At 35.2% G+C, this 72089-nt stretch overlaps 3 protein-coding genes across 3 annotated transcripts; all 3 read left to right on the top strand.

Annotated features, from left to right (window-relative positions):
- Nucleotides 1-1297: 1297 nt before the first annotated feature.
- Nucleotides 1298-1746, top strand: GCK72_012583 (uncharacterized protein; the record flags this gene model as incomplete). The annotated part of the gene is made up of 2 exons (XM_053729226.1): nt 1298-1458; nt 1563-1746. The coding sequence occupies 2 exons, from the start codon at nt 1298-1300 to the stop codon at nt 1744-1746; spliced, it is 345 nt and encodes a 114-aa protein (XP_053583998.1).
- Nucleotides 1747-22219: 20473 nt separating this feature from the next.
- GCK72_012582 (uncharacterized protein) lies at nt 22220-39728 on the top strand (the record flags this gene model as incomplete). The annotated part of the gene is made up of 12 exons (XM_053729225.1): nt 22220-22242; nt 23463-23767; nt 26076-26173; nt 26226-26322; nt 26445-26620; nt 31192-31272; nt 32009-32092; nt 33562-33711; nt 37001-37345; nt 37412-37785; nt 37850-38746; nt 39521-39728. The coding sequence occupies 12 exons, from the start codon at nt 22220-22222 to the stop codon at nt 39726-39728; spliced, it is 2838 nt and encodes a 945-aa protein (XP_053583997.1).
- Nucleotides 39729-49597: 9869 nt separating this feature from the next.
- Nucleotides 49598-58246, top strand: GCK72_012581 (uncharacterized protein; the record flags this gene model as incomplete). Its single annotated transcript, XM_053729224.1, has 12 exons — nt 49598-49647; nt 50103-50715; nt 50814-51152; nt 52017-52172; nt 52220-52313; nt 55683-55728; nt 56467-57244; nt 57319-57609; nt 57655-57777; nt 57833-57961; nt 58005-58098; nt 58146-58246. 12 exons carry the CDS (start codon nt 49598-49600, stop codon nt 58244-58246), a joined length of 2814 nt encoding a protein of 937 aa, XP_053583996.1.
- Nucleotides 58247-72089: the final 13843 nt, after the last annotated feature.

Here is a 72089-nt window from a genome sequence, read left to right as displayed (position 1 = left end):
ATGTTTCAGAATGTTTGTAAATTTGAATTAATAACTTTTTTTTGGTTGGAAAAATGAATTTTCGACAAGGATTCTCAAAAAAATTTGAAAAACGCGCAAGTGCGGCAGGAAGTTGTGGGCGGAGCTTAACGTAAGCGCTGCACCTGAAATTCCCCTTGATTTTTTATTAGCGGCAATGAACTTCAAGAGAAAGTTGTGATTTAATCGATTATTTACCTATTCTTTTTAAAATGTTCTCTTTTTAAGAATTTTAGCGACGTGTTTGGAATCATAGTAGAGGAATACTGGATTAATTCAAAGTTGGTTCCATTGTACATATGTGAAATAGTGGGAACAGGGAAATTTTGTGTTGAACTAGATAAACCTACTGACTCTAATCGCAAAATTAGTATGTTTCAGAATGTTCCTAAATTCGAATCTTTAATTTTTTGATTGTTCCAATTGTGGGGGTACTCGATTTTAGAACTCGGAAAGATAGAACTGCGACAAAATAAAACTGTAACAATATAGAACTGACTAAAATAGAACTGTAACAAAATAGAATTCCACAAAATAGAACTGAACGAAATAGAATTGCTACAAAATAGAACTCTACCACTGGTTTTGAAAATGCTTATTGGGCTTATCTAATATAATTTGGCTCTGTTCGACAATAGCGGGACAATGGAGAACAAGCGGGACAATCCCCGAACAAGCGGGACAATCCACGAATGAGCGGGACAATCCCCGATTGAACGGGACAATCCCCGAATGAACGGGACAATCACCCAACTGATACACTCATCACATTTTTTAGTACTTGTGCCTATTTCTTTTTCTGTTTTTTTGTTATCGAAAGAAGTTATTACAGTCATTTATTTATTTAATTGTTTGATCCCTGGTTTCTTCCACGTGCTCCTTTTGTTCCACGGGTTTGTACTGTCCTTGGTCGTCCTCTGACGTCGTTTCTTCTTCCAGTGTTTGAAACTGTGACCGGAACGTCGGCTGAATCACTGTCCGAAGAATAGTCTACATCATCATCTGAGGTGGGATCGTCTTGCATCTCAGTATCGTCGTCTTCATCCGACTCTTGATCTTGATTATTCTGAAAAATATTGTTCTGTGGTGAACGTCTGATACTGTTGATAGAATGCAAACCTGTCCATTTTGTAGTTGGGGCGAGTGTGGACCGATTTGTGGAACCAGTGGAACAGCTGGGGCGATTTGTATATATTAGGTTTTTCCCGTCTGTCACAAGCGTCATGGTGCCGGTGTTGCACCGACATTTCCTTTCGTTTGCAACAAGTCCAAAGCTGAAATGACCATAAACATTCTCAGTCTGCATCGGGAAGTTTCCAGAGCATCGTTTTCAATTCTTTTTTCCGAAGAACTTGGGACACTGAAGAGAGACGAATTTATCCGGCCCTCCCCAATAATTTCATCTCGATCCGCATCCAAGTGCTTCAAGCAGGATTTCAGGTAATTTCATCGCTTGAAACACACACATACACACAAGTACACTTTCAGTGCTCCATCAACAACAATTGGTTCAAGTTCTTCGAGCACCGACTTCCCCTTTCAAGCATAGAAGCCATTACAATCCGTGGCAGCCACCTCGTTCGTGTACACCTTGACACCGAGGACTACACTGAGGGAGAGGAAATGGTTGAGGATGAAGAGCACACTGAAGGAGAGGAAATGGCTGAGGATGAAGAGTACACTGAAGGAGAGGAAATGACTGCGGACGAGGATTTCACTGAAGAATAACCCATTAATGATAATTAAATAAATAAATGACTGTAATAACTTCTTTCGATAACAAAAAAAAACAGAAAAAGAAATAGGCACAAGTACTAAAAAATGTGATGAGTGTATTAGTTGGGTGATTGTCCCGTTCATTCGGGGATTGTCCCGCTCATTCGGGGATTGTCCCGTTCAGTCGGGGATTGTCCCGCTCATTCGGGGATTGTCCCGTTCATTCGGTGATTGTTCGGGGATATTCGGTGATTGTCCCGTTCATTCGGTGATTGTCCCGTTCAATCGGGGATTGTCCCGCTCATTCGTGGATTGTCCCGCTTGTTCGGGGATTGTCCCGCTTGTTCTCCATTGTCCCGCTATTGTCGAACAGAGCCTATAATTTTATACAGTTTTTTGCAGATTTGTCAAAAATCGGGCCGGCCCGTGACAAGTCTGGTTTTTTGTAGACTATTAAATAGACAAAGACTTTATCTTCATAAAATAAGTGTTTTTAGTCGACTTTTCTCCTCGAAAATTGGTTATAATTCTTCTAAAAAGTAGCGAATGCAAACGCGCTGCATTCGAACTAGAGTTCTATTTTGTAGCAGTTCCATTTCGTCGCAGTTCCATTTTGTTCAGTTCTATTTTTGTCTGTTCTATATTGTTACAGTTTTATTTTGTTGCAGTTCTATCTTTCCGAGTTCTAAAATCGAGTACCCCCCAAATTGTCACATTCAAAAAATTATTTTAGAAAAATTCCATTTCACGCTCGGAACTTGTTTTCTCTGTATCCGCATTTTCGTTCCTTTCGCTGCAAACTTTTCAAAAATATACTGTTTAGTTGCATATAGCACGGGTTTAGGGGTGAGTACTGAAATCAAACGCGCTCTTCTAGACTTGGAGGCAAATTCAAAATTAATTTTTTTTTAATTCGCTGTTTCGTTGTGGAATTTTGATATGCAGCTTAACCGACTGCTATTAAACCATTTTCCAGCATTTTTGGTCAGTTATTCGACTGTCGCGCGTCTTTTTTTAGATCAATTCCACTAAAATATGAATGAAATTTTAAAATGAAACATTTATTTTGAATTTTCTAAAAAGCGAAACTAATACGGGAAAAATTCTGAAATACACCATCTGCAACAGAAATCGTTTCTAAATCGAGGTTTTACTCTTTCACAACCTTTTGTTTCAAAATATTCATAACTATTAAAATCGTTCCAGACAGTAATACTATATAATAAAAAGTTATACATAATTAAAAGTGTATATTCCAACTCTAGCTCTACCACGACTATTTACTGCCCATTTTTTCCCGCCAAAACTACATTCTGAAACATAAAAAAACCCTCACCTTATCATAATTTCTTCAACGATTTTCTCCCCTATCTGACCTCTTGTACTTGCCAAAGATCCTTGTTTAAGTCAATTTATCTTTTTTTCGAACATTTGTGGTCATTTTTCAGACGGTCGCGTGCCTTTTTGAGATCAATGTCACTAAAATATAATTAAAACTTTTAAATAAAATTGTATTTGCAAAAGAATAGTAACTAATACGGAAAGATTTCTGAAACACACAATTTGTAACTGAAACGATTCCTGAATCCAGGTTTTATTCCTTCACATTTTTCTATTTCAAAATATTCTCAACTGTATGAATCCTTCCAAACAGTAATAATAGAAACGGAAATGTATACATTATAAAACGTGGATATTCCGACTCCTGCGCTACCACGACTATCTACTATCCATTTTTTCCGGCCAAAACTACATTCTGAAACAGAAAAAACGCTCACCTTATCATAATTTCTTCACTCCTTTTCTCCCTTATCTGACCTCTTGTACTTGATGTTGCCACTTGCCAAAGACCCCCCCCCCCCCCTCCCCCCACCTCTCAAAATTTCTCGTCCCCGCTTTCCTCTCTCCCATAGATAGTCAGAAAACTTAAACATTCAAGGAGATACTACTGATTGAGGAGAGAAATAGAGAAGCAAAGAACTGATAAAAAGTGAGTGATGTCTTCTCTCTATGAGTGAGAGAATCAGAATGACCACTCTTGATTTGTTGATTTGATTCGATTAATACCTACTTGTTTCTTATTTTTTCTTCTGTTCTTTTTTTGGTTTTTACTGTTTTCGGATGACGTTTTCTGTCTTGTTATAGAGAGAAATTTGTTTCATTAATTTTCGCAATATTCTGAATCAGTTCCCAAGACTTGAGTCGATTAATGCATAAACCCTTGTATCTAAAAATTTATTTTTGGAAACAGTATAATAATTTGAAGGTGTCAACTCTGAATTTTTCAAGGAATAATGTTTGTGTGTCTGTCAGTTCATTTTCAAATCAAACCTTTTTTTATTCGGTCTGAAACCCGCTGAGAGCGATCGCAAGTGAGTTTGGGCATTTTTCTGGGCTAGAAATTCGTCTTCGGCCATGTGGATTTTTTCAAATTTGTCACAAATATTCTCATTGTTTCTTTCAATGAATATGAAAGTAAAAAAAACCTTTTGGAATACTACAAAAACGGTAGATAAAAAAACTGTAAAACCACTATGTTCGAAGTGAACTTTCTAGAATATTCCAAGGTGACAGAAATGACCAAATTGTTCCGTTCTCAGCGGGACTTGGACCTATTTAAAAATTCCTTCGATATAAAAATGAGTGCGCATTCATTCCTATTGAGTTTATTTAATTTGAGTATTACACACATTACCCTATCCCAGCTTTTACATTTGCGCTCTACCGAAATTCACGAGAAGTGTTTCAACTTACTCCTTTCTCAATTTTCCTCAGTTTTGGTAGAGCGCAATTATAAAAACAGGAAATGAACAAATGCCTGAATTTAAAACTTACTTACAAATGCCTGAATTGGAACAGTTATAGCTCATTTAATCGAACCCATCATATAATATTTTTAAAACTTTGCCACTGTTTCATAATTTTATGAGAACATTATTTCACTCTGTGTTCAATATTAAGAGAGAACATGATAGTAAAGTAACTTTCTGTTCAAGATACCGACCCTGGTCTCAGTACAAAAAATCGAGAATTTGATTTTTTGCCCAAAAATTGACTTTTCGGTTATGTTTTTAAATTTCGATAAAAATTCAAGCTTAAACTTCTGTTTCAAAATCTTTATTTGTCAGCTTCCTATTTTTTCAAACAGTTTGCTCTCCTATGTTGTGTGTTCATTAAAATAATATTTCCCTTATTTCATAAAGTTTTATCCCCCAAACTTCTCCTCTCCAACCGAGAAGGGCGTTCCCCATCTCTGATTGTGATTCGGATTGATTCGATTGACACAAGACACGATTTGGTCTCAAAAATCTTCATCATCTATCGGGTAGAATGTTGATAATGATCATCAGTTCTCTCTCTTTTTTTTCTTCTTATTAGTCATTGAGTAATATTAGACACCCTTGTGTTATGGTCGGGTGGTCACAGACTTTGACACATCTCACCCCGTTTTTATGGGTCTTTTCTCTTCTTGACCCGTGATCTTTTCCCTTTTTTTTACTTTTTTTTTGGGGGGAGATAGTGTGGGGATAGGAGATGGTGGAGAGAAGCAGCAGAGGATCATCTGCTATTGGTTTTCACTAGGGTTTTTTTCTCATTGATATTGGATTTTTGTTGTTTTTATTCTAATGCAGTGATGAAATTATACAAGACGCTTTATTGGAAATTTATGAAAACCTTGAAACGCATTTTTTACCGAATATGTGTACATATTGTTACTGTTTCCAAATAGGAAGATATTTTTTAGCTTTTCTTATTATACTGTTCGGTAGTTTCTCTTATAATATTTTAGCTATAATTTGAAACAAGAACAGTAAAATTTTAAGTGGATTTAAAAGCTAGAGTGATATCAAAGTTTTTAGAAAAATGCTTCTCATGGCCGAATATACATACCGTACATTTTCTTAGAAATATATGAAAACCCTGAAACACATTTTTGAACTACACGTTTTTAGCAACTCATTAATAATTTCAGTTTTATATAACCCACTTAAACTGAAAATTAATTCGAAATTTAATTGTACAAAAAAATGAGCAGTGAGTTCAAATTTTTCGAATGAAGTATTTTTGAGCAAAACTGTTTTTTTCAAATACTTGGAAACCGATCCATTGTGAGCAAGTTAGTTTTCTTAACTTAATTAACTATCTATTTAACTATGCTAAGCTTAATTAACTAAGCTATTTGAAACTGCAATATTTTTGCATATGGTTCGCTTCTGTTATAATTTAAAACCTCAGTCTACTTTTTAAAAATTTCTGTTTTCCGACATCTTGAACTTCAAAGTCGAGATTTTTGCATTTGATAATTTTAATGTATCTGCTTACACCATTCACTGATATCTGTTTATAATCAGTATGATCTGAAATTCATCTGATCCCTTGATTTGTGTTATTCCCTGATTCACATCACCCATAATTCTGCTGTATTTTGTCGTGATTCTATTAATTCATTCACCTTAAAACAATTTTCCACTTACTTCATCGATTTTTTTTTCTTTGTTGATATTGGATTTCTGGTAAATTTTTCCCCTCTCGATCGATAAACTAATGCAATTCACTTAATTATGAATTTATGAAATCCTTGAAACACATTTTTGAACTACAAGTTTTTAGCTACTCCCTAGTAATTCAGGCTCACCTATCACATTTAAACTGAAAAAACAATTCTAAATGTAATGGGATGCGGAATTGAGCAGGGAGTTTAGTAAATTTATTTCGAATAAAATATTTCTAAGCTTTCTAAGCTGTAAGCAGCTTCTCATTAATTCCATTGCGAACAAGACAGTTTTCTGCATACTTGCAACGGGCCGGGCCGGGCCGTGACGAGAATTTCCAAGGCCCGGCTGAAAAATTTGAACTGAAATTTTGAACGAAAATTTGAATTGTTTGAATTTTTTTGAATTTTTTCCCAAAAATGTCGAATTTTTGACTATACTTCAGAAAATTCCGGGCCGTAAATTTGCAAGTATGGTTTTCTGGGCTTTTCTGGAGCACTTTTGACAAATGCTTCTTTTTATTTTTGCCAAGAAGCGTGGCTGACGAAGATTGTATGATTTGACAATCGTAATAAAACAAAACTGTTGTTTTTCTTAAATTCTTGGAAACAGATCCAATGTGAGCAAGATTGTTTTCAGAGCTTTCCGAAACAGCACAATTTTAAACATGCGGTTAGCTTTTGGTCTTTTTCCAAACATTTGTCTAATTTTTAAAAATTTCTGTTTTTCGACAACTTTATGTTCAAAGCCGAAATTTTTGCATTTGATTATTCTTCTGTATCTTCTGTCTTACACAATCCACTGATTTCTGTTCATAATCAGTACGATGTGAAATTCATCTGATCCCTTGATTTATTTTTATTTTTCTGATTCACATCACCCATAACTCTGATGTTATTTGTGGTCCTTCGTTTGTTTCTTCAATATGGAAAGAAACTGTAAATTTATGTTCCAGCCATATTTTCATCAATCTCAAAATTGAAATCATTTTATCGAAACGATTCTGCTAAATTCTTTCTTAAATAATGTTTCACTTTCTCAATCGAATTTGGTTTTCAATATTTACTAAAGTTTGTTTAAATAAAAAACCGTTTTTGAGATGTTACTTTAATTAGATACTCAATTTGCTTATTTGCTTAAATAATGGCAATGTTTGAGTTTTGGTCACCAGATTTCAACTAGGAAATGACATGAAATAGATCTCAACTAGTAAATAACAGACTTTTTTCAGTAAAAATATTACATTTTTCAGTGGCTTAAGCTTAACAGACCAGACCATCCTAACGAATCCTTCAATTAAAATTGTTTAACTTTGAAACTGAAACTATTTCAAGTTAATGTTCCCAGAATCTATGCACTATTGTAACTGTTTCTGAATGCTGATATCTAGTCAGGAACTTTTACGGTCACCAATAAATCCTTAGAGTGCTTATCTGGCAATATAAATCACTTTCATAATTTCGTACACGTGAAACAATTCCATTTCCAGAAGAGACACCCTATTTTCTCCGTTTACTGTTTTTAACGTTCGATATATTTTATCTGAAACTCTTCGTGAACTTTCTCATATTTTTTTCCGCTTGTATTTATTCCTGCCAACAAAGCGTGGGCGACGAAAATTGTATGATTTGACAATTGTAGGCTAATCGGCTAGTGGGCGTTTGTCTTCTTTTTCCTAGCTATTCCCATTTTATGAAAAGTGAAAATGTCAAGCTACAAAAGCCACGCCTCTTCTTATTTTTATGGGATATCTTTTTTCTGCAATTTCGAAATCTCCACAACGTCACATCATCCAATTAAAAATTACTCTTGCTTTCAACTCACTAGATACATGTCATGTACCTTGTCCAAGGGGAAGCAGCTGAAATGTTTTTTGTTGAAATATAATAAATTGTGGGGCTAACTGGTAATTGATTACGACATGTTTCACGGAAAATATGGAATTTCTGGGGTTTTTGGAAAGTCTGGGGTTGGAAGAATCAGAAATAACGATGTGATTATAAATTCAAAGTTTTGACAAATTAATGATGTATTAGGAACTGTGATTTTTATTTGTAGTTTTGAAAAGATAAGCAGTATACCTGCAAAAAATATTCAAATGGAGATGTTCCAAGAATTACGATAGAGCGCAGTTGCTAACTTTAGTTTGCACCATTCTTAGAGCTGTGAAATACTGTCCCCTTGAATATAGATGATACCGAAAATATCAGTGTTTCAAACTCCTAATGTTTTTTGGTAATCATTTGATAGGCATTGCTTCCATGGGTGAGTAATCAAAATATTTTATCAGCAGACCGAGCCGAATTAGCTATTGATCAAAAATTGTTTCAATTAATTTATGGAACATCTGAAACATAACAATTTCTCAGACTTGCAGCGGGCTGGGTCTGGTCAAAATCAGATTTTCTCCAGCCTGGAAGTGTAATACCGAAAAAAATCCTTTGTTTTCAAATGATTACCGATTTTTAATGAAAAAAATTCTTAAGAGTGGTTTTTGAGAAATATACTTGAAACAGTATATGGAAAATTTCCAGAAAATAAATTTTGGCAAAAAAATTTTAGTGAAAAAACGTCCAAAATTCAAATCCGAGCCGAGCCGACCTGAAATTTTGCAAGTCTGCAATTTTTAGTGTTTCGTATACCTGACTTGCTTGAAATATGTATTGAATTACAGTTATTGCGTGGTTGATATTGCGAATGACCCTTTTTTGCAGAAGTTCACACATTGAATAGGATTTTCTGAAACTTTTCTGTGAAATTATTTTTTGAAAAATTGATTTCCACACATTAATAACCTCTTTGAATATTTCCCTAATTTATCTTTGTAGCGAAACAGTCAAGTTCATTGTCTTCCCACTCCTACACCTTATCACTTGTCAGTACTCAACTGAATCAAAATCAAAATCAAAATCACAAAGATCACCCCACTCAATAACAAAGTGCTCACCCGGAACTACAACCCACCCCCCCCCCACTCCCTCAATTCCCAGTAACCACGCGTCTCAAGCATCCCAGCCTATCCACCACATTTTCTTGTTGACACCTTCCACATTACCCTTTCTGATCGCCTAATCACCCTCCAAATTCCGTCTGCCTGCCACAATTTTTTGTCTCCCTGTCGTTTTCACATTTCCTTTTTTCATGCGAGTCGCTAAGTGACAGCTGAAAAAATCAGATCAGAGCCCACAAATGTCCTCGAGATGGGGGCACGCCCATTTGGCTCCTCCCCCTTCTTATTTACCACCACGTCTTCTTTTTAAACCACCACCACCACAACGTCTTCTCAATTATTCTAAATGTCCTTCTCCTCTGACTCATCACTTTCACCATCTCCACGAGGTCGGAGCAATAAGAGGTATGTTGAATAAGGGGGGCTTATCAGTTGTCGTCCTTATCAACTCAAACATTTCCGCTTTTCGTCAAAAGTTTTAGGGTGTACGGGTCGAGTCAAAAACCAAGAATCGGTTCTTTTTGGAATCATTTCGAAATTTTTTTATGCACCTGCCTCCTAAAGTTTAGTCTGCAAGATTTATGAGTTAATGACTCATTGTACTTCAAGTCAAGGGTGCATAAGGGGTGTCTAGTGTTATGCATGAATAAGTAAGGAAATTGAGAAAAGTTTTAAATCTGTACGTACCTATACGGTATATTAATAATGTGTGAAACCATTGCGAATTTACTTTAGTCTTGAAACATTAGAAAACTAGATTTTTTGAGTTTTTTTCTGTTTTGTCAAGTTTAAAAATTCTCATTGTCATAATTCTCAGTTGGTATATATGTTTCCTGTATAAAAATAATATCACTTTCCTGTTACTAGCTCGGCACAGTTCTCACAATTGCGCTCCACCGAAATGCCCTTGAAAAATGTCTATTTTTCTCTGAGTCTCTCATTTTCGCATTAAAATTTTTTTTCGGTTTCGGTAGAGCGCGGTTGTAACAAGAATACCTCTAAAAACTATAGTCAATGTTCCTGTTTCACTGTGGGCATAAAATTGTTCGTATTTTTTTCACATTCGATTTCATTTCCCTCATCTCTGGTTCTCTGTCTTGTGCAATTTTTTTTGCTACATATCTTAAATGTAGTAATTGTGAATTAATCATGCGGCAGAAGACTGAATTTTACTTACCTCCAATTTGAAACTGGTAATTTTTCAATTTACCACAAGTTTCCTGTTCCATATTGGAAATAATTTTCTGCTCGTATTGAGATTTTTGATTTCATAACCTTCTTTTGGATTTATTTTTCTGTAATGAGGACATTTACAGTGAGCAGCTATTTGTGAATAATTGATCGTTTAACGTTTCACATTCATTTCAAGTTTCTTAGGACAAAATATTGAAATTTTTAGCGGGAAAATGGTGTTTCTTGAGCTTTCCTCTTGAGATTTAATAAATCAATCTTTTTTCTTGAGATATACTATATTCAAGGTTTATTAACCTTTCAAGAGTATCATTTTCTTAGACTTTACAAAATGTATATTGTTTAGCGGAAATGCATTAAAAATATTTACTGCTTCTTCAGCTTTTGAAACAAGTTGTTCTATTATTGAAATTGATATTTTCATTGTGAAGGAAAATATCTCACCTTAACTACCATAGCAAACACTGAAATAAGTCTGGGTTAATTATCAATAATTTACCAGTTTCACATAGCTATTAGAACATTCGTGGTTCAAATTTTTACAATTCTATTGAGGAACCTTCTTTCTACCGCTCATATATTTTTCACTTTCATATATTCACTGCTGAAAAAACCGTATTCTTTCCGTTTCCTGACTATAAGCCAATTCAAGTGAAAACAATTTTGTCAAGAGTTACAAATCACTGATCATTCTCATCAATCAAAGGTTTGCATCATCGAACTGAAACGGAAATAGTTTAGACAGCTTACTGTGAATCTTAAAACTTTGACCTCCTATTTCTGTTAATTCATAAATGCGTATTGACAAATAGTTACTCACTGTAATTAGGCAATGTTTATGATTAATCGAGGTTGTAAATGAAAAATTGACTAATTAGGGGGAAGTGTGAAACACATCTCCACAATTGTATTAGCTTCCGTTTCATTGTGTTCTCAAAAAATGTAGTCTCGGAATTGAAACAGTTTAGAATGACTTAGTGCAACAACATCTCTGTGCAGTCAATATTGATCAGAAACGATTTTCTCTCTTTCTCTTTAAATTTACTGTTATAGGATGAACTTTTCCTTTTTGATATTATCCTTCCTGTACTAAGTGTGCCAAAAGACACCTATAAATGTTTTGTGTTTCTCTTTCAAATAATTAACTATTAGTTTTTTTTTTCAAAACCCAGTTTTTACATCAACCACATTTTTTCCCAAATTTCTCTGAAATGTAAGCTAAAAAACGTTCTAGATCATGAATATTTCTATGACAAATTTCATATCAGCCAAAATCTTTGAAATCTCGAAGCTTATCACCTTACAAAGCCTTGACATTTTACCAAGCTTATAGGCTCATATGCAACGTCGAGAGGGAATTTGACGAATTTCTTTTCATTTGTTTATATTTTGAAGAATTTCATAGTTATATGGTATTGGTGCAAACTTGTGAACCACTTTTTCAATATACCGTAGATATGACCTGTAATTGAAACACACCTGTAATATAAGATCTTTGTCAGTTTTTCGCATTTCTTCATACTTTTCCTAATTTTTTCAATTTGTTAGATTATGTGTCCATCCTTGTTAAATTTCAATAGGCCCAAGCATATCTGCTTTGATTAGAATTTTTTCGATTATTTTTTTAACACCGCATCACGCCCAAAAGTTTGCTGTTTTTCTCACATGTTGTCTGAAACAGTATATCATAAAAATATTGCCAAGTTTTTTGAACAATTTTCTGTAGTTCACATTTTATCTTTCTCCTCAAGTTATACCGTAACTAACATAAAAGATCGCACACTTCTCCTTTTCTCTCTATTAAAAATCTACCAGACTTAAAAATTAAAAAAAAAACCAAGATTTAAAAAAATTTGTCTGTCAGCAGATCAGGCCCAAAAGTTTACTGTTTCTCTCATTTCTTATGTGAAACAGTATAAACTAAAAACCTATATTTCTAAAATCTTCCTCCTCTACTTTTCAAGTTATATTGTACCTAGCATTAAAGATCGCACACTTCTCTATTTCCCTCGATCCAAAATCTTCCAGAACAAACACATACGTAATAGATAATCCAAACGGGTCAATCAACCTGATTTATTCTTTATGCATCCAGTTGTGGGTGCTCCAAGTAATCCCTAAATAATCCATCTCAAATCCCGATTCTAAGAGTCAAACCCCGTTTCGACTCAAACCTCTTTCGTAGATCACGTAAATCCCTGCCAATATCTTCCAAAATCTTCCCGAAATCCCGATTTCCACTGACAACTTGACATAGATTGTCAAGGATTTGGCAATCGGCGAAATGAAGAAAAATGGGCGGAGCCAGATTAGCGGAGTTCATATAAAAAGAAGGGGTGAGGGTGGTTGGGCCCGTAAATTTTTTTGAAGATGGAAGCTTCTGGTACTGCTGCGCCAAATCAAATCCGTCAAAAAATGTAAGCCAGATTTGAGATTTTTGAGAAGAGAATGACGTTTAGATCTTTTCATCTTTCTTTCACCTTCAGTTTTGACATTTTCCCTTTCTCGAAAATTTTGCAAATGACGTTTTCTTCCAAAAAATTATCGGTTTGGTTAAAAATATCCATATAAATTGGCATGTTGGTAAATTGCAATTTGATTTATTTTCTCCATCCCCCACAACATATATGTATCACGTCACTTTTCTTTTCTCTCATGTTGTCTTTTTTTGGAAAACGAGTGAGGGGGGGGGGGGGTGGGACGAATAACAATTCGCCAATTTAAACCGAATCTTATGTGTGGTGTTTCCGACTGGAAGATGGATAAACGGAGGACTATTCGGCAAATTGAATGAAGGAAAGGGAAATAGTTGACTTTTTAGTTTCTTGCCACGTGGAAGCCCGGTCAGAATCTTTGTGATCGTTACCTTGAGGAAGTAGGCCAAATTGTAGTGATGTTAGGTCAAAGAATAGGACACGCCCACTTTTTTTTCAGTTCCAGCTGTTTGATGAATTTAGCGTGAGTAAAGTTTGCATGTTTTTCACGCTATTCGTCAACTTCGCTAATTCCATTTTTTTGGATATTAACTCGGCACAGTTCTTATAACTGCGCTCCATCGAAATCCCTTCAGAAAATGTTTCTTTTTCTCTGAGTCTCTCATTTTCGCACACAATTGTCTTAGGTTTCGATAGAGCGCGGCCGTAAGAAGCGTGGCGTGGTAATATGTTTGTAATCATTTCAAGAAGATTTTATTGTACCGTTTCAGTTCTTCTCGAAACGTTTTATGCTATGAATATATGTAGTCACTTTAGTCTTATCATGTAAGGGAGCCATTCAAATTAAGTTCTGCGGATAAGTTGCGGAAATTCCCCAAAATTGGAATGGCTAACTAACAATTCCGAAATTTTCATGAGTTGATGAAGCGGCAACATTTTTTGGAATAGTTAATCTTGAAGAAGAAGTAACTTAGTTTCTCAATAGACATGATATCTACTAACATTTTGAAACAGAAATAATAACTTTCTGTTCCACGTGTCTTTGAAATGATAAAACTTAATGATTCGCCTTTGGTAGAATAACTGCTGTACATAGCTTTTATCTAGTGTTTGCTCAAAGTTTCTTATTCTTTTAATCCCTCCCATAGTTTCTTATGAATCATTTGAGATAATATCACGTGTAAATTTCATTACGTTTCTTTTCAGTATTTAGAGAATTCCAAGGGATCCTATCAGGCAATCACTAAATATTCTGGACGTGTAATTGGGGATCAAACGCAGTAAATGTGACACTGGCAGTTTTAGCAAAAAACTGAAACAGTTGCTGTATTGTATTGAAAGTCGATTCAGTTGGTAAAACATTTTTGATGAAACGCTTTAAAAATACATAGAACGCTTGCAACTGTTTCACCAATAACTCTTATTGCCACTGACACTCAGATTTTGGTGTGTACCAGACCCGGATTAAAAAATGAGTTCGTATTTTAACAACATTTTTCAAACTTTTATAAAATTTTAAAGTAAAGGTAGATAAATGGCCGAGAATAGTTTTGATTTTCTCCCTTGACAAGTCTGGTGTATACTGTACCATCAGTGATTTCTTCGCAATATTCTTTTTGTACCAAATCTCTTCATTACAGTTTGGCCAATTTTGGTTGCGAAAATTTTGGTTGCGAAAGAAGTAATGTTTTAAAATCAACGGATTTTTTGAAACTGTCCTGAAACATATTTTCTCTTGACCTTTTTTCTCGTGGTCGTTTTCATGAGAACATACTTGTCAACCGGGCCGGGGTGTGCCAAAAAACGCGAAAATGGCCAAAAAAGCCATTCTAGTCCGGCCCGCGGCATATTTACGAATAGCCATCCGGCCCGTAGTAGGTCACGGACATAGAACTCGTCGAAATCTACATTTTGGTATATTTTTCAGCTCATAATATTCATTTTGACGCGAGTTACGAGCCGGCCCGTGTCGGCCCGTTTCGGCCCGGTTTGCAAGTATGCATGAGAAAACATATATTTGAAAAAAAAAACTCTCAGATTCAGTTCTGTATCATACCTTAGTTGTCCGGAATCCGAATTCCGGTTACGGATTCCGTATTCCGGATTTTGAAACTTTTATCAAGTTTTTAGTCTATTATAGCGAACTTTCCAGAATTCATCAATTTGAAAGACTCTCGAACTCATTGTGAAATGACACACAAACTGATTCTTCACAAGTGACTATTATAGTTAAGATCATTTTGAAACTGTTTCAACTTGTGTTTAAAAATCTTTAGAAGGTCTTTATAATGTTAAAACTTTCTGGAGATATTAGAAAAATATTTTTGCTAAAAAGAAAGTTCTAACATAGTGTACGCATAAGCATGTAATTATGGTCCTAAAACATTAATTTATTTTCATTTACCATGTATTTTGAAGTGACTTGGAGTTCCCAGTGGGGAATATACATAGAAAAAAGAGTTTTGTTTTTTTCACTTGAAGACTATAGTCAAAGTTGACTGTTTTGCCGTTTCACAACTTTAACAAAGTTGATGTTCAATTGATCTGGTATTGAATAAAGTGGGGAACATTCATTAAAAAAAAACCTCCAGAAAAAATGGTTAAGCCATTTTCATATGTTTGCTAACTCTCAGTTTAAGAAAGACAATTATTCACGCACAAAACATCAGTGGAACTGTTTTGGGCTTTGCTTTTATGGAATTAGGCGGGAATTGAAACTGAGTTTTTTTCAAGAATAATATAATTCCTGACGAAATTTAGTTTACTACAGTTTCTTGTTTCGCATATTTGAAAATTTTAATTTGTTCTGTTTAATGTGTGGTATGTAGAAAAAGTAGGTCGAACCTTTATTCAGAATTTTCGTGGGCTCCGTGATTCAGAAAAGCAACAAAGCTATTTTAAGCTTAGATTTTATGAAATTAAGCGAGAATTGAAACTGAGTTCTTTTAAGAGCATTCAAAATTCCCAATTTGTGGTAATTTTTCTAATTTGGTAGCTGAAAAGTTGTACGACCAGTAATTGAAATGGGGTTTATGAAACAGTTAACAAAATCCAACACTGAACTTCTGAACTTTCGAAGTCTAACTGCTTTTTAGTATTGTTTACAATGCGAATTGATATTAACCTAAAAGATTTTGAATCCAGTTCAAACCCATATGAATCAGCAAAAAACATTCCCAACGGACCCGAAAAAAAACCCAGACAAAAGAAAAAAAAAAGAATCTCATTTTTTGTTATTTCTTCATTATTTCTTTTCCCTCCTTCCCCTCCGCTCCTACACTTCCTGGATCCATTCTATCTTCTTCTTCTCCTTTGTGTTGCTTGCTCACCGCACTGGAGCCCATCATCATCACCGGGTTCTGAGCCAAAACACAACACGTCCCGTTCTTCTCCCCTCCAATTTTTCGCGTCCCACCCGTCAAAGCCCTGGGAGGACTCGAATAGAGAAAAGAAAGGCGGCGACGGGGAGAGCACAGCTCAAATGTGTGTGTCTCCATCTCCATCTCCCATTTTTTCTCTAAATCTCCACCGCCTTTTTGTGTGCATGTGCTTGTGCTCTTTTTTTCAGTCCCCCCCCGTTTTCTACATCACATAGGTCCCCCCACCCAACTATTTCATTGGTGGAGTGGGAAAAGAAAAGCAGCTCGGAAAAATTTCTGGACTCGTTTAGAGGGAGAGAGAGAGAGAGACAGAAAGAGGACGCTTTCCCCCTTTTTTCTATCTTTTTTCGAGTCTTTTTCAACTCTTTTTTGAGTCATTCTTGTTTTTGGAAGCCCCTGTGTCGGTCTTTTTTTCACTTTGTATGGATATCAGGCTTCTTGAAATTTTGAAGGCCTTGAAATCTGAGATATGGGAATTTGACCTACTGTTTCATCCGATTTGTAACCGTTTAGAACTTCAATCTGCAGTGATGAGAATCACAATAATATAAGAAGACATCAAATTTTCGTACAGATGTGTTTACATCACTCCAAAAGTCGTTTTTTTTTCTTTCAAAATTGCGTTTTTCACTGTTCCAGTTTCTTTTCATAGTGTTCCGTGAAAAATGTTATTCGGTTCATGATATCCTGTTATTCGGTTCATGATACACTATCCTGAATAGTTACAGTATTTTCTTGAATAAACCGGCATGCCACTCAATTAGAGAAAATACGGCAATTAATATTTTTTCTAGCAATTTTTGAGTTGTTTTCTACTGTTTTAAGAATTTTTTATATTTGGCATGAATGGGAGTTCTTTTGTTGTTTTGTTTCTTTATGGCGCGGTTCTAATTCTAGTTATTTTTTTTAATTAAAAGCCGCGTTCCCTCAACTCCCTGCGCTAACGCGTTTCAGGCCGCGAATTTTTTGGAAAATCTTTTTCAAAACTTTTTTTTTTGGAAATGCCTGACCTTTAACACATCCATATTTTAACATTTCGGGCAGTTGTGAATTAGGGTTTAGCGGAACTCCGTCTTCCGCCATTTCGTAAACCGCATTCCGCTCAACTCTGGTTATAAAGGTGTTTCACAGTTTTCTTGGCTAGAATTTTCAAAATTTGAGTACAAAATTTGAGTAAATTTGAGTTTTCTGTTTCTGGAACTTGTTGAATGATGATTTGGAGTCGTTGCAACAGTATTTACAAGAACTGTCGTTTTTCTCTAAATTCCTCGATATCATCTCCAAATCTACTACTACTGATAATCATAGACTTTTTGAAACACCAAAGTTTTCTAATTTTTTTCGGCTCCATTCCTAAAACAAAAAAAAATTCATTGTTCCACATACTTTTCAAAACTTGCTAATTTCTTTTCTAATATTCGTTTGCTGAAATTTTCTCGACCTCCCCCTTAAATTCTCTTATTTCATCACTCTACCCTCCAACCCCCGACCCCAACTTTAACCTACTCCCTCTCCTTCTTTTTTTGCTCCATCTCTATAAAAATTTCATCACAGAGATCGTTGGTCCCCTCCTCAAAACTTGAACCTTGGGGTTTGTAATCGGGTTGGTCTATGAGTTCAGTAGATTCTGAAGAAATTTTTGCTGTTTCGGGAAGGTTTGATTGCGGATTTCGTTTTTATAAATTTGATTTTAAGGAGACTTTATTTTTATATAATGTAATTATATAATAACATTCTGAGTTAAACTCTATGTATAAAACAAACTTGAAACTGGAACTTATTCCGTTTTCAGTGAAATGATAAATATGCGGTTTCTAAAATTAGAATGTTCCACTTAGATGTTCTGAGTTATATTTTTGTTGAAATATAAGTATTTCAAGCTTCATTTCGCCATAGGAAGTGTCCCAAGATAGTCCGACAGCTTGAGTTCTACCTAAAATTGAGCGGAAATCTTAAATTTTTTTCTGATCTGCCAAAAATGACCCAGTTTTTTTACAAGCGACTCCGATATTAGTGAAATCCAACAGTAGAAAAAATTGAAAACCGTCAGATACATAAGAAAACGATAGAAAATTCAAACTCTTATACATAGAGTAGTTCTATACTGTTTCTTGAGCATACGGAAATGATTTGGTTTCCGAGGATATTCCATTACTGAACAGCCATTACTGAACAACTGAACAATTTTCCTCAGCCCGGCCAGGACCGGCTCGGCTACTGTAGAAATTTGAAATTTTTTTAAACATTTTGAATCTCATTTTTTGAATAGGGCCGGGCCGGGCTGACGGACCGGGTCGGGTCACGCCAAGTCGGGCTGACGGGCCGGGCCCGGTCGGTCCGGGATTTCCCAACCCTGCTTTAGAGTCTCAGAACTGCGAGGAACAAGGTCAGTGTTTCGAAACTATAAAGAAAAAGACACGAAACAGGGAAAGTCCAGTACCGAAAAACTTCAAATTGGTCGTTATTAAAATTTTATTTTCAATTATGTTCTCTTCTTCAGTGCTTCGGTTTTCAAATAACCCCAATCAATCACTCCGAAATGAAATAAATGTGATTAATAATTACCATTTGACATTCAGAAATTTAAGTATTGTAGAATCCTTTGAGACTCAGAACTCTAAAAACTTAGTTCGAAAGAACTGCTAGCGTTCAATGATTGACCGTAGTAAAATTTGAAAAGCATCAGAAACAGAAAAAAAATCGCGACGTGACTTGAAATTCTCAAAGAGATATGTCGATGTATACTGTTGCTTGGGTACTGTAAATAAACATAATTTTTGGGAAGACTCCAATGCAGACGCGATTCTCTAACCAAAGTTTTAGAACATACAAGAGCAATTTTGCTGTTGCTGAACTCAGACAACCGAAGTTTCAGCCCCCAAAAATTTATTCATTTGGCGATTTATTCTTCAAATTTCTCGGTTTCAACTGTTCTATAATGTTTTACAATTTTGAGCACGCTACTTCTCGTCCTCTCAAATTGGGCACATATTCCATATTTCTTCATATACCTGTTCTTCACGTTTTCTTTCCGAAATTCTCAACTTTTCAACATCTCAAAACCACCTGCCATCTTTTCTCCCCCCTGAAACATCACACATGTGATTTACAACTATTCCAACGCCGTCGACGTCGTAAAATCCACCAAAAAACCAAATCTCAAGACTTTGCAAAAAATTTCACGAAAACAAACTTCCAAAGATCAAATGAAACCCTAGTTTGGTAATTTAGTACATTACGTGTCTCCCTTTCCGTTTTTTTCTTCTGAAGCAAGAAAAAAACCAGACGTGTGGGGTGAGATGTCTCATTGAAATTCTGCGAACGCTTCTCCTTTTTCTCTCCATTTTTTTCTCTTCTTCTTTTTAATCCCAATTCTGAGAAGGTTTTTTGTGCCTCTTTTTCTTTCTTCTTTTCTCATTTTCCTGATGGTGTGACGACACAAATTGCTCATCTTTTTAAATAAGCCTGTGGGATGAGGGGGAAAAAGGAAGTAGGTCAAAATATTGCGTTTTTTTTTGGGTGCGGGTTTGAGGTTAGCTCATTTACTGTTTTGAAAATTTTCTCTAGTGTTCTCTAGCAGAAGTGAGGCAATATTTTTGAAGATGTCAATTCTAAAATATTGGTTTACTGTAGCTGGAATATTTTTTGGAGTCATAAATTCCTGATCTTGAGACAGTGAACGGTATATTTGTGACGTACCTAGGTTGAGGTAGGTCAGTCGAGAAGTACTTAAAAACTGTTTCAAGTAAGTCACTTATAGCTTGACAATTTCAGAAGTTGATTTGAGCAGATTATTACTGTTTTGTATCAAAAAAAAAACAATTTTTTGAGATGTGAAATTCAGTCGTGAAATTTCTTCCTTTAGCAGATATTAGCTTTGAAGTTGACTCTAAATGCAGTTTGTGACTATCGTGTCAATAAATTTCAAATTTTGATAAGTCTCAAAATTATTAACTTTTTGAAACATTCAAAATAAGTAAAATTGAGTGACACTCCTTGATTAACTAGATTTGTAGACTAAATTAAAATATCTACAGTTTTAGAACATTGTCAAGTTTCCAAACAAATTCTAATGCCAATGATGCTTTTTTTCGAAAAGACGGATTTTCGACTGTAATTTTATATTCAATTGAAGGCTAGTAATGCATCAAGAAATTGGTTTTGTTTCAAATTTGAGATTATTTTAAAAAATGTAAACCGAAAAATGGGTACCTTTTTTGAATACGGCCCGATCAAAAGTTCATGCCAACGAAATTTGATAATTTTGCAAAAAGAAAGGTAAGATTCACGAGAATATGTGACTCCAGAACTTATTTTTGAAATTAGCCTTTTGTAACTGAAAACTACTTTATGTCAGTCAGGTTTAAAACTATGATCAAACTAAACGGGTTAATAAGATTTTCATGAGAGCGTTTATTAATTTTGTTGTTACTTTAAAAAAAAGTAAAATACATTTCAGGGCCACCAAATCAATAAATGCGGTTTTCAAACATACAGCTTAACAAGTTTCCTGAAACTGTAAAAACATGTTCCCTAGATTTTTCATATTAGAAAGACACTTACCGTTTCATAAAGTTCTGAAAATGTATTTCTTTGATTCCAACCTAATTCACTCCTTTTTCTCACTCAGGTCATTATAGTACCCATTCAAATGCTACAAGCGTTCAATTAAGCATTACTATTTCACTGTTCTATCAAAGCTTGCATATTCTTAATTACATGTTGTTGTAAGGCTTCAATTGCATCTAAATACCATATTATGTAATTCTGACCTATTCTCCATATAGGTCAATCTGAATCATAAGACATGTCTTTCATTTTTTTCTCTCTCCCTCTTATTCCACGGACGACGACGTAACCGCTCTGAAAATGTGACTTAAACCTATTAACCCCTCTCATTCGTTTTTCCTTTCTCCAATCTTTTGTGTCATTTAATCCGTTAATGGCCGAGACACGTTGACATACACATACACGGATTATTTTTCTGATTTTCGATTTCTCACCTTTTTTCATTCACTCTCTCTCTCTTTTTTTACATGACTCAATTCAATTTGTGAATAAAAGAATTGTGTCATTGCGCTACGGGATCATGTGGGGAGAGGACGTCGTGATCTTGTTTTTGCTTATTGGGATAAATGAATTATTGAGAAAAAAGTACAAATTATTGTAGTAGGTGCGATTAAGAGGGCGGAGTGGAAGAGTTCAAAATAATGGACTTTTGTGTTTTTGGTTCCGCGTTTTTCTTCTAATTTTGAGTGTTTCGAGTCGGTTAGAGCAAGCAAAAACAGTACATTCATTTTTAATAATCAGTTTTTCTTATCATGTTATTATCCCAATCGTCTAAAACTTTTATTCATCTAGTCGGTAGAACAGGTAAATCTGTTTTTTATACTTCTCGATTATTCATTCACTATTTCAATTCCAGCATGAAAAGTCATACACTTTTTTTGCTAACTTCCGTGTTTGTATGCCTACCGTTCATATCAAATTCTCATCTTCATTTGAAACTTAAGTTTATTTCTACCTGTTTATTTGTGTTTTCAATCAGTGGTTCGAATCTAATATGTTGCCTCGAAATCCTTCCACCTTGGCAATTTTCTGAAACAGTTACAACTTAAATTTCCGATGCTCTTTTTCCTTTCTCTTTAAAACTTTTTTTCTAATTGAATATTTGTCTGTTTTAGATAAGTTTCATATACTTTCCAATTTTATTGTGCTTGATCATCCCTTGAAATACGTTTCATCTCCTGTTTCAAGTAATTTGTATCAAAAATTCTTGAATTGGTTTCACAATCGACTCCTTTTTCTCTTTTTCACTGCTTGAATTTACTGTTTGAAACCCCCTTGTAGCGGTATTGACCAGAGTTGAAGTGCAATTAATAATCAAGAAGTCGGAATTGCATTCAACTTTGGTATTGCTTAAATTTCCGACACTCTTTTCCTTTCTCTTTAAGACTTTCTTCCAAAACAACACTTGTCTGTTTTAGATAAGTTTCATATCCTTTCTAATCTTATTTCACTTGATCATCGTTTAAAATGCTTTTGATCTCCTGTTTCAAGTAATTTGTATCAAAAATTCTTGAATTGGTGTCACCATTGACTCCTTTTTTTCTTTTTCTTGAATTTACAGCTTGAAAAATTCTTGGTATTGCCCAATGTTGCATGGAAATGAAATCCCTCCTCCAGAATTCGGAATTCCGTGCAACTCTGCTATTGACCAGGAATTCTTCCAGGAAATAATCATATCGTTTCAGTTTCTTCCTGTTTCACCTTCAGTATAACTTTTCTGAAATATTTATTCATTTTAGTATCACACCTTCAATTTAGGTATGTACCGAGTGTCCCGTTTTGACATCTTTTAATCTCACTCTACATTTTTTTCGCTTCAGCAGGTCTGAAACTTTTGATGAAAAAGTATTGTGAGCCTCCTAATCTTCTGTGATCGACTTTCTCGAAACCCCCATCTTGATAGCGGTTTTGTATAGTTTGGCTCCCCAAACGCATCCATTTTCCAAAAAAATCAAGACAATTTTTTTCTGAGTACAAACTCTACTCCAAAACAATCATTTCCACACAAACGAGTTTCATATAAGTCTATAACAGTCGCATTAGTATCGAAAATAAATTCCCATTTCTCTGAGCATTTAGAAACAGTAAATTTCGAGGAAATTTGCTTTTTAACAATTTTTACTTTTCACTTATTTTGCTCAAAATTACATCTTTAATATCCACAGCACAAATAACGTTCAATAATGCTTATCTGAAAACAGAAATTCCTGTAACCAAAAGAAACCTATTTTCTTTTTTCCTCATTTTCATTTACTCTGTCATTTTCCTTCTCCTCCCATCCATCTCTCTCACATTTGCTTCTTTCTTATTCGCATGCCGTTTTGAATTTTAAATTATTTTCTATCCTGACGACGTACACGTCGTCAGGACCTCCTACTTTCTGACGTCTTCCTTCAAATCGCCCACTCGTTTTTTCTCGCTACGAACTCAATATTTCATTCGAAATGTATGGGTACTTTTGGCGGTTAGAGAGAACTTTGGGTTTTGGTTATTAACAATTTTTCGATAAATTATTTTCAATGTCTTTGAATTGTGCTGGAATTCTGTGCCCTTCAAAAATAATATCATTTCCTAAATTTTTAACACTCATCGATCGTCTTAACCATATTGAAATTTCATTGAAACATATTTTTGAAAACCCTGTTTCACAATTGTCGTAAATCCTCCACAACTTCTCTGATTCACTCGTTTCATTATTCTTATTTTCCAGCAAACTGTCGTCAACGGACGCCGATGCGGCGCGTGTGGGCGCCCGTCAACGCAACCGTTCGCTCAAAAAGTCGCCGGCAGTACAGGATGACGATCCCACGACCCACCACCTCCAACAACAGTTTGCACAGAACTTGCTATCCCAGCATAATCAAGTGACGTCAACACATCATCATTCCATGCAACACTTGCACAATACATCATCTTTACAACATCATCTCGTATTGCCATCATCTAGCTCCATGGCGCCCGAGCCGCGGCGAGCTGCAAGTTTTGATGTGTCAGCGAGCCAGAAATTGAGTCCAGGTGAGGGGAGATACATAGAGGCTTAAACAGAATGAAAAAACTTGTAAAAGTCAAAGACTATTCTTACGTACTGAAACAGTAACTGTAACATTCTCTTTTCGAGTACCCCAAAAATGTTCGGGTTTAGAAAATAAAAACTGAAAATGACAGCCTATTTTTTACGATTCCATGAAAATAAGAAACGAGCATGTCGAATTGGTAAAATTTGATAAATTATCGATAACAAGAGAGAGTTTCACTGTAAGTTAAATACTGAATCACATAATAGAAACATTCTGAATCAGTGAAAATAAAAAAGATATTGTTGCACAAAATTGATAAATAGAAACAAAACATTAGGTGTCAATGATGAAGGTAAATCTAAGGATGATTAAAATATTTATCTTCAGTGAAAATAAGAAATAGTATCGATATTGAAGCTTCCCGACACAGCATAACTAATTTAAAAAATTCTTAACCAGTAAACATTTTTTTTTATGTTACTTAAATTCTTTAACGTAATACAGTCCTCTAGTCTTAATAGAGAATTTTTGAGTGCCTCGAACTTTTCATGAGAAAATGAAAAAGAAATCGACGAATTATCCAGTAACTAATGACTGCCATGATACAAGAAATTTGAAACACGTTTTATTCCGAAATAAACCTAGGTGTTCGACTTTTTTTCAACAAAAAATCAGAAACAGATTCTGAACTAGAGAATATTTTCTGTTTCACACAGTTTTCAAAATTGAAAGTCACATCAATTTTTGTTAATCTTTTATCTATTATAACACTATTTCTTTACATTTGATGTTTCCGGACTTTTTCCCAAGTTTGGGTGAAAGCTTTCGCGCTCAAAATAAGCCACGCCCTTTTTAGGCTGTTTTGGTTATGATATTGGACGAATGTCGCTTCAAATACATAACCGAGATATCTGAAAAAGCCTGTTGCTTATTTTTGAGCTCGGAATGACTTATAGTTAGAAGATTTTTTTGAAGATTTTGAAATGTAGTTTCAAGTATCATTATCTGGTACACATTTTTCGAATGTTTCAAAACACTTTGAAACGGAGAAAATAATATGTAGCTTCAGTAATCAGTATTTGGGGGGACTAGATCAAATAATTGAAACAGAAAGTATCATTACAATCTAGAGTTACAAAAATTCGACTGGATTCCGAAACCGTTAAATATGTAACTACATAACACCGCATTGTTTATGTAAGCATAAGTTTAAGAGAGAGAGAGAGCAACGATCAGAATTTCCAGCTATTTTCGGTTAAATCTTGTTGTTGAATCAGGAAAAAAACCGATTCTAGATAAAAAAGTTAAAAATCGCAATACATAGAAAGTGTGGTTCCGTTCTATTACAAGCAGGGTTGGGAAATCCTGGGCCGGGCCGGGCTGACAAAGATTCTTCCGACCCGACCGGCCCGGTCGGCCCGGAATCAAAAAATGTGCACCATTTTTTTCACAAATTTCCGCAAAATTTTCATTTAAAAAAAAGTCAAAATTCTCAAAATTTCTCGTACGCTAAGGCTTTTACCGATGTTCTGAAACACAGTCGAAAAATCCACTTTTTTGCAAAAAAAATCAAAAAAATTTCAAGATTCCACAGGAGCCGGGCCGACCGGGCCGAGGAAAATTTTTCAGTCGGCCCGGCCCGGCCCGGAACTTCCCAACCCTGATTACAAGTTTCATGGGGAGATCAGACTTGCGGAACAATTTTACTATGTATCACGAAAATCTCAGAAATGAACATCTATTGAAAAAATTCTGGGTCAAAGCTGATTCAGAATGAAGGGATAGCTCAAAACTCAAATAGCTGATTAGTGGGTGTCCGAGTTCGTTTAGACATAAAATTCCGCCATTAGAACATCCCGAATTAGGAATAATAAAAAATTAAAAAATTTCATGTTGCACAAAGTTGTGAAATAAACCACGGACCATATTTTTCATTCCGAGCAGGTGAATTTCAAAAGATCTGTAATTTTTAAAAGATCCATCTCCGCCTCGTTATTAAAAACATATTCAATCACTTTTTGAAACACTGAAAATAAATTTAGTGCCTTTGTGAGCAAGTGTAATTAAAAATTATTGGTACAATTCGATAAACTGCAGTTTCAGAATATCGTGATAACTTGATTGAAAACTCTGTAAAATAATTGGTCCACTTTATTATATAAAATTGCTTCTTAAAACGGAGTAAGGCCTTATAATATCCCAAAACTGCAATATTCTAAAAATGAAGATACATTTATGTCAACTAACACCAACTCCCCCACCCACTCTTATTTTCTCTAATCATTCATGTTTTCCTCCATCTCCAGCCCCATTCCGTGTCAGCTCATTCGACACGGGTCGTTCGGCGTTCTCGCCGGTTGAAGTGCCACGTCTTCTGGTCCAATCCCCATTGTCACCTCTTCAGGTAACCGATTAACACACCAAGCCGAAAACCCTAATCTCTCTAATGATCACAGGTGGAACCACCGCCCGTCGCCACCGACAATCGTCTTCTAACCGTACCGTCGCCGTCGGATTTCCGAAAAAGTCCCGTTGATAATCGGTCCTTCGCGTGTATGTCTTTTTTTTCATTTTTTTTTCAAAAAAACTAATTCCGACTAACAGAAACCATTTTTTCAATGAAATTGGGTTTTTGGTTCTTTAAAATTCAAAATTTTCAAGGAGACAATTTTCAGGCGAATCCCCAAAAAGCGGCGGACAACCAGCAACATCTGTGGACATTCTGAGCCAGCTGAACCTGAATCCCAACCTGCTCACCCAGTTGACGGCGGCTATTTCAAGGCCAATTGGGGTGGCATCACCCATGTTGGAAGAGATGAAAATCAACTTTGGATCGGTGCCAAAGATTGAGGTTGGTGGCTGAAAGATTTTGTACAAAATTTTCTGTTGTAGTTAGAAGTTATGTATGATATCGTGTGTCTGTGAATAATAGTTCATTTTTATTTCGTAGCTCAGGATTTTTAGAAAGTGAACGGTGCTGCAAAATAGAACTCACTAGTAAGGTAATTGTCATACTAGTTAGTGATATCAGTTACCAGAAACATTATCTTATAGTCAAAAGGTTTATGCTTACCACAGTTTCAGTTTGAAGATATTTAAGATCTAGTTATTTGACAATAATCGGAAGAAACACTTTTCCGAAGAATTTTGGAACACATTTTTTCTCGAAAACTTCGTACGGAAATATTGAAAAACTTTATTTTTTCGTAAATTTTTGACCAAAAAAATTTGGTTTTTTCGGTCAAAAATTTAAGTGGCGAAACCGTCGTAAAAGTGGCGAAACCGTCGTAAAAATGAGTTTTTCGGAGGCAAAATTCTTGAATTTGTACGAAAACTGTAAGTATTTCAAGGAAAGACTCCCACAAACTGTTTTTATGTACAAAATTAGAAATGATCAAGAAAAAATCGAAAATTACTGTTTTTGATACTGAATTGTTGAAATTTTTTAGGAGAAATTTTCGAAATTTTCGGACGGTTTTTTCGAAAAGAATCCGAATTTTTTTTCTTCAAAAAATTAGGACCAAAAAAGCTCAAAAAGCATCGAAAAATCAGAATTAATATTTCGCACAGTCCGGGACTAATTATGCCCTCCTTTAAAATCCCATTTTGATTTCCTAGATGTGAAACGTCACTGTTTCTCTTCAGCTCTGAAAGTAGATATGTTTGTTTGAGTTTACTGCTCTTTCCTTTTAATTTTTGCTTTCTTGCTCCTTAAAGGAGGACTGAAGTCATATTTTTTTATTTCAGATTCTGATACTTCAAAAAATTCTGAGCAACTTTCATCATTGGAGCATGTGCTAAAAATCGTTCTAAACACCCTAAATTCACGTTTTCCCGGCTCAAAAGGAGCCTAGGTGGAAGAGTTTTCCCACGCGAATTTTCGCCCCCGTGTAGTCCTCTCGGACAAAACTATTTCTTTTTATCTCTCGATTTCTCATTTTCTTGCTTTTTCAAACAAATTTTCGTGTTTTTTCTTATTTTTTTACGATATAAATTGAATAAAACACGAAATTTTGTTGAAAAAATCAAGAAAACAAAAAATCGAGAAATAAAAAGAAATAATTTTGTCCGAGAGGACTACACAGGGGCAAAAATTCGCATGGGAAAACTCTTCCATCTAGGCTCCTTTTGAGCCGGGAAAACGTGAATTTAGGGTGTTTAGAGCGATTTTTAGCATATGCTCCAATGGTGAAAGTTGCTCAGAATTTTTTGAAGTATCAGAATCTGAAATAAAAAAATATGACTTCAGTCCTCCTTTAAAGGGGGACACCGGTATTCCAAAAAGCGAGATTTTTTGATATGAATCAACTCAGAATTTTGTAGGAAAGAGAAAAGTCTCTTGGAGCCAGATCCGAAATTCGTCTGAAACAAGTTATGAGGCTTCAAAGTGTCAAAAAAGGGCCTCTCTCCTTGAAGATTTACCATATAAGACAAGCCGAATTTGAAAATTTCAACTTTTGAAGGATAAGTAGCGGTTATCTCCCTAAAGATGTGAAATTATCACAGATTTTCTTAGCATATCAGAATTTATAGAAAAAATGGAGATAATCGCTAAATTTCCACATGTATTTGCTAAATTTCCACATTTTCGAGAAACCCTGAGTTTCGCGGGAATCAGATAAAAAATCAGGTTAATGCTGAAACTCTAAAACCAGTCATCCCCAAAATAAAAAAACAATTTTTACAAAATCAGTTTATTCACGTGAAAAAAAAGTTCAATCGCAAAATCACAGATTGGATGCGAGGAGGAAATCTGGGGAAATATAAAAAACACAAAAATTGAAACGTGAACAAAACAAAACCGTGAACTAATCGTGGATTCCCATTCTGGATGCGAGCATCCAGAATGGGGAAATTGAGAAAAACTAGAAAAGTTATAGGCGTGAACTATGAAATGTGGATTCCCATTCTGGTTTCACAAAATGGATGTGGGGAAATTTAGAGAAGACCAAGTAGAAAGAAGCTGGGAATCATGGAGCTTTTCACAGAAATACTCTTGTAGACCTCTGAATATACTTCCGTCTAGCCAACAGTGAATTCCCATCGTAAGACTTCTGAAATAGAACATTTAGTTACGAGAAAGGTTTTCTAACAACTCACCTTCTGTAAAAAGCCGTCGTCTCAGCAGTGCTTAAATTCAAAAGTTGTCAAATATCCATAAATTCACGATTAAATCTGAAAAAGTATTGAAAAGATTATACCCGTCACCTGCTTTTTCGAATAGTTTAGGTTATAGAGTCGACAACAATGTATCCAAATAAAAATTATTGTGAAGTAATAGGATATCCACACACGACGACATTGGAACTTGGTAAAATGAATAAAATACAACAAGAGGAAAAGGTCACGAATAATAATGGATAAACCCGAATCCTCGCTTTTTGCAGTAAAAAATCCACGTGACCTTTTCCTGTTGTTGTATTTTATTCATTTTACCAAGTTCCAATGTCGTCGTGTGTGGATATCCTATTACTTCACAATAATTTTTATTTGGATACATTGTTGTCGACTCTATAACCTAAACTATTCGAAAAAGCAGGTGACGGGTATAATCTTTTCAATACTTTTTCAGATTTAATCGTGAATTTATGGATATTTGACAACTTTTGAATTTAAGCACTGCTGAGACGACGGCTTTTTACAAAAGGTGAGTTGTTAGAAAACCTTTCTCGTAACTAAATGTTCTATTTCAGAAGTCTTACGATGGGAATTCACTGTTGGCTAGATGGAAGTATATTCAGAGGTCTACAAGAGTATTTCTGTGAAAAGCTCCATGATTCCCAGCTTCTTTCTACTTGGTCTTCTCTAAATTTCCTCACATCCATTTCATGAAACCAGAATGGGAATCCACATTTCATAGTTCACGCCTATAACTTTTCTAGTTTTTCTCAATTTCCCCATTCTGGATGCTCGCATCCAGAATGGGAATCCACGATTAGTTCACGGTTTTGTTTTGTTTACGTTTCAATTTTTGTCTTTTTTTATATTTCCCCAGATTTCCTCCCCGCATCCAATCTGTGATTTTGTGATTGAACTTTTTTTTCACGCGAATAAACTGATTTTGTAAAAATTGTTTTTTTATTTTGGGGATGACTGGTTTTAGAGTTTCAGCATTAACCTGATTTTTTATCTAATTCCCGCGAAACTCTTGGTCTCTTTAAAATCTTCAAAGCATGTGGAAATTCAGCAATAATTCTCATATTTATTGAATTTCAATCACCGTCTTGAAATGGTTGGGAATCTTTACTATTAACAAACACCAGATTCTGTGTGTATGTGTGTATGTCGCCGATCCTACCGCCCTCCCTACTGAACCGATTTTCTTCGAACTTGGACCAAAAAATCAGAAATTTTCCCCTCGCAATGCCCGTCTTTTTCTTTCTCCAAAATTCTCAAAATTACGTCTTCTGAGCCAGAAAAACTGATAAAGCATAGGGGAATGAAAATCGGAAAAAGTGGCGTGAAACTGTCGGCCTCAGCTTCGTCATTTCTTTCCATTCTCCGGCATGCATTTTCCGTCGGCCGCGTGGTTGTGGACGGCGTGTCGCCGCGTCCGATCTGGCAAGTTATGCAACGTTGACAATAGTTAGTTTTTAGTTCGATATCCGGGGCGAGAAAATATTTTTTGGTTTTTTTGTTGATAGATTCGAAAAAGGGCCGTTTGTTTCCAGTGAGATCAACGTCACAAAAAAACGAATCGGTTTCTAAAAAGAAACGACGAGAAAGATTTTCTGTTATCATCGGATTAAGAAGTCATTTTGGCTAGCATTTCCCTTCTTCTTACCACTGTTTTCGCTTCACCCATTGGTAAAACATAGTGACGAGGGGAATTTCTGTGAAATCCAGATATGAGATCAGGTAAAATCCACGGGCTCAAGATCGTCCGACTATCAGGTCGAATGGTCTGAGTCTGATGGCTACAGAAGAAGAGATAGATGAAGGTGTGCTGCACCGCGTTTCAGTGACTTTCCGGACAACTAACAGACGATGAGAAGAGTCCGATGACGTGACGGCAAGAAGAACGTCCTCCCTAATGAACCGATTTCCTTCAAAGTTGGACAAAAATCAGAAATTTCTCGCGATGCCCGTCTTACTTTTCTTCCAGACTCCCAAAGGGACGTCTTCTGAGCCAGAAACACTGATAAAGCAGAAGGGAATCGACAGCGGGAAAAGGGGGAAAGAAAGTCGACAAAGCGTCGTCTCTTCCTTAGACGCTCTTGCTAGCGTTCTTCCCAGCACATGTAGACCAATAAGCCCCAATAACGGACGAGCGACAACTGAGCGCAGGCGTGCGAGTGGCGGACGGACGCGGCTAAACGACCGCCAGCGGGCTAACGACGGCCCGTTACCAGCCCGCCAGAGCAGTCAGAAAAACCAGGAAAAATTGGTTTTCCGAAATTCATCTTCAAAATCATTCGGAAGTCGACACGCCAAGGAGCTCTTCTCGGAGTATTTGCTACTGATGCACAACCTGATCTTCGAAACATCGGAATGATGGATCAAGTTTGTCCACGTTGCGAGGCACCTTATTTTAAAGCTTAATCCAATTTTCAAATGGGTGAGGGGGATGGGTGCGTTCAGGAAAGATCCGGCAAGATCTGGCAAGTTAGGCAATGTTGACTGTAGTTAGTTTGTTCGGACCCATTTGAGGACGTGAAAAAAAGTTCTCTTCGCCAGATTTAGAAAAAAGTAAAAGAGTAATGGATCAAAATCGTTTCAGAGAAGCAGAGATTCTTAGACTTCGATAGTCTCAACCGTTTGAGAAGCGCCGCAGGCGCTGTAACACCCAGAAGGGTGGTGTAGAAAAGGAGGTTTAGTCGCCGCCAGGCGACGTGAACCGACTGGTTCACAGATTAATTGAAAAAAATGAGAGTTCTTGTTTAAAAGATAAAATTTTCAAATTTGCCTTGTCTTATATATTTCAAAATTTTTTCATGTTCACGGCGAGAGAATTTTACTTTGAAAATAAGGCAAATCTTCACTGCGAGAGGCCCTTTTTTGACACTTTGGGGCCTCATAACTCGTTTCAGATGAATTTTTGAACCTGGCTCCAAGAGACTTTTCTTTTTTCTACAAAATTCTAAGTCCATCCATATCAAAAAATATCGATTTTTGGAATACTCTTTTATTTGGAATACAGAAATCACCACAAATTCCCTTCCCCTTCCATTCTTCCCCAAACCTCGAAACAGTACTCAACCTAATTTTATAGACGAAATGCAATCTACGATTGTTTCAGCAAATGGACTGTTCGGGAGGATCGTTTGAGACGGTTGGGTCCGGAAGCTTCGACATGATGAGTGCACATTCGTCATTTGATCATGTAAGTAAGACACAGGTATTAGCGAAATTTGTGTTAGAGTATGAAACATGTTAAAAATGTTAAACTGTTCGAGAACAAATTCGGAAAACTATAAATTTTGATCTGTACATGATGAAACTGCAAATTACCAAAATAGATGGGATTCGGTTACTGTTTCTTCAATTTTTTATAAAGGGGTCAGAAAACAAAAGTAGCTGAGCTGTCTACATCGACTGTTTAAAAGCAATACCGTTTCAAACAAAAAATTAAAATGGTTTTTTCGAAAATTTAACACAAAACTTTTTAGCATAATAGTAAGCAAAGATGCTGAAACATTTTTAAATGTGGATGACTGTTTCGATTCAAACAAATAAATGTGTAAAAAATCAACCATTAATTAATTGCAAAAATTTAAGGGAAAACAGAAATTTTATGGGAATATCAATTTCACTTATGTACATCTTCAGCAATGAGAAGAATTCAAGAAAATATTTACCACCTCCCGTTTCATCTCCATCATATTTGTTGAATTTTTTTGGACTTATTTGATAAAACTGTGCCATACGTCATGATTTAAAAGAAACATAACAAGCTTGAGAATTTTCCAGTCTGTCCAGTTTTTACCAGTTCTGTTTCAACGTCCTAACTAAGGCAAATTAGTATTTGAATTACAGTAACAAGAACGCTCCAGAACGTTACATATTACATTTGGAATCTATGTAAAAAAACGTCGATGTATATTACAGAGTTAAGTGTCTGGACTGATATACATAAATTATAACGTACTAATATAACCTCGCTGATACAGTAAAAATCAAACATTAGTTAGGTTCCTTGTATTTGCAATTGTAAGAGACAATCATACTCGCTTTCGGTAACTTTTCGTGATCAAGCTGGCGAAGACATGTTGTTGAGTACGTTTCATTTTGCTACTGTTTCAACAACGCAAGAAAGCAAAAATGTTTTTAATCACAATAATGCAAACATGTATCCTTATTTCATATGACATTGCGTATATTGTTTTGAGTATCATTCTTAGTGGCAAAGAACAGATAGTGAAACAGTTGTTAACTTATATTTTCAAAAAATTATTTGGAAGAATATTGCCAACATTTTCTTAAAATTTCTTCCTGAGAACTATTTATACCAAGTTGATGCAACAATAGCCAAATCCCACTTAGTTTTCATAACGAATACTGTTCCAACCTTTACAGATCAATGCTTGTATCCAAGCAACTGATAATGTGCGAAGTACAAAGAGTTTCTCCTGACGCATATTTTTGTTTAGGAACTCCGGTCTTGTATATAATTCTGAAATTTTATACGACCTGTCTAATGAAAAATCAATAAAACGAAAACCTTTTTTTCTAAGATAATTGAACTTTTATTCAATTTTTCTACTGTTTCAAATAGTTATAAATGTTGACTCTTTGATATTGTAGTGAAGGTTTATGAAATTTAAAAAAAAATATTGTAATTTATGATTCCAGGGCAACACAAACTACAACCAAGCGACCGCCGAAATTCTCGCTACAATGCCACCAAAATCAGTGATTCAAGACGATATTCGAACTGGTCAAGGGAGGTTTTCACTGGTTCGGAAACGAGGGAGATCAGAAGTTTGGAACTTGTTTGGGCAGGTAAAGGACTATTCTGTTTCAGGGTGTTGGCATAGTTAGGAGATGTGGAGGAATCGAAAGTCCCTTAAGCAAACTTTTAAATTTAGTAAACCTAAATTATCTTCTCGGAACAATTCAATCATAACAAATCTTAATAACCAAAACCTAGAAACCTATTTCATAAAACAGAAAAATTTTCAGTTTCAACTATCTATTTGATTTTGTGAAACATATCACTAGTATTTCCGAACCGTAACGACATGCCATAATTAAACTGTAACATGCACCAAAAATCAGAGCCACGTAGTAAATTTCGAAATTTTTGATCCGATTTACTTCCCAAGAAAAGAATCCGGGATCATCTCTTCCACGTGCCTTCTAAGCGTGTATGACTAACAGATAAACATCGTACGTCAAAAAGTTCAGTTTCATAATTTTTCTGTTCCAGATTTTCGGTATAGTGTTCATACTTCTAGATTTTTTATTATTGTCCCTCTCTTTTCTCTGTTTAATATCCCTAGTTTCAATTGATCCTACTACTCATAATCACTCCCATAGACCTTCTAGTAGTCTTGTCCGAAAATTCTTGTCACAGTGACATCACTATGACGATGACACTACGACCTGCTTAACCGTCATTTTGATCGGATAACTAAAAATCATACGGATTACGAATATTCCGACTAGTCTCTAATAAAAAATAAGATTGAGAGAGGTCTTGGAGTTTATGTTGTGAACTGGCACTTTTTCTGGTATCAATTTGATATGTCGTGCCTTTTTTGAATAGGCCTTTAAAAAAAATGAAATTATGGTATTTACTGTAGCGGAAATGAGTGATAAGTGTGAAATGTGACGCTATTCCCAGTACAAACGGTTCATATTTTAGACCAGCCTGTCTTCCCCGCTTTCGGCGGTTAAGCCGGCTGGCCTCTTCTCATTTACGTGGCAAACTTTTTTCAAATGTGCCCGCATGGCCGAGTGGTCTAAAGCGGCGGTCGTGTCCAAAGCACGCTAGTTCGGTTTTGCCCGCTGGCTTAGTTTCTCTTCTCTTTCCAAAACCGTTGCGGACAGCGCCTCAGACAAACAGACAACGCCCAATTGTCTTTTATATATAAGAATGATTTTGGAACGCGGATAATCACGAAATAGATTGCAACCGAAAATTGACATAAAACAGTTAAAGAGAACAGTAGACAATTTTTTAATTGTTTTCAATTCAGCACCAAATAATATTTTTTGATTTTTCATTCCTAATAGGACTTGCGTCATCCTTAATAGAGCATGATTCATTTATTTCTAATCAGGGATGTGCGAAACTGAAAATTTCATTAATTTCGGAACTCTGAAATATTCCGAATTATTCTTCTCGGAAATTCTGGAAATTTCGGATACTCGGTTTTTCAAATTTTTCATAGTCAAAATCAATGACTACTTCGATAAAAATCACTACAAAGTGATTAGTAGTTCAGGACTTATAAAACTTTTATATTCCAGCTACCTGATTTTATAACACATTTTACCTGTTTCAAATACATCTTAACCAATTTTTCATGCCCATATCGTTATTGAATAGCATCTACATTTATCTTTCGATCTTTCAATCCCCTTTCCACTTGATTTCTTTAAAAGAAACAGCTAATGTACCCTCCCTCCCTCTTCAAATTTTCAAAAAGTCACCCATCTCTCCTCTCAACCAAAAAATATTCACCTTCGACATGATTTCTGACCATTCACGTCAACAAAAGTTGTAGCATTGGTACTAAATTTTTAGAATTTTCATTTAAAAAAAAACGACATTTTTGATAAAAATCTTATTTTTAAAGTCAGAACGATATAAAAATTTTGTATGTGTCTGGTGTCAAAAAAAATGTGTGTAAGTCGGTTATTTTGGGAGAAAAATGGTGTTTTTTGAGGATTTTTGAGTTCCTGGATGAAGACTACTGTAGGTCAGAAAAATTTTGAATGGGATTGTGACTACTCCACCAAGCAAGTATTTCACACAACTATGTAACAGATATTTAGTTTTATAGCAGGATTGCCTCATTTAAAAAATTCGAATGTTTCTTAAATGACACTTATGTACTCCCAAAGAATAGTTTCTAGTGGTAATATCATAGTAACTTATTTTTTACTGGGTTGTTTTATTTATTTTTTCATTCAAATAAAAAAACAGATGAAACAATGAAGACCCCAACACGTCCCTATGGTAATTTTTTGGTTTTCAAGCCTTCGTGGTAGAATTTTTCCACGCGACCGTGTAGCCTTCACGGACAAGATTATTTCTCAATTCCTCGTTCCCTCGCTTTTCCAACAAATGTTCGTCTTTTTCAATTTATATCGCAAAAAAAGAAAAACAACAAAATTTGTTGAAAAAATTGAGAAAACGAGGAATTGAACAGAAATCTTGCCCGAGAGGACTACACGACCGCGCTGAAAAACTCTTCCACGAAGACTTTTTTGAGTTAGGAGAACGGGAATTGTAGCTTTTCGAGTGATTTTCAGCATATGCTCCAATAATTGAAGTTGCTTAAAATTGTCTGAATTATCAAAATCTGAAATGAAAAAAATTGGACTTCGGTCCTTCTTTAATTGCTACTTCCCTTACCTCCAGTACTATTTTTCCCTGTTTCAAACAGTACATATCAACAAAAGATTATTAAAACAACTAGTCGTCTAGTGTTGATGTCTAGTGTTGAAAAAACTAGTGTTGATACTCTCCTCTCCTGTTTTATTATTGACTACACAAAATCCAAACCTTCCCAACCTGATCCCTTTAAACCACCAACCAATAATTATGCAATAATTATGTGTTATTCTGATCAGATAGTGACTAGACAGATAGACTAGACGTCAAAACTTTTGAGGTGATTATCATTCTGGACTTTTGTCACGTATGTAAATTTTCGAAATAGATCATTGGAGTTTGAAAGAAGAAATTTTGGTTTCTTTGAGCCAGCCTAAAGTAGAATGATTTGCTCCAATCATCCATTTATTCTGATTTTCATAAATTCTTCCTTAAAAAGCCTTATACAACATTCTTGTCTTACTTTTATTTTTAAAGTTATAGTTTGGAAACCGAAATTTTAATTTTTATACAGTTTCGCTCTTGTAATAATATTTTGGTATTATTCATCAAGAACAATAATCGTCGTCCCCTGTCTCAACGATTATAATATTCTGAAGATTTCCCACGGTTAGCTGCGTGCATTTCCCTCTAATCGAGATATACTGACGTCATTCCACACCACGTCTCCCACCCCAGACACCAAAATTACCCCCTTACATAATTCCCACCCTCTCCTCATTTCAGGTACTCGACGGCGCAACTCACCTCCGACTGCCCTACGTTGCATGTTACGCATGTAAGGTTCTCTACACTGATACTGGAGGCGGTACCGGGAATATGACAAGACATCGTTGCCCGATAGGCGCCAGTTATCGCTCCAGCACGCACGCCTCGTCGACAGAGACCGTGGAGGCTGGTGGCACGAATTCCTTCGATTCAACAGTGTCGGCTAGAAATTTTGGGAGCAGCACTGATATTGTGAAGAGCCAGTTGTCTATAAGTATGGCGGAGTCTGGTCCAGAATCCGCACCCAGTGGCTCGGGATCTGGAAATAACTCACTGCCATTGCTAAGCCAACATTCTGGAGAGGTAAGTCCCAAAAATCCCCGTCCTAAGTTCTCAGTTCCATTCTCTTAATCTCTCTAGGAATTCCAGAATTCTATTGGAGACGTCGATCGGGAAGTTCTAATTGATGCAGTGGTAAAGTGCTGTGCCATAGACCTAATCGACCCAATTGTGTTCTCCGGAAAGGGATTCCGAGGTCTTCTCAAGCAAATCTGCAATGTCTCAAAACGACTGGGCTCAACTATCAGTCCACCTATTGAAGCTTTCCCAGATATTCAAACCGTTCGAAGTGCGATGCAAACGCACTTACGGTTCTGCGCGGACGATTTGAAAAACGAGTTGAGCCGGACTGCGCAGGGATGCCGACTCGCTTTGGAGACTCTGACCTACTCTGGAAGGGATTATAGAGTTATTCATGGCTCCCGGATTAGTCCGGAATGGAAGTGGAGGAGCAATATTCTAGGGTAAGAAATAGATACAAATTTCAATTTTTATATTTTTAAAATTCAAAATTTTTGAATTTTTCAGAGTCTTCAAAGCGCGTGAGAATGAGTCGTTGAGCGAGATGATCAACATCGTTGTGCACAACTATGAGATCAACAAAACAGTACTTCGGGTTACTGTACCAAATACAAATAACGACTTGGACTCTACATATCGATCGTTCTTTTGTATCAAAGCTAAACTCAAGGAGATCCTCTTCACAATCCTCTCTTCTTGCTCACAACCTGTGATGGAGATGCTTAACGCGGTAGATCAATTGACCAAGGCGCTTGTGGAGATGGATGTTCGTTTGCCATTTGCTATTGAGCCACGGGAAGATATCTTTGATGTCCATCAGCTTCTAGCGGAATGGAATGACCAATGGGGACAGCTAGAGCAAATTATTTCTACTAAATGTGCAGATACCCTACTCGACAGTTTCAAAAAGTTGGATCCGGTGCATATGAGGGATTTGGAAATCTTCATACTCCCATTCCGAGAGACAGTGGAGTCTTTGACATCCGAGCAACCAAATTTCCATAAAATTCTACCGGAATGGCTGGCACTCCAACATGAGTGTCAACTACAAAATGATGAGCCAACTGCGTTGCTCCGAGAGCTCAAGCAGATCGCCACCAGGATCCTTGAAGCAGAAAAGGAGGTTATTATGACTGATGAGCATATGATTGCGGTCTTATTGAATCCTCGACTCATTCGGAAACTAAATATGATTCTGACCGATCAGGAGAGACAAATTGCCTGTGAGAAAATCAGGTCACAATGTGGATTCCGGAATCCAAAGGAGCCGTTGAGTCGTGGAAGCTCGTGTGATGGGGAGCCACATCGGAAGAGAAGGATGTTCTTGTCGTCGTTGGAGGATGATCAAGTGACGGATGAGTTGGAGTGTTATTTGAGATCACAGTACCCGCCGCATCAGACAAAGTGAGTTACGGTTTCGGGAAATTGATATTAATATTTTAATGAGATAAATTCTAATTCGGGATTTCTTTCTTTAGTTCCGCTCAAAAGGTTATAAACTTCGGCGGATTTTAGAAGGAAACGACCATCTTTGACAGTGTATTTCGGTGTCACCTGATTGTCCGATAAACTCAATTTTGTATGGTCTGAACAGATCAAAAGTAACGAATCATTTTTGTAGTTAACCACTTTTTTGTAGAGACACTATCTTGAAAGGTACAGGTTGTCAATGTGAAAACCGCCGTAATTTCGCTAGTATGCACTGAAATTAGTCGGTTTTAGGGAGAAAGGGATTTTATTACCTGAAACTTTCATGGTAGTGTCCCTACAAAAAAATGATCAACTACAACAATTATGTGCTATTTTTGCTCCGTCCAACGAATACAAAATAAAATTTGTTGGACAATCAGGTGACACCAAAATATACTGTCAAAGTTGGTCATTTTCCTCAGAAAACAACTAACCTTTTGAGCGGTACTGTATTTTTGACAATATTCTGAAAATTTTATCATTAGCAGTGTAAGTACGCTCTACGGGACAACTTTGAAAAAGTTCAGCTTCGTGAAAATGAAGGAGATTCACAGTGCAAAAAATAATAATCTTTTGTATCAGTAAATTTTTAAATTCAAATACTTTCATTTTTATTATTGCGACTAGGGTATAGCGTGTCGTTGATCAGTATCTTCTTTAGATCATGCAACAATTTCTTATATCACTTTCACATTCAAACTCTTTCAGAGACGTCGCCACCTTCTGGAGTGCCACCGGTCAATCCCAATTCCCGATGCTCAGCACAATGGCTCGCCGAGTCTTGTGCACCCCGGCAGTTGCTCCAACCACTCGTTTCGATGCTCGTTGTGCATCTGTTAGCCCAGATCAACTACACACTTTCTTAATGCTCCGATCTATGTTTGATTGTGAGAAGGAGGAGGAGCCACGTGATTAATTCAATTATGTATTTTGTGCTCTAATAGTAAGCGGGTTCGTATTATCCACAAATTTTTAATTTTCCTAATTCTTATTTTTTTAAACACACGTCTCACACCAAAAAACCCACCGTCCCCTTGGATGGAACAGTTCTTTCAGTTCTCACTTTTCCTACTTCGACTTCGATATTTTTTAAAATTATAAAAATATTCGTATTCTTTTCTATTATCTCAAAGCCCCCCTCTCACAACCGGTGATATAATTTTATTGATTGATTCATCCCACATATTTTTGTTTGATCTGATCTAGAACTTGCTCCCAATTTATTTTTATTTCTATTTTTTATCCACGCCGATCTCCAACATATCAGTTATTTCTACATTATTTTTCCATTGCCCTGTGAAAACTCTCCCCACATTGATTTCATTGATTTGCCCTGTCAATATCGTCTCTCTCCCTCCCGGCTAGTTGTTTTTGTCATTTCCTATTTTTTCCGGTCTATTTTTCCATGAACAAATGTTGATAAAGTTTTTAGCTTCTATTGTTTTGAGTAGTTCCTACGATTGTCGAACTGAATTTTGTAAATCACCACAAAAAAATATATTGCTGCTGAAACTGGAAAAAATATCTCAAATGTTTCAGACTAGAGTTATTATATTCTTTGTTTTGAACAGTCTAGAGATTGACCTTCAACAATATTACAATGGAGTTCACTTGCATGATTTGTCAATAATACTCATATTTCCGTCTTTGTAAAAAAAACTGTGCGAAACAGAAAAGTTATGAAGTTAGCTCCATGAAAAATTAGTTGTGTTGGCGATGGATGAACAAAGCTATCTACTAGTTTAAAAGCAGATTGCTGAAGTGCTTGTTCAGAGAAAAAAATGTTGATGAAATTTTCAATGACCACTATTCTCTAATTCTACAAACCTTATTTTGCATGCGGAAGAAACTGTTAAAATTGGGTCTGTTCGATACAACAAATCTATGGGATGTTGTCAGAGGTAATGAAAATCTTATTTTGATGAAGTTTGGAGTTGAGAATGACGGTTTCATTATATTTATGGGTATTATGAAACACATTTTCCATCAATAACTTGATTGAAGGGCTTTGAGTTCCTTGCTAGTACCAAAATCGTTAAGACTAAGCAAAAAGTGTCTTAAGCAGTTATCATAATTTCTATCAAAGTCAACATTATTAAGAAACTGTATAAAAGTTTATCTCAAACCTAAATATACAGCCGGCTTACTTTTTTTTTTTAAATCAGCAACCTTTTCCTCAACTGCTATTTTCCAAATGTTCAGATTTCAACTTTTTAACAAATTCTATACGGATGAAATAGTTCACAGCAATTTTGCCTGAAAGTGTAATGTGGAAAATTTTTACAAATTCTACTCACAGAAAAAATGAAAAATCACTTTACAAAAAACGCAAGTGTAATAACAATTTTATGTAGCAGAGAAATTTGGTTTTGTTCTTAAAGAAAACTAGTGATAATGAATGTTCAAAAATGAACATAGAAAAAGTCTCTGAAACCGATTGTTTTTTTAGAAAGGTGTTTGATTGTCATGATAGATTAGTGAATTCTACACTTGAAATTGAAATATTTCAGTTGCATGAACTAGAATGATAATAGCAAATAGAAAACATGCTGCTACAATTATTCGCTAAAATTTCCTCATGGTAGAGGTTGTGTATTAGAAATAGTAAGAAATAGTAAGTTGAGTATTATAATTATAAGGTTGTTTTGAAAACTATCTAACCCAACTGCTGCATAGAAGAAAAATAACGCAGTTCATCAAATAAAGATGTTTCACTTCATACTGAAATTGTTTTAAAAACATACAAAATTAATATGGAAAAGGAGTAATCTTCATTTTCTAAAAATAAAAAGTTAAAATAATGGACTCATAATAATTACGCTCACTAGATACAAATTCAAAATTTTTATCACGACAAAAACATGTAAATCTTACAAGGAGCCTTAAAAATCGGGAACAATTTTGAATGAAATCAAAGTTTCGCAATTATAACAAAAAAAAATTTGTGTTTCCACTTGGATCTAATCGTATCTTTTTATTATTGCTTTTCAGGAAACTCCTTGTGGATGAGTCTCCATTTTCTAAAAATAAAAGGTTTAAATCATGGACATGGACTCATAATAATTTCGCTCATTAGATACGAATTCAAAACTTTTTAAAAACAGTAAAAACTTAATGTTTGAATAATTGTGGTCTTTATCCGTTTGTCACGACAAAAACAGGTAAATCTTACAAGGAGCCTTAAAAATCGGGAACAATTTTGAATGAAATCAAAGTTTCGCAATTATAACAAAAAAATTTGTGTTTCCACTTGGACATGTTTATACACGATAACTAAAGTTGGTATTAAGAGATATGGTGATAAAGGAAAATATATAAGTACGCGTTTCGGTGATTTTTTTGTGTCGAAACTAAGAAACTTAAAGGAGGACTGAATTTGTACTTCTTAAAATTTATATTTCGATACTTCAATCAATTCTAAAACACTTTCATCATTGGGGCATATGCTAGCAGAATGAAATTTCTGAAAATGGTTCTGAGTTTAAATTGTAGAATCCGTTTTATGGTCTACCCTGTATTTAAAACTTGCAAAAAATTTACAGAAAATTATAAAATGTTTCAATGTATGTAGCCTGTTTTGCAGTTTTTCATAGAACAATTTTCAGTTTCGAGCTTGTTTTTCCTGTTTCAACATCATTCTTTTGTCTAGGAAAATAATTGAATTCATTCGACGGTGAAAATCCGTTTTAGAGATGAATAACTTAAAAAAAACGGTTCCGGAACGTTTTCAAACCAAACATTTTGAAATTTTGAGGTAAACTTGGAACAGTTTTGAAATCATGGGTTTATCCCACGCCGATCTCCAACATATCAGTTATTTCTACATTATTTTTCCATTGCCCTGTGAAAACTCTCCCCACATTGATTTCATAGATTTGCCCTGTCAATATCGTTTCCTATTTTTTCCGGTCTATTTCCCCATGAACAAATGTTGATAATGTTTTGAGCTTCTATTGCTGTGAGATTTTACCTCGGGGGGAGCTCATTCACTAAATGTTGTAAATCACCACAAAAATCATGTTGCTGCTGAAACTGGAAATAATAGCTCAAATGTTTTAGACTAGAGTTATTAAATTCCTAAAAGTTGTTTTGAACAGTGTCCTGTTCATTCATGTTATCTATCGTTCAGAATCTATAGACTGACTTTACCTAATATTACAATGGAATTTACTACATTGCTTATTAATTAATACCCATATTTCCGTCTTTGCAAAGAAACAGTGCGAAACAGCAAAGTTATTAAATTAGCTCTACTAAAACTGAGTTGTGTTTTTTTTCATTGGATGAAAAAAGCTATCTAGTAGTTTGAAAACACGATCAGAAATTGCTGAAGACCTTGTTCAGGACAAAAGTCAAAGAAATATTCAGTTATTCATCATATTCATCATTCCCTAATTCTACATACCTTATTTTTCATGCGGAAGAAACAGTTAAAATTACTCTATGTATGACATTTTTCTTCTTCTAAATACTGTTTCGTAGTTATCACATTTTTCCTATCTCCGAAAGTTAACAATAGCAATCCTGAATATTCGAACATGTTCAACGGTCTGTTTGATACAACAAATCGGATGTTGTCAGAGGTAATGAAAATCTTGTTTTGATGAAGTGTGGAGTTGAGAATGACGAGTTCATGTTAGTGAGAACAACTTTTCTTCATCTGATGCTATATAAGTTTCACAATTTTAAGAGTTAGTCTTCTAGAATAGTAAAAGTATATCAAATCAAAATAAAGGCTGTCCCAATCTGATAGCTGAATTTTGTGAATCGCCACAAAAAATTATATTGCTGCTGAAACTAGAAAACAATAAAACAATAGCTAACTAGCACAAATTGATACGCCATTTTCCATCTTTACTAAAACGGGGCCAAACAGGAAAGTTTTGAAGTTAGGACCATGAAAACCTAGTTATTTTAGGATGAAAAAAGCTATCTAGCAGTCCGAAAACATTTTTAGATTTCTGAAAAGTATGTTCAGAAAAATTTGAGACACCATCGTTCCTTAATTCTGCATACCTTATTTTGCATGCGGAAGAAACAGTTAAAATCACATTACGTTGTGTAATAACTTTTTCTAAATACTGTTTCATAGTTGTCACATTTTTCCAATCTCTGAAAGTGAATGATATCCACGGTCTTCAACTTTTCGATGGCATGTTTAAAAAAAAGTTTTTTTCAATCGAACCAAAAACTTTAAAATAATTTCAGAAAGTCCTTTGCATTGCCATCTACGACAACTCATTATATTCATAGGTAGTATGAAATACAGTTTCCATCAATAACTTGATTGAAGGGCTTTGAATTCCTCGCTAGTACCAAAATCGTTAAGACTAAGCAAAAAGTGTGGTAAGCAGTTATCATAATTTCTACCAAAGTCAACATTATTAAGAAACTGTATAAAAGTTTATCTCAAACCTAAATATACAGCCGGCTTACTTTTTTTTTTTAAATCAGCAACCTTTTCCTCAACTGCTATTTTCCAAATGTTCAGATTTCAACTTTTTAACAAATTCTATACGGATGAAATAGTTCACAGCAATTTTGCCTGAAAGTGTAATGTGGAAAATTTTTACAAATTCTACTCACAGAAAAAATGAAAAATCACTTTACAAAAAACGCAAGTGTAATAACAATTTTATGTAGCAGAGAAATTTGGTTTTTAAACTATTTATAGTAAGCATCAGCAATATCGAAAAATGAACATAAAAAAAGTCTCTGAAATCTATTGTTTTTTCCAGAAAAAGCTTGATTGTCATGATAGATTAGTGAATTCTATACTTGAAATCGAAGTATTTCTGTTGCATGAACTACAATGATAATAGCAAATGAAAAAAAAGCACTTATTATTCGCTAAAATTTCCTCATAGTAGAAGTTGTGTATTAGAAATAGTAAAAAATAGTAAATTGAGTATTGTAATTATAAGGTTGTTTGAAAAAATACCGAAATGACATTCCAAAATGAAACAAAAAGAAACAACGCAGTTCATCAAATAAAGATGTTTCACTTCATACTGAAATAGTTTTAAAAACGTGCATACAAAATTAATATGTCGTTCTAATCGTTTCTTTTTATTATTGCTTTTCAGGAAACTCCTTGTGGATAAATCTTTATTTTCTAAAAATAAAAAGTTAAAATAATGGACTCATAATAATTTCGCTCATTGGATACAAATTCAAAACTTTTTAAAGACAGCAAAAATTTGTCACGACAAGAACAGATAAATCTTACAAGGAGTCTTCAAAATCGGGAACGAAAAAGTGAATGAAATCAAAGTTTCGCAGTTTCAACAAAAAAATTGTGTTTCCACTTGGACATGTTTTTACACGATAACTAAGTATTAAAAGATATATGTTAGTAAAAGTATATCAAATGGAAATAAAATGTTTCAGACTAGAGTTATATTTTTCTTCAGTACAGAATTTATAGACTGACATTCAACAAGATAACAACGGTGCTACTTCAATTAATATGCATCTTCGCGCCTTTGTCAAGACTGTTCGAAACAGAAAAATTATGAAGTTTGGTCCATAAAAAATTTGTTACATTGGTTTTGTATGAACAAAGCGATCAGCAGTTTGAAAACGCGATCAGATTGCTTTGTTCAGGAAAAAAGACAACGAAATATTCAGCTCTTCATCATACGTAATAATTTTTCTTCTAAATACTGTTTCATAGTTGTCACATTTTTCCAATCTCTGAAGAAAATTGGTGCACCAACTCTTCCGAACTAGTTTTTACAAGAGTGTTTTATACCGAAACGATTCTATCACATCACAAAGCGGAACATTATCGGTTTCTAGAGCAATCCGCATTATTCAAAACATTTTAATACGGCATATTTGGTACAGTAAATCTATGGGATGTTTTCGTGCAAATTTTATCAGCGAGGAGAATGGCGACTTCATACAGAAATAGTAACCAGCTGGGTTTCTAAAGTTTCGGTCTGTTGTTATGCTTGTTTGTTTGATCAAATTAGAACATTATTTCTGTTTTATAAGCCAGAGAAAAGTAAAATGTTGTAAGAATTGTCAATGAGTTATTTCGTTTTGAAAAATAAATATAAACTCTATTAGCTCGGCACAGTTCTTACAACTGCGCTCCACCGAAATGCACTTGACAAATGTATATTTTTTTCTGTCTCTCATTTTTGAAAAATAAAGTTTCAACTAACTCACGTTACTATTTTCAAGATTGGAGAATTGTTTTCACTTATCAGTTCATCAGGTCACTCATATCTCAACTTTCAATGTTCTTGTTACTTATTTTAGTTTTTGGGTGTTCCATGATAGAATGGTGTTCTTGAAAGCTAGTTTCTCAAAATAATATTTTCAATAATGTCACTGCTTCCGAAAGTATTTAAATTACCAAGATTTAAAGCTATATGGTACACTTCGAGTAAATACCGGAAAATAGAAACATCAGAATGTTTTTACTGTTTCTATTTTATAATTTTTTTTTTGCTAAATTTGAAAACCACATTTAACGCGAGGCTTTGAGAAACCAGCTCGCCCTCTTTTCTTAAAGGCGTATTGTCGTCTGTTGTGATGTTTTCATATTTTAATGTATGAGTTTCGGCGAGTTCATTTTCATAGTTCAAGAATTTTTTAATTCGGTCCACAACCCGCTGAGAGCGAGCGCCGGAAAGTTTGGTTATTGAAAGGGTCGCAGAAAATTGGTGGCCGTGGCCTAGAAAATCTACTTGAAATTCGTTGATTTTTCAAATTTTAACGGTATTTTCGATTATTTTTGTTGTATTTCTTCAATAATTTCGATAGAAAACGACAAATATTGATAGAAAAACACTAAAAACTATAGAAAATAACGCCAGAAATAGCAGAATACTGAAAAAACCAACGGAAAGTTTGGCCAGCGAGAATTTTCTAGAAATTTTACTTCTGTAAAGTTGTTTTTTCAGTATTCTGCTATTTCTGGCGTTATTTTCTATAGTTTTTAGTGTTTTTCTATCAATATTTGCCGTTTTCTATCGAAATTATTGAAGAAATACAACAAAAATAATCGAAAATACCGTCAAAATTCAAAAAATCAACTTTTTCGAAGTCGAATTTCTAGGCCAAGGCCCCCAATTTTCTGCGACCCTTTCAATGACCAAACTTTCCGGCGCTCGCTCTCAGCGGGTTGTGGACCGAATTAAAAAATTCTTGAACTATGAAAATGAACTCGCCGAAACTCATACATTAAAATATGAAAACATCACAACAGACCACAATACGCCTTTAAATCCCGTAAGAAGACAAGCGTCCCGGTTTGCATTGGCTAGCTTGTCCACAATGTTGGCAAAAATTTGCGTCTGCATCAATTTTTGACGTTCTTCGCATTTTCGATTTTTTGTATCGTTTCAAAAAATCTGGACGCATCAAAGAGCGTTCGTTTGAATCATTTGGAAGAGAATTGTAATAAAAAAGGTAAGATCAACTTTTATCGTATCTAAAAATGTCTTGGAAAATGCGCAATTAATAGGAGCCCGCGAGGAGGCGAGGTACGCTTATCATCGACTGCTAGATGAGAAAAAGCTATCTAACCAGTAAGATTTCTTATCCGTTTTTAAGAGTTCGTTCGCTATTTTCTGCATTACAAAAAATTTAAATTTGTTACTTCTCTAATTTTTATTACTGATTTTTCGAGATAAATTTCTCTACAGAACAATTTAAACACCATTGAGTAACCAAAAATTTATGAAAATCTAAACTTTTCGTGATGCAGTATATTTTTTGAGCATTTCCTACCGTCTTCTCCTCTTACTATATGTTTTTCTTATAACATTTCCTGTAGCGGAAACTCCTGAAATCGGTTTTTAAAAAGGACCATTCAGTGATCCAATTGCAGTGGGTAGAATGCATAATAATTTTGACTAGGTTGTGTAGAATTTCGATTTTCCAGAAGAAATGGGAAGCAACCAAAAACCTGACAAGCAGAACGAGAAGGAAAAGTCGCTTGAAAATGGTTTAATTGTTTATCGAATATTTTATTTCTGGGCCTGCCAGGTTTCAACCATCTCATTCTCTCAATATATGGTCATATATTTATGTACCTCCATATTTTCTTTGATAGTTTTCCTGCCAAACTTCCTCTTTTTTATTGTCTAATTGTTTTACGAAATCTTTTGAAAAAATAAATAAGCTATTCAACTATGTGTTGAATTCATTCCAATTCAAAATGATCACTTCAATAACCGTTTCAGCTGGTTCATTTTGTTGTGAATAATTTATTTATATTATTTATAAGCGCTGATAGTTTGCATTCCTATATTTTTCAGGTTTATGATCCAACGATTACTAACCAATCATCCATCCACATTTTGCGAATAAGACTTGCTTCACGAAGAGTTTGATTCGGATTGCACTCTCACTCATTTCAGACGCATTTCACATCCTTATTTCTCTACTTTTCTGAAACAACGATATTTCTGAATATTTCGATCAAATTTTACAAGTAAAACATGTTTCAATAAGTCTTGATAACACACGTTTTATTTCAATAGTTCGATCTACAAAATCGGTCTGAGGCTTTTTATAAAATAATTTTGAAATTTTGTTTAAAAATTTTGGATACTACTCTATTAATGTTGAAGCTTGCCACAATTTTTTCAACGACGAAAACCCGTTTTTGAGATGATGAACTTGAAAAAACGGTGCCGCGAAGTTTTAAAATCAAGGCGTGGTGACATTGGACGCTTAGAAGTAAGTCTTCTTAAATGAAATTCAGCAAAAAATAATACCCATTTAAAAATTGTCTCAAAGCCTGGCCACAATTAAATTCTGAAATCTAACTGTTTCAGAAAATCATAATATACCTGCAGACCTGACAAACACCAATATGCGTGAGGGTTTCATACAATGAACGACATGAATCAGAGTAAAACCATCTGTCATTCTTCCCCCGTCTTCTCCCTCATCTAGTGCATCTCACTCCTCCTGCCCTCTATTTCTCTCTTCTTCCATTACTCACTGTCTGACCTCTGCACACTGTTCTTTTTCTTCTTCTTATATTGCGTCGTCATCAACCTTCCTTCCCCCTTTTCTTCCAAAACACCCAGTGCAAACGAATGTGCTAGATGTGTTTGTGGCGGTCAAAAATCAATTGCTTGCGGACGGCCTTCGTGATTTTTATTTTTGTGTTTTGAACAATTTTTGCATTCAGAAAATATTGCTAAGTATTCTAATGAATTCCACTAATTATTCTGTTTCGGAAAATTACGAAATATTTAGTAAATTTGGAGAATTTTCAGTTTTTCACAAATTGTACAACTTTCTGAAACTATTAAAACTGAAACACTTTTTTTCGAAAATTGTTGACCGAAAAATTCGAACGAAAATATTTCAAGAAAACTGGATGAAAATATTAGTTTTTCGGTTTCAAAAATTTTGAATTTGTATGAAAAATGTAAGAAACCTGTTTCGGAGTGCAAAACTTGAAAAAAAAAAAAAAACTTGAAAATTCATGAAAAAACCGAATAATCACTATTTTTGTTATTGAATTTTTGAAAATTTATGCAAAAAGTGCTGAGATTTGTATTTTTCACTGTAAAATTTCTAGAAAACCATCTTTAGAAAACCTACCGGAAAAAACTTGTCCGAAAATTTTTTCGCTCAACTCATCCCGACATGATGCAAATGCGATGCGCCCCATTGGCCCTGCGCTCTATTCTGAATAACACAAATTCTTAAGCCTATGCATTTTTCCCTTATAAATTCGTTATTTACGTGTGTTCGTTTGTGAAAAAAACTTTACGACCGTTTTTCAGGTTATTTATTCATTCATTTCCAATGGATCCATCAGAACAACGTCAACGTGATTCGGAACGGGATTCGAATGAGTAAGTGTTTTCACTTTGAAAAAATTTCTATCAGATAGATCTGCAGTTTTAAGACTTGAAACGGGCCAGGCCGGGCCGAAAAAACTCTCCCTGCTCGGCTCGCTTGGCCTGGAAGTGTAGTACTGAAGAAAAGTTTTGGGGAGTATATTTAAGAATTTAAGAATCAGACTTGCAAAGTTTGATTCTTAAATTCCATCGGTCGGATCTGAATCGAAATTGTTTGAAATTTTCATCAAAAGTAGTTATTCTGCAAAAAAAGTTCAAATTTTCGTACCGAGATTTGGGCCGACCGATTCTCGTGCCGCCTGGGCCGGGTCGGTGAAAACTCTCTCCGGTTCCACAGTTGGGTCCTTCAAAGAACAAGGAAAATTCAGTTTCTCTGATTTGAAAAGTATCTTGTCAAAGTTCCAAAGAAGTTCTGTTTTTCATTTTCCACAAAAAAAATCTAATTTCAGAGAAAGCGAGGAACCGCGGTCATCAGGAAAAACAATAGATTCCAGTGATCAAGATAGAACTGCTCACGCAGAACCGAACAGAGGAGTGAAACAAGAAAGAAGCGATGAGCAACCTGGAACTTCCCACCCAACGGGTTCGAGAATTAAGGTGGAACCGGTTGAGGAAGTCCCGGAGTCGCCAAGAGAGAATGTTGCTCCTAGAGAACGAACCGCCGCCCCATTCCAGTTCAAATCGCCCAGATTGGAATCTCGCCCATTGTCTGACGTCTCACGTGGACCCCAAATGGAGGATCCACTTGTAGCTGCTCAGAAGCGACTGGATTTGAAACAACAAAGAATCGATACGCTGAAGCAGCGGCTGAAAGATCAAGAAAGAGAATTAACGCTGAAATTTGCGGAGCAACTGAAGAAAAAAGAAAAAGAGTTGACTTTGAAGCATGATAATGAGCTCCTCTCTCAAAAAGTGAAGTATTTGGAGGAAATAAACCAGAAAGAGCAACAAATTAATGAGTTGCTGAAAAACCAATTTCAACAAAATCAACAGCAACCAACAATGGCGGTTTCTCAATACATGGTGCTTCCTTCTCAATTTTCAGCTCCACCAGGTCCAGCAGTGAGTTTTTTTTATTGTAATCAGCATTGATTGCTCCTTTCACATTCATTTTTACAAGCAACATGGTATTTTAACAAACTAAACTCTAAAATTTTTAGAATCCGACAGAACTCGTCGTGGCTCCAGCTCCGCGTGCTCCAAATCTTGCTGATCCAAATCGAAAAACTTCTGTGATGCCTCGTGATACCCCAATGAAGCCAGTACAGCAGAATGAGCAACGGAATAAAAAAATCGAACATCAAGTAAAAGAGAGGAGCAGCCAAAGCTTAGCTGGTCTCAACCACAAACGAGATTTACTTGAATCGGATGCACCAGAAAAGAACAATCTCCGTGATTATGAAATTAGAAATCAACAAATGGATATTGAGGGAGTCCCGGATGAAGTGGAGCCCAATGAAGGGCTGGATTTATCAAATGAGCGACCAGTCGGTGATCAGGTAATTTTAATTTTGAAAATTGGCATTTTTTCGGTGTCTGACCGAATCAGATTCTATGATTTTTTCGGTTTCCGGACGGAATCAAATTCAATGCAAAATTTCGAACTAGATACATTTGGAAACAAAAATTTCGGCTCAATAGGCAAAGAATGGTCCCAACCGCAAAGAACGGTCCCAACCGCAAAGAATGGTCCCAACCGCAAAGAATGGTCCCAAAATTTTGGGTGACACGAATTTCAGAATTGAATGGTCCCTACCGCAAAGAATGGTCCTTCAAAATTGATACGAAAAACTTTTCACCATTCTCTTAAACTTAGGTTTCTTAGAAATTGGTGAAAAAATTGACAAAACCGGTTATTAATCGTATTTGTCAATTTTTTCCCAATTTCTAAGAAACCTAAGCCTAAGAGAATGGTGAAAAGTTTTTCGTATCAATTTTGAGGGACCATTCTTTGCGGTAGGGACCATGTAATTCTTTGAGACCATTCTTTAATTTTTTGGGACCGTTCTTTGCGGTTGGGACCATTCTTTGCCAATTGAGCCAAAATTTCGTGGTGTCGAACTTTAGATATTGGATGAGATATCTTGAAACATTCTGAAAATCATCCAAAAAATGCTCTTGAGTTTAAAAAAATTACGTCAAAAATATGTATATTTTCCCATTATCAGAGATGGGTAACACGTCGGAAAACGGTTTCTGGTTTTAACTTTTCTAATTTTTGAACGTGAAAACAGGAAAGATTTTATGCGTGATCATGAAAACGAAATAATTCCCCAAGAGAAATTCAGTAGAAACCATGGATCACAAAAAGGGCTGTAACTTCGGGGAGTGTCAATATTTTCGGAAAAAAAAAGTTTTTTTAGGTAGCGAATGACTTGCCCCACTTGACAGAGCAGCCAGAGGTGGAAGCGGCCCATGAGGAGCCCATGGAGGAAGACGATGATATCGCGCCCTTACAGAATGAAGTTCCAGAAGAAAATGTGGAGAACAATGAGGGAATGGATGTTGAAGAGCCGGAGGTAATTCAATTTAAAAAAAAAATTATTTGTAAAACCTTTATTTTTAGATTCAACCAGCTGGAGGGCTTAGAAGAAGTGCTCCCAAAAAGAAGCCCGTTTCTCTGATGAAGCTACGGCACGAAAAGAAGAATATCAGATTTCGTAAGTGCTAAGTTTTTAAACTATTTTCAGTTTATGGGGAGCCGAACCGGGCGCATGACAGCTTTGACTCATAGTGATTCAACGATTTTTCAACAAAAAACAACTTTCAGATAGTCTACGAAAATCGACAAAGAGCCAGCGGCGAACTTTTGCTTCCAATTGATGTTTTGAATTTTCGGTTTTATAAAAATGATTAATCTTGTTCTTTTTTTTTTACATAATTTGTACTCCATTTTCTTTCAAGGGTTGTAAAATCTCAATCTGAATCATTCTTTTTGTAATACTCCACCCATACTCTTTCATTTTTTTGTGGTCTTTTTCATCTTCGGGTTTCTTGTATCATTTTTAAAAAATTATTGTCTATGTTTTTGTTACTGCTTTCAAGAGTTTTATGTAGCAGAGAAATTTGGTTTTAAAATTGTATTTTCCTTCAAAAAAAAATGCACTAGTAACATTGAACAACGAACATAAGCTAATTATAAGTCTGTGAAACCGATTTTCTTTAAAGACATGGGCTGGGTTTTCATGATAGTGTGGTGAATTTATACTTGAAATCGAAGAGTTTCCGTTGCATCAACTGAAATCATAGTAGTCCATGAAAAACAAGTAGTTATTATTTGCCAAAGTTTTTTATAGTAGAAGTTGTGTATTGCTTTTAAAAAAACATTTAATTGGAACTGCTGCAACAAGAGAAATGACGCAGTTCATCAAAAAAACTGTCTCACTTCATACTGAAATAGTGTTTAAAAACATACAAAATTAATAAGCCGTAGGAATGTTTACCAGATTTTCTTTGCTTTTCAGGAAATTCACTGTGGATGAATCTCCATTTATTAAAATTGAAAATTTCCAATCTTTTTGAATAGGCATCGTAATAATTACCCACATTAGATACGAATTCGAAACTTTTTAGAAACAGCAAAAACTTCATGTGAACCAAAAAATCAAAGTTTTGCAGTTTCTATACAAAACATCGTGTTTCCACTTGGAGATGTTTTTACATGAAAACTAAAATTGGCGAAAAGAAAGTTCAGAATAAAGTTTTCTCATGTGAAATTTAACAAAAATGATATCTTTTTCAACATTTTCCGCCGAGACTCGCCACAACTACATTCTGAAATCTAACAGTTTCAGAAAATCATAATATAACTGCAGACATGACAAACACCAGTAAACGTAACGAAATTTTTACACAATCACTTGATCTTCTGAATGTTTTGATTAAATTAAACAAGTGAAACATGTTTCAATAAGTCTTGATAATACACTTTTTATTTCAATAGTTTGATATACAATACGTCCTGAGTCTTTTTATAAAATAATTTTGAAAATTTGTAAAAAAAAAAGTTGAATTCTATGAATGTAGAAGCCTGCCACAATTTTTTCAACGACGAAAAGCCATTTTTGGGATGATGAACTTGAAAAAACGGTGCCGCGAAGTTTTAAAATCAAGGCGTGGTGACATTAAACGTTCACAAGTAAGTCTTCTTAAATGAAATTCAGCAAAAAATGATGCCCATTTAAAAATTGTCTCAAAGCCTGGTCACAATTAAATTCGGAAATCTAACTGTTTCAGAAAGTCATGATATACCTGCGGATCTGACAAACACCAATATACGTGAGGGTTTGGCAAACATACTATGAACGACATGAATCTTAGATATCGTAAAAACTGTATTTGAGGTGCATGCAACTCTATTGTTCAAAGGGTCCGTCGGAGTGCAACTCTATTAGAGGAGCAATTCAAATAGAGGGTGCACCTCTATTTTTTGTCGACGAATTCGCCAGACCTCGATACCCAACTATCTATTGAATTTGTTTGACTTCATTAGTTTTTTTAATGCTGAATTCATCGAACTTTTACGTAAAAAACGAAGAAAATCCTGAATTTTTATAAAAAGATACGTTTTGACCCCAAAAATGCTGAAATAGTAATGAGAGAGAACGGCGTCAAAAAAAAAGTTGAATTCTATGAATGTAGAAGCCTGCCACAATTTTTTCAACGACGAAAAGCCATTTTTGGGATGATGAACTTGAAAAAACGGTGCCGCAAAGTTTTAAAATCAAGGCGTGGTGAAATTAGACGTTCAAAAGTAAGTCTTCTTAAATGAAATTCAGCAAAAAATGATGCTCATTTAAAGATTGTCTCAAAGTCACAATTAAATTTTGAAATCTAACTGTTTCAGAAAGTCATGATATACCTGCGGATCTGACAAACACCAATATCCGTCAAGGTTTGGCAAGCATACGATGAACGACATGAATCAGAGAAAAACCATCTGTCATTCTTCCCTCATCTCACTCTCACTCCTCCTGCCCTCTATTTCTCTCTTCTTCCATTACTCACAAACTGACCTCTGCACACTGTTCTTTTTCTTCTTCTCATATTGCGTCGTCATCGACGCACCCCCTTTTTTCTTTCGTTACACCCAGTGTAGATGAGAACGCTATATGTGTTTGTGGCGGTCAAAAATCAATTGTTCGTGGACGTCATTCGCAATTTTTCTCTTTTCTTTTTGTGCTTTGAACTTTTCCAGCATTCAGAACATGATACCGTAAAACCTCTAATAGAGTTGCCCCCAAAAAAGTCTGTTTAACGCGGTATATCTTTTTTATCAAAGGAGATATCAAAAAGTTGTCAACTGACAAAATATAGCTGAGTACTTATAAAATAGATCTTCAGTTGGAAAAAATTTGATAGCTCTCAAGGTAGTTGAGATATTGTTCACCAAACTCTTGCTACTAGGGGCAACTCTATTAGAGGTTTTACGGTAAATATTGATTCGGAAATTTTGATATTGAGTTTGAGTTCCACTAATTATTATGCTTCGGAAAATGAAGAAATATTCAGTAAATTTGGAGAATTTTCAGTTTCTCTCAATTCAGAAATGATAAAAACTACCATTTATTCGATTATCTTCTTCCCCTCTCTTCATCTGAACCTCTTTTTTCCGAATTTTCTGCTTCTCCCCCTCCCGGTATGATGCAAACGCGCCCCATTGACCAGCCCTTTTTTTGAATCACACAAATACGTGGGCTTATGCATTTCTTTCCCCTTACAATTCGTTATTTATGTGTGTTCTTATGGGGTTATTCATGACATGTAAAAGTGTATATTAATACATATTTTCCTTATTCACGAACGGCGAAAAGTGCATTTTTAACATATTTTTTCCCATTTTATACATTCCTCTCCATTTTTAACAGTTATTTCACCATTTTCCTACATAAGGATGTCGAAAAATGCGGAGATTTGTAAAAAAAAATAGATTCTTAACGCTCGCGAATAATGAAAAAATGTATTAAAATGCATCTTTTCTTGTTATAAATACCCCTATTATGCGAAAAAACCTAACCAATATTTTTCAGATTACTCATTAACAATGGATGCTAATGGTCAACGTGATTCAGATGTGTGAGTTTTTTTTACTTTTGAAAAAGTTTATCAGAGATTTTTTTGGGCCGTACAAAGAACAAAAAATTTCAGTTTCTTTGAATCAAAAAATAGCTTGTCCAAATTCCAAAAAGTTTCTTTCATCATCCGTAGTCTTCCGACTTGCCAGGCCGAAAAAAACCACACTTGCAACGGGCCGGGCCGGGCCGGGCCGGGCCGTGACGAGAATTTCCAAGGCCCGGCTGAAAAATTTGAACTGAAATTTTGAACGAAAATTTGAATTTTTTGAATTTTTTCCCGAAAATGTCGAATTTTTGGATATACTTCAGAATTCAATGAAAATAGAGTTATGCATCAAAAATTTGAAGTTTTTAATGTAAAATTTCAAAAAAATTCAAAAAATTTGGTAAAAAATAGGTACCTTTTTTTGAAGCCGGGCCTTCGGGCCGGGCCGGGCCCTCGGGCCTTGCCGGGCCGGGCCGTAAATTTGCAAGTATGGAAAAAAAACATTTCCCGGCCCGGTAGTGCTAAAAGTTCAGTGCTAATAGAAAAAAACATATTGAAAACTTTCCGCTTTTGGGAAAATCTTCCTAAGACTGATTTTTTGTTGTTTTCAAAGGTTTTGAGGAATATATTTGGGGGAAAATTTCTGAACAAAAAAACATTTTTCCAGAAAAATTGTAGTGAACAAACTTCAAAAAATCGAGTCTGGGCCGATCCGGTATTTTGCTAGTTTTTTCTCAATAAATGTAATTTCAGAGAAAGCGAAAGAGCGTGGCCATCACCCGCTCCCAATGTTCCCCAATTTCGTCTACCAAATGCAAAAGTACCGAAAAAAAGAGTGAGACAAGAAAGTGATCAGCCTGGAACTGCCCACGCAGCGGGTTCGAGAATCAAGGAGGAGCCAATTGCAGAAGAATCGAGCAGAAGAAATAATCGAGAAAGAAGTCATCAAGCTCACTCATCGGGAGCAAGAATTAAGGCGGAACCAGCTGAGGAAACCCCGGAGTTGGACAGACCTCCGTGCGAGTACACTCCGCAGGGCAGTGTTGTTCCATCAGACCGAAACTTCCCGATCAGAGCCGCCGTCCCTTCCCAGTTCAAGCCGCCCAGATTGGATTCTCATTCATTGGATGACGTTGCACCCCAAATGGAGGATCCACTTCTAGCTGCTCAAAAGCTACTGAATTTGAAACAGCAAAGAATCGATACGCTGAAGCAGCGGCTGAAAGATCAAGAAAGAGAATTAACGCTGAAATTTGAGGAGCAACTGAAGAAAAAAGAAAAAGAGTTAACTTTGAAGCATGATAATGAGCTCCTCTCTCAAAAAGTCAAGTATTTGGAGGAAATAAACCAGAAAGAGCAACAAATTAATGAGTTGCTTAAAAGCCAAGTTCACCAAAATCAGCAGCAACCCACAATGCCGGTTCCCCAATACATGATGCCTGCTCCTCCTCTATTCATGCCGACTCCACCAACTTCATCTGCAAGAAATTTCACAGTTCCAGTACCAGATTCAATTCATCCAAATGTGCCAGTGAGTTTTTTGTTGTAATCAGCATTGGCATTCATTCAAACAACATATTTTTTCTTAACAAACTAAAATTTTAGAATCCACCTCAACTCGTGGCTCCAGCTCCCTGCCCTCAAGCATCAATTCCAGCTCCACGTGCTGCAAGTCCCGCTGATTCTGGCCGGAAAACTTCTGTGGCGCCTCGTGAAAGCTCATCAGAGTCAATGGAGCCCCCACAGAAAAAGATGAGACGCGATGACCGAGAAATGGACCATCAAGTGAAGGATAGAAGCAGTCAAAGCTATGTTGGACTGAACCAGGAACGAGATTTACTCGATTCGAATCGAGAAGATAATCTCCAAGATTATGAAGTTGGAGACCAACCTGAGGTATTTAACAAGTTAAAACACAATTTTCTTAAAATATTGTTTCAGGAACCGCAAATCCAGCGTTTCGATGAAAGTGGAGACCAACGAATGGAGATTGGAGGAGTCCCGGATGTAGTGGAGCCCAACGATGATCAGGAATTAACCAATGAACCACCAGTCGGTAATCAGGTAATCATCATTTTCTAATTGGTTGTTTTGTAATTACAAAACGCGCTTTTTTCAGGAAGAAATTGAATTTCCCGACTTGGGGATGCAGCCAGAGATGGAAGCGGCCCATGAGGAGCCCATGGAGGAAAACGATGAGATGGGCCCTCCACAGAATGAAGGTTTAGAGCTCGATGGCAATGGAGAGGTAGTTAAATTTCCAAAAAACTTTTGCAAAACTTCATTTTTAGGTTCAACCAGCTATTGGGCGTAGAAGAAGTGCCCGTGAAAAACATCCGGTTTCCTTGATACAACCGAAGTACGGAAAGAACCATATCAAAAATCGTAAGTGCTAAGTTTTCAATTGTTTTCAGTTCATATACTTGTTTCAGAAAGGCAAGGCGAACACAAAAGATACAAAGCGTTGCATGGTGGTTCCTACAGAAAAAATAAGAGAAGATGTAAAAAACGTACTGACCCAACGGATGTATAGTGAGTATTTCATTTGTAGCAAAACTGTCCGATCGCTCGGGCAACCCACGCAGAAATGATGATTTTCGAAGAAAAACCTTAAAGAGGGACACAGGTATTCCAAATATTGAGATGTTTGTTATGGATCGACTCAGAATTTTGTAGAAATGAGAAAAGTCTCTTGGAGCCAGGTCCAAAAGTTAGTCTAAAGCGAGTTATGAGGCTTCAAAGTGTCAAAAAAGGCCTTTTTTTTTTCATTTTTTGACACTGTGAAACCTCATAACTCGCTTTTGGCTAATTTTCGGACTTGGGTCCAAGCGACTTTTCTCTTTTCTACAAAATTTTGAGTCGATCCATACCAAAAACTCTTGATTTTTTGGAATAACGGTGTCCCCCTTTAACAAGCTAGGAAGAATAAATTAAAAATAACCAAACGAAAGTCTTTGAATTTTTCAAAAGTTACAAATTTTTTCGACGAAGATTGGAAATTTTTAAACAAAACAACCGTCTCGGGTCTGAAATTATCTATTTTTCTCTTCAAAGTTTCCTAATGTTTTACGATTTTTCCTTTTCGATAGCAAGTTGATAAGGCAAAGGAGAATTCTGACACTTTTTGTTCTTATTCCTTGCGAAATGAAAATGTTACAGCCGGCTTCTTGGTTTTGGAGTCAAGGTCGAGCTATGACAGTCTTGATTTGTTATGTTTCAACGGTTTTGCAAAAAGTACTTTCAGATAAGACAGTCTGTGCAAATCCAGCGCTCCAACAGAAAGTCAGTCTGCCGTCAAAATTGATATTTTAAATTTTATGTTTTTAAAAATGATCTCGATTCAAATAACGAATTATGGATCATTATTTTTCCATTTATCCAGATAATTTCATCATTCTTTTTTTTTACATAATTTGTTCTCCATTTTTTTTTCATGGTTTTTAGAATCTCATCTGAATTCTTCTTTTTGTAACATCCCACCCAAACTCTTTCATTTTTTTTGTTGCCTTTTTCAATTTTGGGTATTCTGTTTCAAATGTTTTTCATAATTATTGTTTTTGGGAGTAAAAGTTAATGAAAATCACTTACCCAGAGAGATTGGAATCATCTGTTTCATAACTTTTATTTGTTCTGGATGACCAAATTTGATAACAATAGTTTAGATAACAAATTGTCTTGGCTAGAATCCATATACCAACTTTTTGAAAAACGCGCTACAAAACTGGAAAGTTATGAATGAAGAGAAGTAGCAGTTATGAAATATTATAGTGTGAAAATTTCTGTTTTGATACGCATATTTTTTTGCATTGATCTATACATTTTACTACCTCGGCTATTATCATTACCCAATTTATCCCATTTCCCGTCGATCTGGTATATAGCGCTACTTAAAATTCTAATTTTTTTTATTCATAAAATCCTTGTAGACACAGAGTATGATCCCCACATACATTTCTGTTTCACTATCTTTTTTTCAATTGATAAGAAATTTCGAAGATTGTTTTGTGAACTGTAGCGGCTGATATGTACACTGGTAGAAAATAACCAGAAATTCAATTCAATTCTTAATTTGGGAAGTAGTAACTGAAGCAGATGTTCCGATTTATCTAAATAGAATCTGGCGTTCGTAGTGTTGAATTCAGAACTGTGTTACAAGTTTTCTCGGTTTCAGAAAAGTGGATCAACTATGTTGGTAAGCCTAAAAAGTCAATAAAGTGTAGAAATAAACATCTCATGTTTCATCTTGTGTACATTTAACACTTCAGCTTTCAACCGACGCTAAATCGATTTTTTTTCCAGAAAAAACTGAAAGTGATACAATTTACATTACTCCTTCTATTAAAATTCAAAACAAAAAAGGTCATTATTCTCGACCTAATTTTTATCTCCTCCGGCACTTCCTCTTTTTATTTATGGAATCCTTAAACTCATCTCTTGCTCACACCAACTTTAGGGCTTCGCAAGCATCGTTATTTTGTATACGTGAGTTTCTGTAAACAAGCTTCAGAACAAAACACTCCGAAATTTTTTCACAATTAAAAAATTTTGTATATGGGTACATATTTTGTCTGTTTCAATATGTTTTTATCTCTATTATAATATTATCGGAATAAAAAAGTTCCGACATTTTTTACCGACGCACAAGAGTCGCGGTACTGGTAGATCAGAAACGCCCACTCATCATTAACATTTTTTCTGCAATATCAGGGCACGGTTTCAATTCTATTTACATTGTTTCGCGGGTAACATTTTGTTAAAAAATACCACTTTTTCATTAAATTTGATCTATTTTCCTTGAAATTTCAATTCCACTATATAATTTTGAGGGACAAAGATCAAAATTTTACCCGCGAAACAATGTAAATAGAATTGAAATCGTGCCCTGATATTGCAGAAAAAATGTAAATGATGAGTGGGCGTTTCTGATCTACCAGTGCCGCGACTCTTGCGCGTCGGTAAAAAATGTCGGAACTTTTTTATTCCGATAATAGTTGAGTTTTTTTTCAAAAATCTCTGTTTCATAATCTTTTTATTACTAACAAGAATTAGCAAAATTAATGCTGAGTATTAGCCGAGCAAATTCGTTACAACTGCGCCCCGCCGCAAACGAGAGAGTATCGGCGAGAGACGCAGATTTTTTTCTCGCGCCAACAATTATTTTCACAGTTTTTGACCTATTTTCACTATTTTTCGAAAGTTTTTATGTAATTTGTTCTGAAAAACATCGAAAATAGGTCAAAAATGGTAAAAATATTTGTTCGCGCTAGAAAAAATTCTGCGTCTCTCACCGATACTCTCTCGTTTACGGTGGGGCGCAGTTGTAAGTGGGCCGCTAATAACTGAAAACTCTCAAACTTCTGAAATGCAGATTTTTTAATCAAAAAACTTTGTCCAATTATTTCTGTTCTAGAAAGTTATGATTTTAAGTTTATATCATAAAATAAAATAATTTGTTTCAAAGAGGGAACTCCATTTTTGCACCTGGCTGGAACTAATTGCAATCTGAATTGTTTTTTTGCAGTTTCGAAATCACTCAAGCAACTTTTAGTAATTACAATTGGTGAAATCCAAGTTTCGTTCAAATTTGAAAGTAATTTTCAACTTACTTTAATTTTTATCGTTCCTGGTTTTTTAAAAATATTTCATCATCTTCATATTCCTTGTTTATATTTTTTGAATCACTATTCGCTCAGTTTCGTCAATCATGATGCTTTAAGTTCTGTTTTCCAATTGCCACGTAACTTTGAACTTTCAAATTTTCGATTAGTATTGGCTTTCTAAAGAAGAAACCGATTGCAGGGGAAACGTAGTCAATTCTTCATAAAAGCATTTAGAAACAGAGCTAATCTTCTCACTTGCGTATCTATTTGTCATTATTTTTTGAGACTCTCTGTTTGTACTGTGAAAAGGTATTTTTAATCATTTGCAACAGCTTAGAAAATGATTATGCATCTCAAAATTGTTTTTGCTATTTCAGTTGCACAATAAGTACAAGTTTTTCTACATATTCACAGTAATTGGTTTTTTCATAAGGGTCTCAAAAAATTATTTGAAAATCCATAAACACTTAGCATTTCAAGTAGCGTGTATTTTTCAGACCCTTTCTCCAATCACCAAAAAAAAACAGTACTTGCTCGTTCCATCAAATAATATAAACCATACTTGTCAACCGGGCCGAAACGGGCCGACACGGGCCGGCGCGTAACTCTCGTCAAAATGAATATTATGAGCTGAAAAATATACCAAAATGTAGATCTCGACGAGTTCTATGTCCGTGACCTACTACGGGCCGGATGTCTATTTGTTAATATGCCGCGGGCGTGCTAGAATAGCTTTTTTGACCATTTTCGCGTTTTTGGCACTTTTTCCCTGCCCGCGGCACATTAACGAATAGCCATCCGGCCCGTAGTAGGTCAAGGGCATAGAACTCGTCGAGATCTACATTTTGGTATATTTTTCAGCTCATAATATTCATTTTGACGCGAGTTACACGCCGGCCCGTGTCGGCCCGTTTTGGTAACCTTTTGGTAATGCTTGAACCACTTTTCTTAAAAAGCCTCTTCCAGATGATCAACTTCAACCCTTTTTCGTAAAATGGTAATAGTAGCATTTCTTGATTTAAATTTTTTATGATCTCGATTCATGATTAATGATTTTTTTTTGTATCGAAAACAACAGAACCGGAAACGAAACAACAAACAATTAAAACAATTCAGCTATTAATCTTCCCTCTGAAACATATGAATTTTCTCTCTACCCACCCATTTAAATCTCATCGTACTGAAAAATATTTCCAAAGTCATACGAGTAGTATTACAGACGCATTGGTCTGAAACTTCTGAAAAAAAAATACAAATTTCTGACGTAAAACACAAGAACAAGTGAGGGAGATTTCGTGTCAATATCCCGAATATGTAGTCCGGTAAATCAACATGGAAACAATTTACACTATTAACTTTTTGGGATATTGCCTTTCTGACACAGTAATAAACCACAAAAAACTTGAGGGTTTTTGATGGGAAAAAGTTATTTATCGACCCATTTTGCGGCTGTTTTTGTTTCAATGATTTAATTTCTTCTAGGTGCTTAATTAATGGACCATTACTGAAAATATGTATATTTTTTCAATTCGAACGTTAATGGCAAGAGTCGTTTTTTTCTCTATATTGCCTAAAAAAGGTTTATTGTATGAAACTTGTTTGTTCAATGTTATTTCTTTTCATTAACAGTAAACTTTTTTGTAGAATTACATGTTTCAAGCAGTCTTTTTTGAAACTTCTAAATTATATTTCTTGTTTTTTTCATTGAGGCATTTCATCATTCCTCTCACGTTCTTTCTGGATTCTCCTTTTCCATCAGTAATCCTTCCCCGTAATAGCACGTAAACCAATAACAGGAAGAACATGCACCAGATGAAAACAAACATGTCGTCTATTTCAACAGACGTTTGTACTAAAAACAAAATAGGGACCTATTCGCCTTAATTAGTTTTTTGGATGATTTTCATGGTCTAAATTTAATATTGATCACAGCTGTCAAAAACAGGGTCACGGTCCAGGTGTCAGAAGGACTGCGAGCCCACTATCTCAAAATTTTTCTGCCATTTACATTTGGGTCGAGGTTTTTCTGTTTTCCTGTTTCTCCTCTAGCATATAAAAGAAAAAGTGGAATGTTAACCAATTCTATTTGAGCAAATCGTTCGAAAATTCCGTTGTATCATTCTACAGAGTTTTCAAAACCTCTCTTGTGTTATTTGGGAGATGCTATAATGTTGTTGTTTCTGCCGGCTTCTGTGAAAATTTTTAAAAAATCTGTTTCCATTTTGTTTTTATTTGTTTCACCAGGTGACATGATTCGGTGTCACAATTCTGTTTCAATTTACACACAATACCGATCAATCTCTTTTACAAGCAGATCCGAGATCTCTCATTATATTTTGAAAACTGATTTTTTTCTGGGCCTGGGCTCCATTTACCGTAACTACGACATTCGAAAGGTGTCTTTCATAGCTCGAAGCTCAAGACTCTCTCTTCTCGATTCTTTGAAAAAAAACAATGATTTTAATCAGAGAGTTCGATAGACCGTTTTACTTCTAAATAGCGCTTTAAGATTATTTCCAGAGCGGGAGTTTGCAGCATAATAAATATAATATTGATCCCGAGTTGAGCTCACCTGATTATTGATTTTATCCTTTGCTCCTTTTTAGAAAATATTTCCTGTTTCAGAAAGTTTCGAACTAAACTCGCTCTTAGTTTTTATCGTTATAGTATTGATTTCTTGTCTTTCGGTTTTCTTTTTACATTTTCAATATTCGAATTCCGAGTTAAGAATTGAAAATAATGCCATTTTTTATCAGCTCAAGCGTCCATAAATAATTTTGTGAACTATAAATAAGTTTTCAAAAACTTTAATATCATCCAAACAGCTCCGCTTGATTCCGTACTCATTTTTGTTGGTGTTTCTATTCTAAGATCAATTAGACGACCAGAGACACATTTATAATCTGTTTCAAAAACGGAGTTAATTTTTTTACCGCATATCAGGTCATTTCATTTGTAATTGATGTTCGTTTCTGTCGTTCTTTGGGGTAATTATACTATCCATTTGGTTTTTCTAGGAGATCTGGACCTGAACGGTACTGTAGATTTACAATTTTGTTGAAAACAAAAGTTCCTGCTTTGCACATTCCGTATGTTATCCATATCTTGTTTATGTACAATCAATTGGGCATGTGAACGAAGTACTGTGAAAAAATAAAGTTTGGCCAAGAGCTAAAACGCTTTAGTTCACTTCTGCACTAAAGTGTTTCAGCCCGCGAAAATATGTTTTTAAATCCTTGCCCAAACTTTTTTTTTTTCACAGTAGTTTACATTCCTGTTTTAGAAAATACGTTTGTGCCACACTTCATGTGCCGACTAATGAAATTTCAGTATTATTTGCTTCCGCTCCTCTTGTTATTCTGAAATTGAATTCCTTTGCGTTTGAGTCACTGTTTCACAAAAGTCAGATATTGGTCCCAACTAGTTGTAGGTATTGGGCAGTACATTTTTTTTATTATTGGGCAGTAATTCACATTTTGATTCTGGAGTATGATTTTTGGGGTCTTAGAATTTAGATTAATTTTTTCTGTTCTGGGATCTAGGTCATTCGATTTGTAGAGTGACTGAAATTTCAGAATGAAGTATTTTACTCCTCATAGAGATTTCTAGGGTGTTAAAAATGTTACCAGTTGGAAAAATGGAAAGTAGAGGAGAATGTCCTACAAGGGTTATAGTAGCTGTCAAAAACCAAATTTTTTATTGAAGATGACACCCAAGATTCAAAGAAGTTCAAACAAGCATGAAACTGAAACCTTTTGTTCAATTAAATTATCTGAAACATTTAAAACCGTAAAAATATGTATTTCCCATTTATGCCATTTTGATACTTTCAAGTACAGGTAGTAATTTTTTCGTTATTTTTGGAAAAAAAACGCAACAAAAGTTGAAAGAGAATATTTATCTGACATCATTTTCAATTTTTTTTTTGAAAAATGGAACTCCACAACATTTCAGTGAAACGAATTTAGTCATTATTTGTTTTGATCAAAGCGAGAAACCATTTTGAAGAAAAACTTTCCTGCTTCATGAGATAATTAAAACAGAAAATTTGTGTGATAAATAATAAATGTATAGTTAAACTTGAGTTTTTCAGCATACTTGCAAAATATCGGCCCGGCCCGGCCCGGCCCGGTCGGCCCGGAGTCAAAAAATGAGCACAATTTTTTCACAAAATTTTTCGAAATTATTTAAAATTTTCATCAAAAATCGTCAAAAATCCTATGTACACTTGAGTTTTATCGATATGTAAAAACATAGTCGAAAATTCGACTTTTTTGCGAAAAAATCAAAAAAAATTCAAAAAAATTCAAATTTTCAAATTTTTGTACTGTGACCTGGGCCGACCGGGCCGGGCCGGGCCGGTGAAAATTCTCAAATCGGCCCGGCCCGGCCCGTTGCAAGTATGTTTTTCAGTAATTTTTCATCCGTAGGCAAAACATTTTTCCCGTTTCAAACAGGTTCTATCAGAGCTATCTTTTTTTTTGTTTTTCTGCAAAAATTATATTGTCAATAAAATAAATGAAATTGGACGGTTTCAGTACGTGTTTTATTCACTCTTTATTTCAGTTACACTTCATGAAAACCATACTTGCAACGGGCCGGGCCGGGCCGGGCCGTGACGAGAATTTCCAAGGCCCGGCCCGGCCCGAGGCCCGGCCCGGCCCGAAGGCCCGGCTGAAAAATTTGAACTGAAATTTTGAACGAAAATTTGAATTTTTTTTGAATTTTTTTGAATTTTTTCCCAAAAATGTCGAATTTTTGACTATACTTCAGAATTCAATCAAAAGATAGTTATGCATCAAAAAATTGAAGTTTTTAATGTAAAATTTCAAAAAATTTGGTAAAAAATAGGTACCTTTTTTTTGAAGCCGGGCCTTCGGGCCGGGCCGGGCCGGGCCGGGCCTCCGGGCCTTGCCGGGCCGGGCCGTAAATTTGCAAGTATGATGAAAACCATACTTGTCAAATCACGGGCCGGCCCGGGCCGGCCCGTTTGAGCCCGGCCCGGGCCGGGCCGGGCCCGCTGAAAATTTCAGGGCCCGGGCCGGCCCGCAGGGCCCGCAGCAAAAAATTATTTTTGAAAAATAGAATTAAAAGTCTTGGAAATTAAATATTTTCTTCGGTTTATACTAAATCGAGGTCGGGGGATTCGATAAGACTACTTTCAGAAGCCTCCAGCAAGTTCTTGATCCTGATTCTGATCATCGGCTGATTATCACAGAGACTTTGAGAGGCTCAAAGTTTGTAGTGACAAAATAACTTATTCTGACAATTTCCGTTTTCACTTGTTGTCTTTTTATAATTTCTAATCAATAATATGTTTGCCATGAAGTAGTAAACGAAAAAACAATGGGAAAACGACGAAAAAATTTTTTTTCAATATTTTGACGGGCCGAACGGGCCGGGCCGGGCCGGGCCGGGCCGGAAGATTTTTTTAGCGGGCCCGGCCCGGCCCGGCCCGTGACAAGTATGGAATTCGAAATCCTTCTTGGTTTTTTTCATTTTTCGTCGTCTTCATATTGCCTGGTAGAGTTTTTTGAGTCACTAGTATTCATACACGTGCTTGATTATTTATGTTCTGGTTTACAATGTCTACGTACATAACTGTGAACTTTCAAATTGTTTTAATTGCTATTGTAACAGATCTTCATAGCAAACCCAAACAATTCTGAAAAAAAACGACTGCAGGTGAAAGGTAGTCAACTTGTCATAGAGACATCTGCGTTGGGTTTCTCACTCGCGTGTTTATTTGTAATTATTTCGTTAATTGAGACTCTAGTTTTGGAGGGGAAAGAGCTTCCCAATAATATGTCTTTACGAATTTTTTTTAACTCCTCGAATCAATTTTCCTATATCAAATGCACAAAGTTTGGGTACATTTCTCATACTCACATAAATTAAATTGCCGCACAATAATGATGTTATTAGTGTTATCGAAGTACTAGCTACAATTTTTGATCATTCACGGAAGTTTATTTCAATAAGGAAGTTTACGATTTGGAAACACCACGTACAACTAATTGACTTCTAAAAGCAATTTCTGTTGCAGTACATTTATAACTTTATTTTCGAATTATTTTATTGATAACCCTCATATTCTGCAAAAAATTACAAGAAAACGAAAAAAGCATATTTGGAAATGTTTTAATTCGACTATTTCTCTAATTACCTAAATTAATAGTTTTTCGGTTTCATTAAAACTGTAAATTAGCAGATAACAAATTGTCCCACTGGAATCATGTTTTTCATTCTGCTTCTCTCAGTTTTTGAGTATTGATCACATCTGAGTAAAATATTCCACCTCCATGTTTTAGAGATACACGTACAAATTTTGCTTAAACTTCACACGTAGTAGAATTCATTTCAATTTATTGATTGTGACCTGCGTCAGCAAGACATTCATCTTTCGTAAATCAAAAGGCAGTCTGAATTGAAACAAATGCTTGATGGGTTCTGATATGAATGCTTTGAAACTTCAAAATTATCTCGTTTTCACTTTTCTATTAACTGCAAATGTTGAGTAAATATTAGTATTGTGTTTTCTGTCCACTGTTCCTGTAGTTTCTGACTAGTTTTTCAATCAAAGCATACTAAATCACTTATACAGCAGTTTAGTGTAGAGATCCTTTTGCACCAAATTAGTAAGAGCTAAAGTTAATGGAAAAAAGTTTGTCGTTTGTATGAAACTTCTCAGTTTTTCCTTCTTTTTTTTCTACTTTTTCCTGTTCTGAAGATGCAGAATGAAAGACAGACTATTTGCTTTTCCTAGATATTCCAATTAATAATTAGTTTTAGCAATTTTTCAATATTGATTTGAAAATTATAATCCCACTGCACATTTAATCGAGACTAACTGTATTTTCTCCATGGGTTTCGTCAAAACTTGTTAGTGATGCATCTCATTTGAACATTGGTGAGACGTTTTTTCTAACAGATTCTGTGTTGAAATACTCTTATCTGTATTGTTTTCGAGATTTTCGTTGTTTTGTCAAGACTTTCTTCGGTTTTGAATCACGTTTCAATCTTTCTGTCTTGTTGTTTCAACGAATTTCTTACAGCTTCAATAATCTTGTAAGTGAAACAATTGCATTCAAATTTAATGATTAATACTTATAATTTTTTTTAGAAATTGAGAGAAAACTCTGTTTCCATTTTCTATTTTGACCATGTTTCAAGTATTCGTTATAGAGTTAGTATTTGAAGTCTGAGTTTGGTAGATTATCAAGTGAAGATTGTGTCTGAAATCACCAGCTGCTTTCCAAAAACATAGTTTCTTCACTATCAGCTCCTTCCATATTATTCGTCATGATTTACACAAAACGTTGCTATATTCAACAAAAAAATCTACTCGACTGTTTCTGAAATGTTTCAATATGTCGTTCTATGCTGTAAACTTATTAATAATGTTGCCCGAACAAGTCATTACCGCAGAATCAACCATTTCCAAAAAATTATAATGACATAGTCTTGCGGAAACGGATTTTTTTTCACACTTTGGGATAAAGTCATTCATGACTCAAAGAAAAGCCCTTCATCCTTCCCGAAAAAAATACCTTGTCACATTTTTTTTTGAAGGCTATTTCCACCGTTTCATTCATGTTTTGAATGAATTTATTTTTCGTTTTCTTGGTTAGACGATATATAACAAAAATATTCAAAACCACCTGCTTCTATCCGGCGCCGTAGTTAACTTGAATAAGTAGTCACCACGCCATTTCCAGAAAGTGAAAAATATGTTTGACGTTTCTGATATGTTTCAATATAGTGTTCGTTTCAACATATTGTTCTTAGTTGTGAACTTATTGGAGTATTGAGCCCAATAAACAGGAAAATAAGTTATCAAATTGTGGGAAATAAGTAAAAACGTGAATAAGAACAAGTCATGCGAACGAAATCCAAAAAAAATAGTTATGATTTCCTATTTCATGTAGTCGAAACCAGGGACGAGCGGCAATGTCGTTGCCGCGTTGCCGGAATGACCGACTTTTTTAAATGGATTGCGGTTGCCGGGTTGTCGACTTTTCTTCGGCAATGGTTTTGCTGCTTTTGTTCTAAATTTATCCAATTTTCAAGCTGAATTTGATAAAAGTAATACAAAAATCGAAAATTCTTGCTTTCTCGATCCCGCACCGAGACCTGGAAAGTTTTCAATGCATACCTCTTTAAAAGTTCTACGAGTGTAAAAGAAGCTTTCATTGAACACACTGAATTAGATTTCGATTTTTGTCCCTGATTGAAACAGGATATATATTTGCAAATTATACAGTTGGAAAATCATTCCGGACTCTGGCAGAAACCTTTCTCCATCCCGGAAAGTTATGTTTGTCAACCATACCGAAACGAGCTCGCTTCAAAATCAGTCAAAAAATGTTACACAATGTAGACTAAGGGTTCATAATTGTATCGCGGTCCGTGTCAAAATGTCATTTTTTTCATTTTTGAGACTCTATGTTAGTCCGAGTCTTTTCAGAAAAATTCCTGTCGCGGTTTTCTTGATTTTTGATGGCTGGGCCGAGCCGGCCGTATGACCGTAGTGATTCAATGATTTTTCAAAAATTACTTTCAGATAGTCTGCAACAGTTCCAGCGCTCCAACAGAAACTGAGCCAGCGATGATAGCCACAATTGTTATTTTTGGTTTCTGGTTTCAAAAATAAAATCTTCACTCATAGATTATGACTTTTTCTCGTATCTAGATTATTATAATTGTCTTTTTGTACATCTTGTTGAATCTCGTATAATCTCGTCGAAATCTGTTATTGCTTTTTTGTTACATTCCAATTGTTCTCTCTAGTTTCGTTGCTTTTTTCATTTTTGGGTTTTGTCTTTCACGTGTTTTCCAAAATTATAATTTTTTCTCTTCATTTTTTTGTTACTGAGTTTGTGAATTCATCCCCCTCATTTTATTGAATTTTTTGAAATAAACAAAAAATGTTTCTAAAAGTTTTCTTGTGACCTTACATAGATTATTTTGCATTGAAATGCTTTCTAGTATAGTGATGTAAGAGAATACCTCAAAAATTTACAATTTTATTCAGCATTGCAATTCTGACACAAAAATAAACAACAAAACTTGATGCTTGTTTTTTGGTGGAAGCAAAAATTAATGAAAATCACTTGATCAGACTGGAAATTTCTGTTTTCATAAGGTTTACACGTTCAAATGTCTAGACCAAAACCACTATCAATTTACCAACTTTTGGAAAATCTACCAAAAGTTAAATTATTTTACTGAAACAAGAGCATTTTCTTGCAAGTTGGGACTATGCGTTGGAAAGGTTTCAATGAAGAGAAGTAGTAGTTCTTAAATCATATGTTCTAAATTTCCTGTTTCGACGAATATACTAATTTTTTGCAATTTTTGAATTTTTTTTTCTTGATGCTTCTGGTACTCCAAACAGTTGATACACTGGTAGAAAATAATCAGAAATTTTATTCAATTCGAAAATTTGGGAGTAGTAACTGAAACAGATCTTCTGATTTATCTCCATTGCATCATGTGCACGTAGTGTTGAATTCAGAACTGTTTTCGGTCTCAGAAAAATCGTTCAACTATGTCGGTAACACAAAGAAGTCAATGGATTTCTTCTAATTTCTTCTAAAGTAAGGAAATAAATATCTCCTGTTTCGTCTTCTGTACATTACTGAATGTTTGAAACCACGCAACAGCAACCGCTATGAATAGCCGATTTTCTTTATTCCTCTAAAAACTGAAAGTGATACAATTCAAATGCCCCTTCCTATTGAAATTCAAAACGAACAACGTCATGATTTCGGCCTAATTTGAATCTCCCCCGGACTTGTCTCAGCTACATACATAAAATAATAAAGCGAGTACGCATAGTCAGTAACTTTAAAATAAGTAATTGTTCTGAAACTGAAAAAATTTTATGTCTGTATCGAATTCTGTGACTCATCTGGTTGAATATGTAAATATTGTCTTCTCTTTGCTACATGTTTTGTCTGTTTCAATATGTTTTAGATAGACGTAAACTGATGATCAACCAGTGATGACGATCTATCAGATTGTGTTCAGATTCCGTTCCCAATATCGAGTCGCTCCTTGTTTCAAACTCTCTACTTTAATTTTGTCTCAATACTTGATGAATTTATTTTACAAATTTTAAAAGACATTAGGACACACCCTGTCACTCCAAAATCGACTTCCAATGCGTCTCTGAACATCCTTATTCAAGAGGAAGTATTTCTTGAATCTTTCATTTATAATCATGATTTAAAAAAAATTGTTTCCCACAGAGCCCCTTCCTGTTTTCTTCATTATTGGGTTCGATGCTATCGGTTCAAAACTGCACGTAGATGTCGTCAGAGGTATTTCAAAATTTACACAGAGCGTGATCCCACATACCTTTCTGTTCCAAATTGAAAATGCATTCTGAAATTTGTTTTCCTAACGATTTTATTTGAAAAGCCGATTTTCTTTCTTCATAAAAAAGCAAAGAGTGATACAATTTACATACCTTGTTCGATTGAAATTCAAAACAAGCAACGTCATGATTTCGGCCTAATTTTAATCTTCCCGGATTTGTTTCAGCTCTACATGAAAATTAATCAAATTAAGTAATCCCAGGTGAGTATTTGAAAAAATGTGAGTATATATTTTCAAGACTCATCTGGTTGAACCTGTATATGGTCTTCTCTTATGAAAACAGCTACATGTTTCGTCTGTTTCAATACATTTCAGATAGACATAAACTGATGATCAACTAGTGATGACGATTTATTAGGTGTGTTCAGTTCCGTTCCCAATATTGAGTCACTC

This window comes from Caenorhabditis remanei, chromosome IV (assembly GCF_010183535.1).
Source record: "Caenorhabditis remanei strain PX506 chromosome IV, whole genome shotgun sequence".
In the NCBI taxonomy this organism is placed as follows: Eukaryota; Metazoa; Nematoda; class Chromadorea; order Rhabditida; family Rhabditidae; genus Caenorhabditis; species Caenorhabditis remanei.
Note: the sequence above shows the minus strand (reverse complement) of the source record. Positions and strands in the feature narration are given on the sequence as shown.